Below are 72,089 nucleotides of genomic sequence, written 5' to 3'. Positions count from 1 at the left end.
AAAACCTCTTGAGAGAGTACAGCAACATTTGGGTGGGGTCTGAGTTGGTAAACCAACCATGGTTCATGAGAATACTTTACTTAGTGCCAAATGTGGTCAAAATGGCATTGCTAAATTGCTTGAATATCACAATTTTGATTTATAACATTGAGTTGAACTCTGTAGTAATGTTTGTACACTATGCAGGAAAGGTCTACACCATATCCGAGGTAAGATGGATATATTATTACAGTATGTTTTTTGAATTACTGAAATGCACACTGGATATGAATATACGGCACTGGAACTCCACATTGAATATTAACCATTATTATGTTTTGATGAGTCCAAGTGTGTGAAAATATTGGATCCAAAACATAATAATGATAAAATTGGATGCTTTACTCACAATATTTATTGATCTCGCTATGAGTTAGTAAGTATTGGACTCAACTTCGTTTCATCCAATATTTTAAAACTCATAGCTCGACCAATACATATGGGCTCAATTGATCAAATTTTATGTCAATAAAACATTCAAGTTTCTGCAACTTGAAATACCGTACTGTAAAAGTGGTGTTTTTTTGTGCATATAATTTTCCGCGCTTTGCCAATTTTGAACTACTTGCGATTTTGAAGTTTTCTACATAGACCTATCCATAAAATAAACATATTTTGCGCATTTTTATTTTCACGGTAGCTGTGTTGAGCGTGAAAATTAATGTTCCGCCAAAAATTCCACTTTTACAGTATACTGGAAAGGTTCTTTGTCCAATCTGTCTTTCTTCACTCTGATATAATACATCTCTCAATCTAGACACAACTGCCTATTCAAATATAATATACACACTTGGTTTTGTGTTCATTTTGCAGTCCACAATATAGTTTTGTGAGAATTCAATGATCTCTGCCAATAAAAAGTTTTTTTCTCATATAGTCTGTTCTTTGGTGTTTCATCATAACGCATTTGAATCCCATGTTTTGTCTTTGTTGTTATATAAGCACCACAATGTAGAAACTGCTAGTCCTACAGCACCACCCGCTGCCATAGGTTTGATGCCTTCTGCAAATCAAACAGATACAAGAACAAATCCACTTTTAAATAATTTGCCTTTATAAAGGTTACCTTATCAAGAATATTTATACAATTTTAAACTTAGAAATGGGAAATAAATTAATGTTAGTTCAATATCAAAATGTTCTTTATTGTCAAAGAACATTTTAAGATTAATGTTATGCAGCATGTCAAAAGGGGAGACTTTGCGGCAAAGTGTTTTTTAAGATATAGATTAAAATAGACAGAAAATAATACAGAAAACAACAAGAATTTGGGAAGCTTTTTCACTTATAAAATATGAATGCCTTGATCAATTTTAGCAAATGAGGTGTCATTTTAAGGGGGCGGATAACAACGTTACACAGTATTTTTGTGGGACATGAGAGCACATCATGCATTCTGAATACAAGGAGCAGGCCTTGAAATAAGGGGCGCAAAAGAGCAAATTTGCGCCTGGTGATTGGCAAAATGCTCCTGCTTCTGTTGGAAAATTACACACAAAGACATAGACCAGGAGCAATTTATTGTTAAATTATAGTACAATTGCTCCTGGTTCCGAAATCCTTATTTCAAGGCTTGACAAGGAGATGTCCTTCTGATATCGAATCGAATTGGTTTGATCAGGTCTATTGTGGGAAGGAATTTTAGTAAAAACTGAATTCTGGTGGAGGAACCCGGATCCAAGTCTACTCATCCATTCATAGCATTTCGGGTGACATATCAACTTACTGGATGATTTATATAGAATTCCTGTGATAGTAGCTGCTCCTATTGTGTTCATTTCATCATCCTCTCCTCGTATTTTTGACAGTGTAAAACCGAATACATTGTACATTAATACTGTAAAAAAAAAAAAAAAGAAAAACAATCATAACAAAATGGGCAACTTGGATTTGATTTCAATACATGAACAATGGAAAAAAGACACACAATCAAACAGAATGTGTCATATCACTCATCTTTCACTAAAATTTACTTTTTTAAGCAGTGTCGGCGGAATACCATACCAATACTGGAAGTTTTGCGGAGGGGCGCAGGCTTTAAACTGGTGGATCGCATACATAACACACCTGCGGCATATCATTTTTGAGGTATAAGCAAAACGTCAAATTAGGGGAGGGGTGGTTAGTTAATTTGGTCACTCAGTGGTCAGAAACTTAAAGCGCTCCGATTTTAACGAAAATGCTCTCAAATTGTTTGTGAAATTGTATATAAAATAAAGTCATGAATAAGGAATAATTTGTACTGTCTATAATGCTTTGTTACTCCCAATATTTGACAATAATGGTCAACCCCCAGCTTTTCTAGACTGGGGGAGGGGCACAAAATTGGAAATGTACCGACAGCCCAGAGATTTTAACACTTTCTGCTGGCCAACCCTAGAATTACGGTACTTACTGAAAATTTGCTATTGTAATGCTAAAGTGAGCCACATTGAAGTAAATTTGACTATACATGTAGATCAGAGAATTTTACTGTCTTGTTGAGACGGTACTGACGGATTGTGACGGATTGGGGGCACCACTCCTCTAGACCACGTCAGTGCCACAGGCTCTAGTGACCATGATCTAGTTTGCGATGTTTCCTAGGTAATGAAACATAGATGGTGAGAACTATTCTTTATTTGACTTGTTATTCCATAATTGGAGCACTTTTAGTTTCTAACCCTTGTGTGGTCAAAATAACTGACCAACTCTTTGACCTTCTTGCTTGTAACTCAAGAACAGGGCAATTTAGAATATTTGAGATGGTATGACTAACTGTAATCCATGTTATTTAACTGCTGAAAGCGAAGGCATTCTCAAAGCTTCAAACTCAAACCTCACTTTTTAACCTCAACCACCATAAAGGCATGTAGAATGCATGCAAAATTCCGATGCAAAATAGTCCATTTTCCTACACACAACCAATTTGTTGAGGATATTGGCTATTTCTTTTGAAATCCATAGACCCCCTATGGAAGACATGAAGACATCTCCCCCACAGGGAGTGTGAATTTCAAATGGAGCCACCCATTCAGTGTCGTCTGCTCCAAAATGAGCTATTCCTTTTGAAATCCATACACCCCCTATGGAAGACTTGAAGACATCTCCCCCACAGGGGTTGTAGATCTTAAATGGAGTCACCCATTCAGATAATCTCATGTGAAATTCACACTCCCTGTGTGGGAGATTAAGGTCATGTCTTCCATAGGTGGTGTATGGCTTTCAATTGGAATAGCACATTCTTTTTGCTTACCTACAACTCCTACTGCATTTGCTGATGTTGCTCCTTGTTTAGTGACTTGTGTAAGTGCTCTGCAAAGTACAAAGATTGAAATTATTTTGATTACATAACAGTACAATGCACAATTGACACTATTACTGAAGGATGGTTCAATTTTACAAGACGCTTGCTACTCCTGCCTCGGACAGCCGAATACCGTATTTAGTCAAATAGTCGCCGCCTCAAATAAACTCCCCACCACTTTTTTCAACCAAGATCTTTCAAAAATGCCGATATTTCCATGCTATCTTGTGTAGTAAGCTTACCAAGTTGCGCACATGGTCCATACATGTAATAGCATCAATAATTGGCGAAAATCTGGATCAGAAACCCGGAAGTGAGCCAGAAGTCAGTGTTTCTAGTTCGTAATTTTAGAGTGTGTTTTAGTTTACCTAATGATTTTAACGGGAATTATCGTTCTAAAATTGACCTTGAATAAACGCCCCCCCCCCTGGGAAAATGTAACGCCCCCCGGGGGCGTTTATTTGACGAAATACGGTATGCATTCAGCTGTCTGCCAAATTCATAACGATAATTATTAAGAATGACAAAGGACATGAATTTGCTTATTTCAACAAAACTTACTGTGAAAATTTCACTTTGCCAGCTAGATGTTTACTTTCTACTTGTAGGTTTTCTCTGACAGATACTCTTGCTCCATTTAATGCGCCATATACTGCACCTGTAAATACAACATCAATTGTGTGTGCATTAAGGCGATTTAATACCCTGATTTTCATCAGTACCCATCTTCTTTTTTTTGTTGCAAATTTATAAAGTATATAAATATGTTCATCATCTCATGTCCTGAACTTATAAAATATCTCTACATACAAAGTGGTTTTAAACCATTTAAAAAAATCATTTTAGCCCTATATGTTTTTTTGTTTACTGTATCCTGGTAACTGAGATGTGTGTTTCATAACAAACCATAATTTATTCTATTGAACATGTCCAAGTAGAATACATGAATAGAATACATTAAATCCTTTGTTATACTATCTATAGAAATATACTCACTGATTATAACACTGAATAAATTAAATAGGCCTAAATAATCTCTTCCACATAGACAATTTAATACTACACCATGTATGTATCTTCTATAATATGTTGTTAGGAAAAGAGCTTAAAAAAGGCTATAAGGTCATCAAAGGTCAGGTTATAGGTCAATTGGTTCAGGTCAAATTCAGGCATCAATTTTGAATACATGTGATAGTCTGTGATATCATACATGTCATAATGAGGCATCAATTTTGATATTTTGTCTGTTACTGGATATATAATGGAAATGTGTGAGGTGGATATACTAAAATACCTTGGGATGTAAATGGTGAGTACAATTTAGATTGCCTAGTTGAGTTGGATTGGGCAAATAAATATAAAATAGTTACCAAAATCACAAAAATGAAGCTTACGGAAAACTACCTAATATGGTGGTATAGGTGACAAAAATACAATCTTTTTCAACATTGCTGTAGTGTGGTTGTGGTAACCTGTTACCTATGGCTTAATTAAGTTTCAGTGACATAGTGTTGCAAGTTCAAAATACAAAATATAGCTCGACATTGAAAATAGAAGCATTTTAACCGGTTCGTTTTTTGATAGTTGTGGAGCACCAAGTTCATGAAGTCATAAAAGAAATCAGGGACAACTTATTCCCATTTTACATATCAACATTATTTCCCTAATGTGTTAGCAACACATATCCAAAATTTTAACGAAATCCGTTGATAGTAAGCTTTCCAAAATGAAGTGAATTTAAATCATCAGTGATGTACCTCCTTTGGCTTCTATTTTCAAAAGCATGTAAGCCACATTGACACCGATACCACCAATAAAACGAAAAAATTTACCCCTTCATTTTGCATACCACTTTGTCCAATTTTTTTTTTGTAATTTCTTCACAAAATGCAAAAAAATGCAAAAAAAATCAATGGGTGTAGTACCCCCTTAACCCCATGAGAACTACTCCCCATTTCAGAAAAATACAGCACTAATTTTTTGGGATTAAACAAATACAAGGTGTCCCATAAAAAGGTTACATGTAGAAAATGAACCGCATTTTGTGATGGTACAACAAAACAATGTCATTTTTTCAGATATTATTTATTGATCCTTCTTGTAACTATTAGCTAAGTTTCAATTCCGTATCTTAAAAGTAAATTAACTTATGCGCGCAAGATGACAGGGGTGTCAAGAGTGGCTAACCATCAAAATATCGCACAGCGAAAGTTGAACACACGCACACCTTTGTTTTCAGAGTTTTTTTCTGTATTACCATTTATGTTTCTCTAATTTTTAATTGTTGAACTTATTGAACAAAAGAAACATATCGAAAAATAAAATATTGTACACTGAAAATAAATCAGTTTTAGAGCTTCTTGAATCTTGATGGTAACAAATAAAGGAAGGGGGTCACTAGAGAAGAACACGTTTTTCAATTATTTTTGGTGAAAGCAGTTCTGCACGCTGTATCTCTCTTCATCAACATAGTGAAATGAATAACAATCTTTTGCATTTAGGCTTTGTTTTGATTTGATTGACTTGAAATGTTGTTTGTTTTTACATTTCTGACCGAACTCTTAAAATAAAACTGAACAAGTTTTATTCTTTATTTATCAAAATAAAATACTGCATCTGCCATGCTACGGCTTGGCCTACTCAAGTGCCCCGCCATGCACGGTGGTTGTGACGGTGGTATAATGAACCTCGTGTTGCATTATATCACGTAAAGAGCTTGCTCAGGAATGCGTGGAATGCGGATTAAGTACGTATGTTGTGAACTTGACATTCACATGGGTACTAGTAGACGGTACATAGATTATGTCATGAAAAGGATATTTATATTTGTTAACATTAACTTAGATTATTTTCAAAAATCTACATGTAACCTTATTTTGGGACACCCGGTATTATTGAAACAAAGCTCAATCCTAATCATTCATTTAGTCCTAACTGGAGATAAAAGAAAAAGTTCACTATTTTACAAATTTCTCGAAAAAAGAGCCAAAAACAGGCATTTTCGGCATGTTTTCTGACAATCAAGTCACAAAATTCAAAGACTTGGAACAAGTCTAAGCATTCAAAATCTTGAATATATGCCAACATTTTGCTCTAATTTTCACTTTTTTGTGTCACTTCAATTAAATGGTTGGTTATAAGAATGAAACATGTCTTTTCCAAAAATTAGAATGCATTAAACTAAAATTAGTCTTGGTACAAGTCTTTGGGCTTGATTGTCACAGCATACCAAAAACACATGTTTTTGGTCCTTAATCCCAAAAATTGGCCAAATATTAAAATGTAACTTTTATTGCCAGTTAGGACTAACTAAAGGATTAGGATTTAGCTATGTTTCATTTGGCAAAACAGGATAATATTTTTTAATCCCAAAAATTAGTTCTGTATTTTTCTGGAATAGGGAGTACCTGCCGATTGGCCAAAATGAATATTGTGTCCAATTTTGAACCAAACAAGGAGGGTATTCATAAGATCATCTGCAAATGCAAGTTTGACCATAAATAGTTTAAAGCCTAGTCATAATTGGCAATTGAAAAGAGCATTTCAAGTTATCAACCAATCAGAAATGCTGTTAGATGACCAGTAGTGTCCAGGGGGTTAATGCTCTGCTCCTGTCCAAGTATAACATACATTTTTAGGTGGGCCATTGCCTCAACAATGCACCAAGGTTCTATGGTTATGATGTTACATATTTTTGGGGAGTTGCTACTTTTTAAAGGTAGGTGGTCAGATTTTTTGTATTATGTTTTGTACCTCACATTGAGGCATGTACAAAAATAATCAAATTCCATATAGTTTTGAGGTCAATTGCACTAAACGTTTTGGATTTAGAACTAAAAACATGTTTCACAACAGCCCATAGAACGGCATGTGTGGTATACCACAATTTGGGATGAGGTTATCACTTTTTTGTTCATAACATCCAACGGAATATATTCTAGGCCGGGATTATGAGAAAAATATGAGCTTTCTTCCGATGCCAAAATCTCCATTTTGATAGGAAAAAGTGGGAGGATGAGACTGTCAATCTGGTCACCCATCTTTACCAACTTTTTCATGTATTATTTGGATTTGCAGGAAAACCTCTGATGCATCATTGGCCCCAGAATATGTTTATAGCAAAACCTCTCATGTAACCTGTTGGCAGTTTTGTTTTAAACATGTTCAGGGGCCACAATCACATAGGAGGTTTTTCCTGCCCAACGACGCTTTAAAGACTTGCCCCCACAGAAATTAAGTCACCATCTGTAGAAAGATTGACCATTTTTCATTTTAGAAAATGTTTACTTTAAATATATAAGGTCTAAATTTTGTAAATGTAAAATGATGAGCAAGCCTCGAAATTTACTTACAAAAGAAAAGGAACCCCACTTCATGACATATGGCCATGTACGATACCGGTAACTTAAAATGTTGTCAATAGACAACAGGGTCTTAGGCAGGATTTGAAGGTTTGGGTGTGTAAATTCAAAAACCTGGGTGTGTAAATTTAAGATTTGTGTACAAAGTATACGCCATGTGGGCAAAAACTGGGTGTGTATTTACAAACTTGGGTGTGTAAAACACTCCCTACACTGCTGGCTGCCTAAGCCCTTGATAGACAACCTTCTTACCTGCCATGACTGAGCCTCCAATCTGTGAAAAAGCCAATTCAAACCTTCCTCTTGTCCTGGCCTGTCCAGTGGGGACAATGAACTGAGGACCACCCTATCAATATCAAACAAAAGACACAAGTTTATGCATGTATGTTGTTTATTGTGAAATGAATGTATGTTGTTAAAGAGAAAGAAATTGTTCCATATACTGGGGGAGGGGGGGGGGAGCGAGGTCTGCATGCATGTTACCAAAAACTCTCTACTGCTTGATAGTTCACAGTACATTCCCTACGACCTAACTTGTAGCATCACTGCAAGTTGTCAATATTCACAAGACCATAAAGTTTAGGGCATAATTTGTAAACGTTATAACGCTATTTTGTTTGTTGCTTATTTCTTACACTACAAGTACATGTAATTGCACATATATTTTATGGCAAAATACACCTACATCAGGGGTGGAATTTCGTAAAGTGCCACAGGAGTCCAAGTGGATTCTCGCAAGAGAGTTTTGCGAGAGTCCATGGATTCCCGTAAATGGATTCTCGTTGTACAATCTTGCGGGAGTCCAAAAGGTATTATATGTAGGCCTACGTATAATGCATTCAAACTAACAAATAAACTAACAAAGTTAAGTTTTTAATATATGTGTCATCGTACTTTCACTTCCATATATGTCATTGCATCTTTGGCGACTTTTCCTTTATATTTTGCAGGCTTTGAGTTTTAAGGCGTGTTGAACTTAAACGTAAGTTCGCTGAGCCGATCATTTCCAGCGCGAGTCCACATGGACTCTCGCAATAGGACTTTACGGGAGTCTCTGCGCGAGTCGACTCTCGGACTCCTGCCGAAATTCCACCCCTGCTACATGAAAGCATATAGTAATTAATGAAGGCATGATTTTAATAGCGGGTATTGTGAGTAGCACAAAATCACATTACCAGCCCAAGTCACAATACAATACGAGTTGCATGTTGGACAATGGCAGCCATCTGGGCTATGTGGGTTACGGGAAAACATACTACAATTACATTTCAAATGAATAATTCCTCATGAGCAGTTTGCAATTCACTTCCTTGCCCTTCCAAGATGGCTGCCATTGGCTTGTGTAGTTGTGCCGTGTTGCATTATTGCGCTATGCGCACAGAGTGAAATACTTACAAGATTCAAATAATTGGGATCCACATTTAGAAATGGCGAAATGGAACCACCACCTCCTTTTGTAACTGAAAATAAAGCAAGAGTACATACAGTGTTAATGTCAAATCTTGATGAAATCAGTTTAAGTGTGACACCATTTGTGACTATTTTTGCATTTTTCTCAAAAAATAACAAGAGCACCAAGGGTGCTGTAGCTCAATTGTTATTTGAAATTTGACATTCTCATATAATGTTCAGATATGTATAACCGTTGAATATCAAATTGGGTTTTTTTTAATACACCAGTATTTAATTGTGTTTATAACATTTATTTATTTATTTATTTATTTATGTCAAGAATATTGCTAGTTGGTTTAATAAAAACGAGTTAACTCTCAACATTAACAATAAAACTAAATAATATAGTATTTGGTGCATCTCACATTCTTACCAAGTTCAACAATATGACATGCTTGATCATACAAATGAATTCAAGTATCTTGGTGTTACATTAGATCCACTTCTCATGGTGGGACAAAATTTTAACTTTACGTGGCATAATGTACATGTATATAAAGGTAATTTATGTGCAACAGGGCCCTCCACCTTTGTTCCATAACCATTAAGGGGGTACTACACCCCTGCCCAATTTTGTTCCTATTTTTGCATTTTCTCAAAAATTATAGAGCATTGGTGACAAGTAAGATATATGTATATTATAGGGGCAAGGACTACAACTACTGTACTGGAAATTTTATTTCAGCACAGACAACAGTTGTGGAGTTACAGTCAAAAATGAGGGAAAACCAATATTTGATCAATAAATCAGTAACTACCTGCCTTGATTTGCTGAATTTTCAGTGCATTAGATGTAGTCCTTGCCCCTATAATATACATATCTTACTTGTCCCCAATGCGGTATAATTTTTGAGAAAAATGCAAAAATAGGCACAAAATTGGGCAGGGGTGTAGTACCCCCTTAATGACACTTTACTCCAATCCCCATCCCCATTTTCATCACTGAAAATTTCTGTGTTGGGGATGCAACTTTCCCCCTAGCTCCCAATGCCCCTGCTCAGGAGGGAGGCAAGGTGCTGAGGTTATTCTGCATATAAATTGTTAATGAATAATGAATAAATGAATGGGCACCAAATATCTTCAGGTATAGGCCTAAACTGACAGGAATATTAGCAGTAATAAATACTTGTCAAGGCATGTCCACACAGAGGAATTTTTGCTTGAGCAAAGCGGTTCTCTGACAAAACCTTTGGTGGAAATCTACCATGTGAACGCTCAAGGATTCCAATTACTAAGTTTACCCCAAATTTATCTGTGTCTGTTAATTAGTTAAATAAATGTAGGCCTTCAAGACATCCAAATTGCACCTGCATTGCTGAAAAGCCACCCAATTTTTTTCTTAACCATCTGTTTCTGTTGGAAAGGAAATTGTTGAAAGTCTCAGGGAAAATCTTTAAAAGTTACCCATTTGGGCTACCAAACCATGAGTATGGCAACCCTGATTACTTTGTCCTTGTCAAGCACTTAAACTAATTCAATAAGCAAACACTCCACTGTTGACAGTAGGTTTTAGTGGTTTATGCATATTTAGAGCTTTAGAATTTTACAATCTCACATAGAAAATAACTACTATGTAAAACTATCCTCACAAATATCTGAGGTCTCTGCAAAAGTACACATGCTCCAAATCTAAACCTCCATAAAACACAGTAACATCATTGGCAAAGCTAAAATGTAAACATGTAACAAATGACTTATAGTTATATTGCTTAAAACACCTAGGTTAAACCTGGTGTAGCATGTAAGAAATCTAGGAATGAGATTATTCTTGTGAAACTGCACAATTTTTCGTGACAAATTGCTTGAAAAAGCACACTTCCTATCCATTTTTTCCCAGCAAAATAAGTAACTTTCATGAACAAACTTGCAAAGATCGCCACCACAAATTACCAGCTCCATTACTCAAACGATGTAGCAAGAGAAAGAAAAAAACATATAGAGAAATTCGGATCATGCCTATAGTCTCAATTTGCTTTGCAAATTGAGCTAATAACACACTGGTAACAATAATGTAAGTTATGTAGTAGGCCCAATTATAGGGGGAAGGAATCCAGTTACTACATTGGAATTTCAGTGACTCAAGACAAGCGGTACGTTATTTACGATAAGAAAAGAGGTACAGCTAGAATGTACCTCATTTCTATAATGAACCAAGTCTGGTCTTGAATCACTGAAATTCCAGTGAAGTAATTTTTTAAGATTCCTTGCCCTTATACATAACTTTTGTTACCAGTAGGCCTACATTGAGTACAATGCATGTTGTAGTTATTTTTTGAGAAAAATGCAAAATTAGTCACAAAATTTGAATTTTGAAAAGCAAGCCTTGAAAAAGAGGGTACGGTATGCAAACTTTGCCCGAATGCCCGTAAATTTAATGTTCAGTTATTTTTCGTCGAAATTCTTCAACACACAGAACTGCTGACAAAACATGCACCAAATTTCCCTGATGTCGACATCAATTTGGACATCGACTGAAGTTGTACTGTGGGAATATATTAAGAGCTTGCTGCTGTTTAGTATATTTTAATGAGTACAAAATGAAATTTAGGCCAATTAAAATAAATAACAAAATGGTATGTATCGCCATCAACGATTTGATTTTTACTGATTTTCAAATATTTTTGTTATTTTTATTTGTTTCCTTACTTTGTTTTTTAATATGTTGTGATGAAAAGACAATGTTAATTGTAGTCAATTCATTGCAAACACCTTCTTCAAGCTACAAAGTAGGCCTGTTATCGACACACGATTTCTAATTCAACACTTCGTCGGGGGAAAAAATACAACAATCGACACATGTCGAAACTCGTAATGAGATTTAAAATGCTGAAAAAAGTTGATAGATAAGCTTAAAATCATGCCGACATGAGCTACGATTGCCGACTTCCAGTGTAAACATACTTCCTGGTTCGTTCTACTTCCGGGTTCGGGTCAACTTCAGGAGGTAATTTTAGACAAGATGAAAACATGATCATACGGTAGGCTTATTCAGACAAAATAGCATGGAAATTTCGTTTTTTTCTCATTTTGATATGTGTCGTAAAGTGTTGAAAAAGGACAATTTATTTTTACGTCGGATTTAGGGTCATATCGAGTCTTGACGATAATACGACACATACGACAGTCGATATTAACAGGCCTTCACTTCTGTACAAGTCTGTCAACAAGTTAGTTGCCATAAACACCAGTCATTACCAATCCAAAGTTCAAGGGGTCACCACAAGAAAACAAGCTTCCACTGCATTTGTCAATATACCTGCGCAAGTTAAAGACTGTTACAAATATTCGCTATTCCCATTTGCTGAATGGAATAGATTATCTCCCGATGTTCGGGAGGCACCACCATCTTTAGGAACTTTCAAGACAAAACTTCAGGCTGTAAATATTGGGGACGTCATCAAGGCCGGGGCATATTTCAAAAACTAATCGTCGTCTGCTCAGTCGCGCCTGCATTATACATTCCACGATTGAGGAGATTATGCAGTAACCACCAGAAGCAGAAGAAGGCCTACTACAATTTACAAAGTACTTTATAGCCTTTAACTTTTTTATTAAAGTTTTAGGATTGTCCTGGATAACAATTTTTTTTATAGATTTAGGCCTAGGGGCCTCCTCATTTTTATGTGTTGACAAAGGTCAGTCAAAGTATTTGCAACTGCAATTTTACACAGAAATTAATAGTAAATTTAACAAATCTATATTAAAGCATGATAAGGGCATCCCTCTCCCCAAATTTTGTAAGCTTACTTACTCATGTACAGAGTACGGTCATGACGGTATACCCTTAATATTTTTAGTAGTCGTATCGGCATACTTACCGGGTATGTTTAAACTCGGATCACTGCCCCCATACGAACCAAATAACCCTGAAGCCCCATAATTTTGTTGATCCATCATATCTGCTTGATTGTTGTTCTTAAATTGTGCTTGTTAAGCCACTGTTTTGACTACAAATGTGTACTAAACAATCTCACGTAATGCATGAACTGCAGCAATTTCTTCGCACATTGCGTAAAGAGGTCAAATAGTGGATTTCGAGGTCAAAACTTCGCCTCCCTCTGTAAAACTACTTTTATTGAAAATTAAAAATATTATATTTATTTAGATTTTGACATTTAGACTATAAAAAAAATATATCAAATTAGACAAGATTATTTTTGATTCTTCAAAATGTATTTTGATAAATAAAACACAATTAATAGTAAAATCTAATAAAATATTAGCTACAAATTTAGCCTCATCCTAGCTCAAAGGTTCGTTTAAGTATCGAAGTTTATGCGTCTTGATGTTGACTTATGCCGCAAGGTGAGGCAACATTAAAAACCTACGAAAACACATGGGCAAAACACATGTTGACTCGACTGGTGTTTTCATCTCATGTTTTGTTGTTCAGCGTTCTTCATCATTGCGTAAAATTGGTAACTACATGTACGTGGCGAATTTAGTGTTGGTCTAAACTAGTGAGTGACTACTGGTGTCAAATATCTATGTCATATTTTATACATAATTATGATCATGATGATCAAAGTTTTCATGTTTTTTTTTTCATTTGTCATGTTTGTTTACCATTATTTATGTTTACACTTTACAGTAAAGTAATATTCAGATTTCCTTTTACAAATTAAGCGTACTGCTAGCCGTCCAGCTCGTATTATTTTGCACAATGACCCATGCACACGCTTGACGTCGCGCACATATACGCGATGGTTAAGCTGTCGAAGGAACCTTGTCCTTGGAGTTGGACATGTTGGAAAAGATTTATATCAGTCCAGTTGTTTAAAAAAAAAGGTTGTTCAGCTTAGGCGGAAAAAATAAGACTCGTATTCGTAACACGTACTATGTATTGGTATAGAATGACGTGCACGCTGTTGGGCGCAATGCCTAGGCTAGGTGTGCATTGCATAATGTAGGTATCCCAGGCAAACCTTCGTTAACACATTTGCTAGTCAGCGAAATTCACCGTGACCGGGGCCCAAACACAATGCATATTTACATAGAAATTAGAATTTTTTTCGAGAACAGGACGGTGAAGGAAACCTACATAAATATGTTTTCTATACTTCACTTGACCCAAATATATGATTTTTTATGGTGATAATCAAGTCGCACATGGAATTTTAGAGGAAAAAAGCTGCTATCGCCATGAGACTAAGATCTAGAAACACCCTAAATGCCGCTTTTGGGGAATTTTCCAATTTTGCTAGCAGAATCTTTTTTGATGAAAGTTAATCTTTGACAAGATGTAACTTTGTTACGGAAAAAATGACAAAATGTTTTCAGTTTTGGCTTTCTTTACTCAAGGGCTTTAATTTGATATGTAAAATGATGCAGTTTGATGGCAAATTTGAATTCACCTAGCATACCTACATAATGTATGACTAGCGCGCAAATACGGGAGCGTGAATTGGGACTTTTATTGACGGCATGGCCGTGGCGCGCACAGCAAGCTAAGGAGAGCTTTTTATCACTCTCCTACATATTTGGTGTAATAATAATTCAAATTACAAATGTGATTAACTCGCCTACAGCTCACCTTGCCCATTCCAGAGATATGGGCATTATGGCCTTTCAAGTGTCACAGTCATGTTAAAAAATTAAAGTCCAAAAAGGAATAATAAATAACAGAAAGTGCAACTTTTTCTAAAAGTATTTTACCGTAACTAGAGTTATCTGGAACATTATATTTGCTTATAGGCCTACAACATGAAATAAAATCATCCTGAAAATTCAAGTGATTTTGTTAACATTATACAACAAAAAAATATAAGACCTCAAAACACATGGTTTGTTTGGTGGAACCTTAAGCATGATCCTAGATGGAAATTATCTCCACAGAGGAGTAAAATTTCAGCACAAAAACATTTGAAAAAAGTTCACAACAGACATGTTTCATTTGACTTAAAATGCTTAAAAACACATAAAAATCAACATCTGTCAGACACTTTTTCCACCAGACACTTGAGAGATTCGGCAGCCTTAAGGGGGTACTACACCCCTGTGGTAAATTTGCGATTATTGTTACATTTTTCTCAAAAAATAATAACACACTGGTAACAAAAATTATGCATATTGTTGGGGCAAGGAATCCAATGGTACTACACTGAAATTTCAGTGACTCAAGACAAGTGGTTTAGTATATATGATAGGATATGAGGTACATCCTAGTGGTACCTTATTTCTGATCATAAATAACGAACCGCTTGTCTTGGGTTGAGAAATTCCAGTGTAGTAATTGGATTCTTTGCCCCTATAATTTTCATAAATTTTGTTACCAGTGTGTTATTAGTTTTTGAGAAAAATTCAAAAATAGACACAAATTTATCGAGGGGTGTAGTACCCCCCTTAACATACACATTTTGTACAATGTCATTTGGAAAAAAGTTCACAACAGACATGTCTCATTTCATTTTATTAATGCTTCAAAACACATAAAAGTCGACATATGTCATGTCAGACACTTTTTTTCCACCAGACACTTAGTCATATTTTGAGAATGGATTGATCAATTACTGGTACAGGTAGCCATCACAGCTGAAAAATGATGGCGTGCATTGCTACAAAATGGAAGCCATGATGTGTAGCATCTGAAATGGTGGTCAGAAGTGCATAATTTGTTATGGGTTTTTTGGTAGGCTTAAACATTCAATTTCTTAACATCTGCACATATGTGCCCATCCACCACAAACTGGTCGTAAAGTCGGCATTTTCCATTTTGAGATACAATCAAAAACAGTATATGGATTTCTATGTCAAATATATATGGAATTTGACCTTTGATGAACCATAACTTCACTTCCAGATGTCGGATGAAGCTGGTTGAGGTGTCATCTTAAAGCTGAAAGTGCAATCTTTTAAATTCTGCAATAAACAGAAAATGATCTAGGGCCGACTTTACTACCATTTCGTGGTGGATGGTCACATATATATATTGTCTTCAAAAAAGTTAAATTGTACAAATTTGCTTTCCTGAATCAATCCTAATTCGGAGATAATTGCGTTTCAACACCTGATGCACAGAATACTGTCACTTCAACCTGTTGTAGTTCTCGTCTAATTGATTTTTTCTTAAAGAAAAGTTGATCTCTTGATAAAGGAAAGTCTTCTCTATTAACTGACCAATCAGGAAAGAGTTTGGTTAATGTTTTCTGGTGGAATACGGCATTTCTTGAAACACCCTGTTTTAGGCCTAAATTGGACCAAACATGTAACTGTGCCCCATTTATCAGCTACAATGTACATGTATGGAACTTAGTGCATGGAGCTGTATTTGCATAGGGTCATGTGTCATATGGTGGGGCACATTTGCGTTACAAGCACTGATTTTGATAATTTGTCCTCCTTTTCACTAAAATTGTTACATGTTTAAAACTATACATCTCACACCAACAAAACTATACATTTTTGGAAAGCTTATGTTCCAAGGAATCCAACTATGCAAAAATGAAGTTGGTATACAGGGTGCGTAAGAAAATATATAGGGTGATATCATGAAAAAAAAATTATTTTACTAGTAAATTCATAATTTATTGCATTTACTACTGATATGGAATACATCAAATGTTATCTAATTTTGTGGCAGGCAACACTATGAGCTTGAATAAAATGTATACTTTTGCTATGTTATGAATGACCAAAAGTGGTGATACAGGGTGTGAAAATATACGTAACTTCACGCACAAAATGTTGATTACATTTTTTAAATATTTTCTTTAGAGTGTATTCTACATTTATTTGAACTGCATATTTGGATTCCTGGGGTAAGAAGCTTTCCAAAAATGTATACATTTCCTATCCTAGGGTGTATAATTCTCAAGATACAACAATTGAAAGCCAAAACGCATGTTGTGACTGAAAATCTTGACATTTGTGTGTAAGTGAATAGGAAAAATTGAGGTTCTTGTGACTTGCGGCTCTCAGTAAATACTTGTAAACACAATTAGATCAAATTAATAGCTGAATAAGAATAATGAATGATCAAGCTTTCATTTGAGGTATGATTTGCAAGTATAGCACACTATTTGGCAATGATATAATTCAAAATTAAAAAAGATGCCATGTCTCCCATAGAGAATGCACATACTCCTCCACCGCTTATCCTCCACCGCTTATCCACCAGGTTTATCTTCGTTAACATTTTGGTATTTTTCACTAATTAAACAAATTGGTATTCCAAATTGAGAAACATATTTGAAAATTAGAATAATCAGGCTGTATAATGAGCCCAAACTTGATGCAATTGGACCAAGAATAGCCCTGTGACAACAAGTTAAATCAGAAAGAGGAGAGAAAAATGTAACGTCACCAGGTATTTTGGGGTCCCACCATAAGACACCCGACCACAGACAATACATGGGTGAGTGCACACACACAGTGAGAGGGAAACTGTTGTAGCAGCAAATGTGTTGACAGTGGACATCCCTAATTGTAATTTGAAGGGGTCCGATCACAGAATAAGGGGTCATGGACCCCTGGCCCCCTTAAAAATGTCAACCCTGTGCATCATACTCTCTTACCAAAATTGGTTTAGTTCCACTAAACACAAGTTGATGACATTGAAGCATCGTGACATTCTGTTACTATCGAGGTGTTACTGTTTGGGGATTAATTAAGTTTAATTAATTATTTATTATTCTTAATCATCTTGTTAAATTTGTTAACTCATCTTGTTAAAATTTGTATTTCTTTATTGGCTTTATTTACAGAGTATAAGAAACGAAAATCAGTAAACGCTATCACTATGAGTTCCTCGGACACAGTGAAACCAGAAGCGACAATAAACGGCCCTGCAAATCAATTTATCACAGATTCAATTTGTAATGATGCTGAATCTCTGGTAGTGAAGAAAGAACTGTTTTTGAATTACACATTGGATGGAAATCTTGACGAGCTAAATAAGTCAAATAAATCATCCAGTGAAGGAACAGAAACCCCAATAATAATAGATTCATCAGGGACAGATGATGTGGACAATAGGGTAAGCATTATTGAATCAAATCCGAATGGATCAGCAACTTTGGCGATTAACACCAAACAAACTGTTAGTAGTGAACATGCGACTTGTACTGCAACTGTAATAAAAACAGAACCAATAGATCAGGATGGATCAAATAGTAAAGACTGCTTACATGTAAGGGCAGGTAATACGCCCTCGGTCAAACTCGTAGCCGAGTACCAATCGCAGGATGATACAAATGAGGATGAATCAATGGACACTGACTCGAAAACTGAAAAGAAAAAGGATGTGGAGTTCATAAAAGAAGTGAAGAAAGAGGCATCCCAAGTTATAGACGTGAAGAGCACTAGTGAAACGTCCGACTCCAGCAGCGATTCCTCAGACTCGGAGAGCTCATCGAGTGACAGTTCAAGTTTGTCTTCATCAAGTGGAGAGGAGTCTGAAGCTGAAGAGCAAACTCAGCAAAGGTAAAATTTAAAGAAAATAATAAAAATTAAACATGTAATTTATCAAAATTTACATTTTATTAGTTTTCAGCCATTTTATGCAATTCAGTGAACCCTGACAAAGCTTGACAACAGTCGGTACATATACATGTATGAGACTGCTCTGTAGTCCTCTTGCCCATTTTACAATCTGTGCATACTCCACGGTGTGTAAAAATCGGCCAAAAAAAGCATCTAGTCCATCGGACAAGCTGCTCCTAAAAGTAACCTGTCCTGCAGGAAAGTAATCTGTCCAAGTGTCCATATATTTTATGTCTAACTTTTAGTGAACATTGATGTACTGGTGCTTGGGCACTGTTTTAGTGTCTTTTACATGTACCGTATAGGTAGTTATAAGCGGTGTACCATACAAAGTTGCAAAACGTTCCAGCTGACGCACTACCAAAATGACTTAACCCGACATATGCGAGCGAAAATGGTTAAATTTTAATGCTGTAATGAGCCAAAATAATGATTGTGGCTTAAAAAAAGGCCAAATGAAAGATAAATATATCACTGTACTCAATCACAAATTATATTGTCAATGGTGAATGATGGTCCTGTGAGGCTGGAATTCACCAACTACAGTGTATACAACATGTATTTGTGGTACATTAGTGGAAAAAAAAATACATATTTGATATGATACAATGTTTGAATTTCATTTCTTACAGGGGCAAATCAGATGGGAAGAAAGGGCCACAGAAGGACAGAAAAGAGGCTACAGCTATGCCAGAGCAGGTAGGGTCAAAGGAATTTTACAAATAATTTTGGATTTTGTATCTTAAAATAAATGGATCGCACCTGATTCGCTACATTCGCTTCAACTTCATATTTTGCAAGTATGGTGGACATTATGTTGGGCTGTTAATAGTTTTATGTGTTTAAAAACAGAAAGTTGTCAGTTCGCTCAGTCTACTAGGGCAGTTGCACAGAATTTCATTAGTTCAAATCATCCTCCAGAAGACTAGCCCGACACATCATGGCCCTACGTTGTTCCTTCATCACAGTAAGGCGACATGGAGAAGGCCAGTGGAATTCATAGCGACGGAGGTGTGAGTACCTCGGGCTACCAGAAGACATGCAAATCCATGGAGTACAATACCAATCACCTGTGAAAGGTGGTATTGATTCTTCTGTACTCCATGCATTTGCATATCTTTTGGAGGACGATTTGAACTAATGACCTTTTGTGCAATCGCCCTATACGGCAACTTCCCCGACTTGGGACAGGCAGTGGTGAACCCTCCCTTTCCAGCTGCAGATACTGTCATGATATCAAAAAGATTTTCTGCTTCTCAAAAAAATTTATTCAAATACATCTACAATGTAGGTTGAAATGTATTAGGCACAGCCCAACCAGTAAGAGAGTGAGTTCTGTTTGGAACCAGCCTGGGCAAATTGAAAGATACTGGTGCTTTCAGGCTTCAAATGGGATATGAACATATAGTAGTTTCTAAATTGGGTATCCGCATGTCCATATTAGACTCCGGAAGAGGAAGTGATGGGCAGTCCGTATGGCTAATTGGAAAGAAAGATCTACATAATTTGATTAATTCACTTGCTTTTGTCACTCTTTGGAGAAAGTTCATGAAAAGAGAACTCCCTCTGGACCCCCCACTGATGCTACCCCTGGACCCCACCAGGGGAAGGTGTGTCCTTGACCACTTAACCCTAACTGAACCAGGTCTCACTAAATCTCACTATTAAAACCACTGCTCGTGCATGCATCCCACGTGACTTGATGATGCAATCAGCCTAAGTCATAAATACCCAGGGAATCGCTGCCTGGGGCAGCATAACCTCCGTGGCTACAGGTCGGTGATCTTCTGCGTGGCATGCGAGGGATCCATGGTTCGAATCCCCGGGGTACCAACTGACTTCTTTCTTCATCTTCTCTCCTTTTTCGTTTCTTCTTTCGCTTCCAATAGAAAAAACCTTGTGTTCAGTTAGAGTTATTCCCCACAAATTAAGATGATGTGCTTAAATAGAAATGTATTTTGGTTCACAAAACATTAACATGGTCATGATTGTTGGTTCACAATATCTAATTATTGATAATGTCTGGCCTACTATTGACTATTTCCAGCTGCCTACTGTAGTGTATCGTGAGCTGATTCTCCCTGAAGATGTCGTACTGACTGAATTGGGTTACGTCAACAGCATCATTGGACAACTTGGTAAGTGTCATTGGTTTAAAAATATAATAATCATATGAAGAATGATGTCAAGAACCTCAAATACAATATTTTGTTTTAGAACGGAAAAGAATTTTCCACAAATATATTTTTTTTTCTACCTACTGACTCTTTTTTTCCCAGCATGTTACAGAAAACAAAACATTATTTTTGTTAGGCCTCATAACGATTCAGAAAAAGAATGGTTTGACTTACCTGAGATGAGATGTACATGTATGGTTCTCGAGTTGTGAGCAAAAAGGTCAGCGGTCACATTGTGGCCTCTACAGGGGTAAAAACCAAAAGAACACTTGTGATTTTCATAAACATTATCTCCAATTGTCCAATTTTTGATACCAATTCAAATAAAGAATAGTTTGCACCATGTTTTCACCTGGTTCTAAGCCTTAATCACAAAAATTGTACAATATAGGAAAACTGTACACTTTGCAACTGGACAAGTTCCAAATGCAGATATAAAAAGCAAAGGATTGATTATCCTACATCCTGTGTGTGTTATGCTACTTTGACTGATTAAATGTAGTTATCCCATGGTGTTCCCCAGGCTCATTATGGGTCAACACAGCCCTGGTGGTTATTATCAGTGGCATAGCTTCGGTCATCATATTGGGGGGGTGGCAGCAACCAACCATGATTGGGGGCACCGGGTCTGATTGTGGGTGGGGGCACAAGCCGTTTTTCGGCAATTTTCCTATGGGATTTTCTAAAATTTCAGATCGATTGGGGGGGGGGGGGAGACTACGCCATTGGTTATTATTCATGTTGTATGGTGCGCAGGCTGAAGGTTTCATGAGGTCGTCATAACATTACATTACGTTATTTTATGTGTTTATATTTTTGTGAACAGTTGTGATTCAGTCACATCAAAAGATACCAGCTCTGAACATGGACAGTGTTCTTTTCAAAGGAAATAGAGAAGCCATAGGAGCGGTAAGTATTGCAAACCTGACATAGACTGCTGTGAAGGTGGAAATTTTTGTGGAGCTGTAATTTTTGTGCTTTTCGCGCTCAACACAGCTATCATGAAAATAAAAACGTGCGAATATGTTTATTTTATGGATAGGTCTACATGTATGTACAAAATCTCAAAATTGCAAATTGAAAAAAAGCAAAATAGTTCGTAAAAAGTGCCTGGTATCCAGGTCTTGAAATAACAGCATGTGGATTGTGGACCAGGAGACTTAAATTATTTTAAATGTCGTCTGGTCCCTTAATTTGCTGCTGAACCAGGAGACGCTTTTGAATGACCAGAAGACCCCCCCCCCCAAATAGTGCCAATTAAGTTACCTACCATGATTATAAAACATCAAAATATGAGACTCGCTCTCACATACATGTATATATTAAATATCAGATTACGTTGCACAAGTTCAGATTTGCTCATGTTTTAGACGTTTCATCTTCTGTTCAGAAGATTTCATCAGTAATCCAGCCTCTGCATCCACCACCTCTAGTCCTCCTACTCTCATCCCCAGTGTGTGCAGATGTTTGCAGTAGCTGATTGTACACATGATTCAAAGAATTTTTATGAATGTTTTTTGCACATACTAGGAAACATTAATGAAGCATCCATAATTTTTACCGACGCACACACCATACGCACATTCATATTGTTTTTGACATTTCTTAAATCTCTCTAATCCTTGCGTGTGTCGACTGCAGACGGCAAGTTTTAAAAAAATTCAAAAATTTCAGAATTGTAAATTTTCATGACCATATTTGGAATCAGGATGAAACATCCATAAAAATGAGTACAAACAAGCCTAGTATTGGTTCAGTGGTTCTTAAGTTAGCTCTTGATATTTTGAGAAAATATTTCAAAACTTTATGTTGACGCCTATGGCTAGCATGTAGAGTATTAACATTCTTGTAACTTGCTCATCTTCTCTCATAGGTGTACGATGTGTTTGGTCCTGTGGTGTCGCCTCTGTATTCCGTTGTCTTCAACAGTGCTGCAGACATCACAACACAAAACATTACCCTCAAGATGCCAGTATTCTTTGCCCCAAACATCAAGGACATCACAGCTTACGTATTCACAGAAAAACTTAGGCAGTAAGTTTGATATCTGTGTGTGCAGAATATCTTGTTTGTTTAAACTCAACAAATGGGAACGTCTACCCATTCCTGAATGTTACTACTACTTCTATAGACAATTCCTGTAATTGGTACTTTCCTGCCATTGGTGGGGTGAACATCTATATCACATCAATATCACATACTAAACACATCAAAAAAAGTAATTATCCCCCTTCATTATGAGACAAAAACTCAAAATCTATGCATTCAAGTTCAAAACTGAAATAGCAAAAAAAAAACCCATTTTATTTCTGCAAATGTTGACCTCATTTTTCTAGATAGCTTAAGGGGTACTACACCTGTGGTAAATTTGTGACTATTTTTGCATTTTTCTCAAAAATAATAACACACTGGTAACAAAAGTTATGTATATTATTGGGGCAAGGAATCCAATTACTACACTACTCCAGTGTAGTAATTGGATTCCTTGCCCCTATAATACACATAACTTTTGTTACCAGTGTGTTATTAGTTTTTGAGAAAAATGCAAAAATAGACACAAATTTATCGAGGTGTAGTACCCCTTAAAATATGTAGCTGACTCCTTGAATGAAAAAAGATGCAGAGTCAAAAGTTGCACTAAAAAGATACTCAATTCAGTGTATATTACATTCTCTATGTGACTGCTAAATTACCACATTTGCGCCAGTGCATAAATTATGATAAAAAGAGGGAGTTCAGAGAATGGAGTGACTTTGAAAAACAAATGTGATAATTCTGATTATTGTAATGGAATCTGCATTTAATGTTGGTTTAACAAAACAAAATAAAAGTTTTTGGGAGAAATGTAAAACTTATTACTGTTGATAAACTGTACATCCATTTTGTTTGTCTGAATCGATCATAAAAGGATCTTTGTATGACAAGATTTGCTGCCGAAGTGGGGGATCGTGTAACCATTTTAAGCTTACCGATTCACTCCCCATGTATACCAAACATCACTTTTGAGACAACTAGGTCACTCATTTCAAAATGCTCATATGTGACATGATCAAGGGGAATGAATATTGAGTCGCATGTTAGCAATTGTCAATCAGAAGTTTTTTACATCATTTTCTGGCAGTTTACGAATGCTACATTTTGATGCAAACCCCATCAAAGTTGGACATCTGGTTACCGAGTTATGAGCAATTTATCAATTTCTGAAAACAATATGAAACAAAAGAATTTAAACACTGTTTTTGCTAATATCTCAAAAACAATATTAGTGACATCCGACTCATTGCCCTTGATTATCATGTCACATATTTCTTTTTAAGAAGTTCAATGTCCTAACATCATTGCTTGTGTCTTTCTTGTCTTTATGTATCAGTGAAAGAGGTTCCGATGCATCGTGGAAAAATGATGAAGAACCGCCACCAGAATGTCTAGAATACAGCGATGATGAGCAAGAAAAAGAAGCTAAACATAAGAAACAGGAGGGTAAGGAGGGACGGAGACGGAAGAAACCACAAAGACGGTAAGCCATCATGGAAATAATTGAATGTTCTACAGTTATTGCCACAAGTAGCATGATAATTTTGTCAATGTTTTCAAAAGCCAAGAAGAACAGGATGCAATCAGGGCCGTGACACTCGTATTCAATCCCTGTACAAAAATTGAAGTCACTTGGCAGTTTGATTGACGGTTGCTAGGGAGTTTGGTACCATCGGAATGTTGATTGACAGTTTTGGGTAGTTTGGTACCCTAAATTTGTCCAAGATGGCGCCCATCGACTGCCAATTTTTCGGACCCCTTCCAGCAAAAATACAGCTTATTTAGCCAGTCTCGTCATAGGGTCCTTGAACAGAATATTTTCCTAGCATATTGAGCTAACTCCTCAGCTATTTGGTTTTTCACGATATGATAGTAATAGAAAGATTCGACCAAATGTTCGCCGTTTTTCGCCATTTAATTTTTTTGGAAACGATGACGTAAACATTGCATCATCTCTTCCACAGGTTATACACTCATACACATACAGGGGTACTATGCCATCACATGCATTATCGCGCATAGGCTGAATGACTGACTTCATTTGCGCAAACGAGTGGCTTATCCTATAGTATATTAGTACTCGAGAATCCTTGATGCAATGGGCTGGTGCAAGTGTTTCATTTAGTTTTTTTGTGATCAAGTTAATAACAAAACCAGTTGCCAGACAAAATTGCCAGTGCTGATTAAAACTTAAGCTTGTTAATAATATGGCTCTCCGGTAATTAAATGAAACTGAACAATATGAAATTATATTATTTGCATGGTTTGGGACATGTTGGTTGCTTGCACAGCAGTTGACAGATTTTGACTTGTATGTTAACCTAGCATGCCAATATAACTGGCACATTATTAAATCACGAGTCCTACAATTGATATTAGTTCAGAGAAATCCATTAAAGAAAAAAGGATTTATTATCTTTTTAAAAAAATTCAATATTTAACAAAAATAGTATCTTTTGGTCCACCTTATTCAGTACTTTCCTGATGTCCAAATTTTAAAACTTTGAACAATCAACGCAGATCACATAATTCTGTTATCCATAGTTATAAATCACTTTTCAAAGCAGCCTGTTCTTGATTCCAGCATGGTGGACACATTTTTGCTCTCTTGATTATTCTGTAGAAAGTTTATGTCGCTGTCTTTATTTTTTCCTGGGATTAATAAATGTATTTATTCTTTGCTTTTAAATGACAGAGGCAATCAAGAATCCAGAGGTGAAAGCGAAAGTGATAGGGGCCATCATCAACAAAGAGGTAAGTATTCTAGGGATAACTTTGGTCAGAGAATATACCTTGCCCTTCCCAGAATTCTTTGCAACATGATGCATCACCTCATTAGATCAAATGACACTCCTATTCGCCAGCGAAGTGGTTACATAACTCCCTAGTAACTGGATCACGCACCTTTTGGAATTGGGAGTACATGCCATAGACTTTGTGTTGCGAACATTTTGATCGTGGTGCAGAACTCAAAAGCGTGATCCAGTTGACATGGTGATAATCGGATTACACATAACACTTCGCTGGCGAATTACTTTGCACATGTTCCGTTTGTTTTCATGTTGAGATTAGATTGGCTGAACATGGCTCAATAGTCAAGAAATAAATCTACCGGTATTTTGCAAGATCTGGATGTGGTCTGTTCATTGATGTACTTTATGACACTATCGACCCATATTGCACTAGGTAGCAAATCAGTGCTGAAAAATGAAATGGAAGAAATGCATTGTGGGAAGTGTAAGATATCTCCTCTGAACTCTGGTGTGGGAGTGTAGATAGCATCAGATGATGCTACTGTAGAAAACATCGGGGCCTGGTTTGTGTGACTCGTACGACGGTCATATGTCATATGCATTTACGTATCATGTGATTAAAATGAGATTAATACTCTATTCATGTATGACATACGACTGTCGTAATTTTACCAGGCCAGGCCCAGGTGAATAGATTGGTGTTACCTATACTGTAGATAGAATCAGATGATGGCCTCAAATAATGCTGTCGATTGTGATAAGATTATTGGGTTAAGATGCATGCTATCTACCTTAGATAGCATTGGATTAAGGCATGTATGCTGTCTACTGCAGATAGCATCAGTTGAAGGCATTCATGCTGTCTACCATAGATGGAAAGTTTTTGCTTCATGTTCTGCTTCATTTATATCACAATATATTGGCCAGTGAAGAGCTATTATAGAAACATGTTATTTGCTATAATTCAAAGTTACAATGAATAAAAAGATAATAAATATGGTAATAAATACTTGATTTTTTTGTCTGTAGGTCATCGACGCCAATGGTCCAGGAATGGCCCACCACACAATGACATTCAAAGTCAAGGAAGACCACCATTTGATGGTAACAATGGACAATTTGGTGACAATGCATTTCACAACAACCAAGGACATCAACCTATGCCGCTGCCACCATTTGGTCAAATGGGCTATCAATTCCCACCAAGAACGCCACCACCAGGACACCAACATCCTCCTCCCCCTCCTCACCCACCCCCTCCACCACCCCAAGGACATATATTTCCACCCAGACCACCTGGATATATGGGAGACGGCCCACCATTAAGACCCTTTCCTAATTTAGGATTTGGAAACCAAGGCCCTCCACCAGCGAGTGGCAACCATGGACCGGCACAATGGAAGGAGGAACCACCTTTTGGTTCACCAGGCCACTTCAAGCAGGAACCAGCATTTGGACCACCTCCACACCCACAAGGTCCACCATTTTCAAATGGGGATTTCGGTCCAAGACCAATGAATCCGATGCAAGACTCATCAGGTGGTATGTTTGGAAACTGCGGTGGCATGTTTCGACCACCACCTCCTCCACCACCCCCACCACCAAATATGAACTTTGGACCCCCAGTGCCACAAGGACCTCCAGGTCAGAATATGCCTCCCCACATGAGAGGACCACCACCAGGGTTTCCTCCCTTTCCACCACCGCCTCCACCTCCATCTGAGGGGGATGTGAAGCCACCATTTGGTTGGTAAAATCAGAGCCACCATGACTGAACTGTCACAATAATGACAACAAATTAAGGTACTTACTGCTGCATAATTTCGCCTGGCCTTGGTGCAAGGTTGAGGGCTAAAGTCACAGAAAAGTTTTATTTTTTTCTGTTTCAACGTAGGCCATCTTTATTCAATAGTTTGTCTCAAAGCTCTTCGGAAGTTGAAAATCGAAGGGGTTTTTTGTACTTTAATTGTTTTATCAAACTTTGACAAACTTTTTGACAGGAATATGTCGAGAATATGCATATAGATTCACTGTGTTCAAGATGAAGAATTTCACTGAGATTTACGACTATACGCTATTTTTTACGTCTGAAGATTTTTGTATGGTGAATTTTGGGAAAATCCAATAGGAACAACACGCAAAATGCGGACGATTTTACTAATGCGCACGGGGGCTTTGAGACAAACTATTAAATTAAGATGGCCTTATATTTTTGTTAAGTCATTTTAAAACAGAAAAGACTCTACTACTTCTATAAATTAACCACATGATATAGGCATATATATAGATAGCTTACCATTGCTTATGTCTCACAGCCTCTCATTATTCAATGGTCAAATTACATTATGTGCTTACAATTTATGGCATCTTGGATGTTTTTCACTGTGTATAAATGGCTAGTCTATAATGGATCCCATATTGTACCTATAGCACCACTTTTCTAGGTGACAAAAATCAAGTAAAATCAGCTATTTTGGGGGCTGAAATTTAATGATTTTGACTGAAAATTTCTGGAAAAAAAATTCACATTTTCAAAATATTGTCAGATTTTTCAAGCTTCCAGTCATTCCGTGATATTTTAGGGTCATTATAGCTTCCAGAAAAAAAGACAGACCGATTGTGCTTGAAAAGTCCATCCACCCGTAAAACCTGTTGGTGTTTTTTTTCCCAGTCACCTTAGCTGCAACCGATCAAACTCAAATATGCTACAGAATTACTGATCATGGAGGTAGGGTCTATGCTGTTATGGTTAATATGATATGGTCAACAACTGTCATAAATGCAATGCAGCCATTGATGATCCATGGAGTTGCATGCTTTCATGTATGATCAGATTAAGACCAAGTATATAGTACCCTCACAAGTTACTATAATTTGGTTCACCTCAATGTCGGTAGTGACGTCAATGCTTTTTTCGCGGTTGCACTGCAAGCGTGCTAACAAACCGCCCCCGTACGCGTGTGTGTATACTCATGTTTAACAAGTGTGATTTGATACTGCGGCGAGTGAAAGGGAGTAGTGTGACACACTGGTTAAGGTCTTTGCCTTTGGTGCTAGAGGTCCCAGGTTCAATTCCCCGCAGGACCAAAAAAATCTTATCCGCTCTCCCGTGGCTCATCTGGTAAAGGCGGGGTAGATGACCCATGATAAAAGACCTCATTAGTCGGTTCCGATTAGGGTAATAAGCCTGATTGTTGGCTACACTTGACTGTCCTGTAAAACTTGCCCCGACCAGCTATCTATGGCGACCCCCTTCGTTCACCAGGACACTTGTGCCTGGCTGAAGTTTTGTCAGCGTTATCTCCTACATTTCAGCTGTTAATGCCTAGATATTCTCGACTTAAAAAAAAATTAATGTACGTCACTCACTACTGAACTTGAGGTGAACCAAATTATATAGTCTGTATGCCTTCCTTAAAGCCTTAATGTACGATTTCCGTCAAATTTTTATTTTGTTATTCTTTATTCAAAATGTTGAAATAATATTAGTAATAATTACTGGGAAGGGTTGCTGTCCATTTTAAGTTGAAATAACATGGTACAGTGAAAGAAACCCCATTGGTTATTTTGGCCATTTAACATGCAGTTCTATGGGAGGACATATCATAATTTTTAAATTATAATAATATGTCGAACTTTACTCTGTTGACCTACAAGGACAACAAATTTGGCCGATTCCATTTAGGTGCAAGTTGGGACATGTGTAAACATTACAAATATGCAAAAAAATCAGGTTTGAAAAAATTAACCAATTTCATATTATAAGATCGTACATTATGGCTTTAAGGCAGTAAATTGAAATCAAATTTTGTGATTTTCTCAAAAACTGCTTATCTTTACATGAATCTGTTATGCTAGTTGATTACTTTCATCATTTCCTTTTTGAAAATGTATATTTATATCTTCATTATTACATTTTTTTATAATAATAAACAATATTTAACCTTGATCTTGTTTGTAAGACTTTTTTTCTCTCAATATAGGGTCCACAACTTCCCCCCTAAATACTTTTTAATGTAAATCGAAAAATATTTGGTGAAATGCAAACATTTGGTGAAATGCAAACATTTAAAAATATATGGGTAGCCTTATTTGTTGTACACATATGAACCAAATTATAGCGTCACACGTCATTGCGTTCAGTCACAATGGTTCATTAAGTAAAAAAAAGAGACCATTTTAAACAGTGTTAAAAGTTACATCTGAGTCCATAGGAGTCGACTCTCAAACAATACAGTCGGCCTGGGGTCTATTCATATGTTTGTTAAAGAAAACCTGACTGCTATGGACTCAGGTGCAACTTTTAATACGGCCTCTTTTCTTACATAATTATCCATAGTCGGGACTGAATGCAATGATGTGCTATACATACAAATGTACCTTTTTACATTTTTACATTTCATAAAATATTTTTGGACTTTTTTTATTTACAAAGTACTATATTAACTTAACCCTAACCCAACTAGGACTCACTAAAGCTCACTATTAAAACCACTCTGCGTGCATGGATTCCACGGGACTTGATGACGCAATCAGACCAAGTCATATATACCCAGGGAATCGTTGGCCAGGCCAACGTCACCTGTGTAGCTACATGCTGGGGATCTTCTGCGTGGCATGCGAGGGATCCGAGGTTCGAATCCCAGGGGTGCCAAGTGACTTTCTTCTTCATCTTCTCTCCTTTTTCGTTCCTTCTTTCCCTTCCGAAAAAACAAAAACCACGGGTAGGGTTAGGGTTAATCCTATAAAGAATGTTAAAAAGACTTGATCAAGTCTAAATTTCAACACTGACTTTCAGGGTCACTAGATTGTGGCTTGAATCCATACACCCCTTATGGAAGACCTGACCTTAATCTCCCATACAGGGAATGTCAATTTGAAATAGGTTTACCTGAATGTGTGACTATTTGAAATCTATACTCCCTGTGTGGGAGGTAAGGTCGTGTCTTCAGTTCCATAGAAGGTGTGAGGATTTCAGCTGGAATAGCCTATTCTATGCCTTGATGCCAGTAGCTTATTTCTGTCAAGAAATTTATTGACCTTAAAGCCATATTATAACATTTCTGTAAAAATAGATTAGTATTTATTTTCCATAAAATGTTAGCTTTCACTGTCAGATATGTCCCCTTTTAATTTTGAGCCGAACAAGTGAGGTAAAGCATAGAAAATAGGAATTTACTACTAGCGCCCATGCATGTTACTCCCGTGGTTGTAATACGGTAGGATCCTCTGTGTGTGTATGTGTATCCCGCACACCGTGTACGTACTGTGCATACGTGTTCGACCAACATTTCCATCGTAATAATAAAACGCCGGTTCCATCGTTTTATTCAAAATCTCGGATTTTGACAAAACTACAGCACCTAAAGTCTTGATTTTTGCAGAGTATCTTTATTGACTAAAATACATTACAATCGTGTAAAAAAACAGAATTTAAAAATATTTTGAGGGCGTTCTCCTCAGCAAATGTTATAATATGGCTTTAATAGAGTTCTGACTCCTGACAGTGTTTAGTCATGCATTTTTATGACTGCTGCCTTGTAAGCTGGAGACCGCTTAAATTGAGTGGCCAATCTTAATAGCCACCACCAAAGTCAATGGGGATTTATGCAGTGCTACCCAGTGGCGTAGCCAGCACTAGGGGGGGGCTGGCAAGACAAGTTTAAAAAGGCCTAAAAATCTTAAAAATCAGGTGGCCAGCATCCCAGAGGGGGGGCAAGACTTCTGACAGAGGGGCAGTGGGCAGCTGCCCCCCTTGCCCCCAGCTAGGCCACTGGTGCTAATTTACACATCGTTATGAATTTGGCAGACAGCTGAATCTGTATTTATAGCTTTGCATTCAGCCTGTTGACTATTTTGACTGAGCGCGCCCAGCTAGAACGTGTGTTAGGCAATGTTTTTTTTCTGTTGCTATCTCCTTAATGTAGCATTTAAGGTATACTATGAAAATGATTAATACCTTCAGCAGAAGCTGTTAAGAAACTCTTTTTGAATATTTTTTTCTTCTGAAGATAGTAATTATGGTGGGTTTTTATGATACAAAAGATAATTCATACATTTAGCATTTGATCGGCCAATTAGTATAGCCCGAAGCGTACTGAATCATCATCTCTTTTTAATATATCAGTCACGTTTTGCACTTTTGTTTGTTTATTTTTGGCCCCCACATATATGTGGGGCTTATGTTATCATCCAAATGGTTGCCTGCCTGGTTGTTTGTTTCTTTGTTTGACTGTCCGGGCGGAAGCAAATTAATTAATCCACTCTGTAGCTCAACCACATCAAGATCAAGAAGATCAAGCTCCAACGCAGTGTCCGATCAACTTCAAACTTGGTACGGGGATAGGGTATGGCAGCATATGTGCTGTATAGTTTTGTGTCACATTATTTGCATATTTATGAATATTAATGAGCTCATTTGCATATTTTGCCTTCATTTCCATTAATCCACTCTCCATCTTAAACACAATCACCGATCAACTTCAAACATGATATGATATGACATGATATCTTGGAAGACAACACGAGAGAGGAAGTACTAATCGGAATTAAAGCTGGCTGGAGCTGCTTTGGCAGATATAAAGACATTCTGTGTGATAGAAAACAATCAATGATATTAAGGAAGAGGGTCTTCGATCAGTGTGTGCTGCCAACAATGACATACGGTTACGAAATGTGGACAACAACTAAATACCTAGAACAAAAACTGATAACAGCACAGCATGCAACGGAAAGAAGAATGTTGAATATCACAATACGGGACAAAATTAGGAACTCGCATATAAGAAATAAAACCAAAGTCAAGGACATTCTGGAGAAAATAAAAGAGGCAAAATGGAGATGGGCAGGACATCTAGCAAGATCAAATGACATTGGCACTTGTGATGTGTCATCCCTGTATACTAATATCCCATTCAGTGAAGGAATTGCAGCTACCTGTGAAGCGCTGTCTAGAAGTGACCACACCAGTCCCCCCATTGATGATCTGAAGACTCTCATGAATCATGTACTAACTAAGAACAATTTCCCCTTCATGGGAGAACACTATTTACAGGTATTTGGGACATCGATGGGGACCCGCATGGCACCGTCGTTCGCCTGCCTCTTCATGTCTAGGCTTGAAGAGCAGATGTTGATGCTGCCCTTGTCGTCCATGGATTTGGTGGAGGTACATTGACGATGTGTTTTTCATCTGGACCAGAGAAGAAGACAGCCTTCACACTTTCCTTGACCATGTCAATTCCTTCCACAGAACTATTAAATTCACATCTGAACTTTCTCATCACCAGGTCAACTTCTTGGATGTCACCATCAGAAAGGAAAATGACTCCCTTGTCACAGATCTCTACACCAAGCCCACAGACAGTCACCAGTATCTACACTCTTCCAGTTGCCATCCCCAACATTGTAAAAGTGGTATAGCATACAGCCAAGCTCTCCGCCTCCGCCACATTTGTACTAATGATTCTGACTTTTCACAGCATGCTAGGGACCTCAAGAGGAACCTTACAACTAGGGGACACAGCGCACACAAAGTGCAGCAGGCCATCAACAAGGTCAAATCTCTTCCCAGGTCAGATGTACTGAAGCAGAAGCCCAGAAGCCAAGACACCAATACCAGAGTCCCTCTTAAAGTGGTCACTTTTCATCCTAACCTCCCTCCTCTCCGCAGCATCACTAATGACAATCACCATATACTTCAAACCTCAGATCGGCTACAACGAGCGGTTCCCGATAACCCCATCCTGGCCTACAGACGTCCCCGCAATCTTAGAGATCGTCTTGTGAGAGCTGAAGTCCCCCCTCTTTCTGATACTATTCCTTCCACACAACAGGGTACTGTCACATGTGATTCCAGGTGTGTTGTTTGCAAGGACCATATCCAAGAAGGGATTCTGTCACCAGTAATTCCAACAATTCCTCCCACAGGATCAGGGGCAACATCACCTGCACCACATCTAATGTAGTGTATCTCATTTCTTGCAGAGTTTGTGGTATGCAGTATGTGGGAGAAACCAAGAATGCACTTAAGAAGCGGTTTTATGGACACCGGTCCACAGTCAACACCAAGAAGCTTGACACCCCTGTTGGTGATCACTTTAACCTCCCCAACCACTCTATCTCCGACATGATCCTTCAGGGATTGAGTCTTTAGGTAACCGTCCTGACACCGTCCGTGCCAGCAGGGAGAAATTCTGGATGAAGCGCCACGCACCATCCAGCCACATGGTCTCAACATCCAAGAGGGAAACGATTAACTTGGTTTTCATTATCATAATATTCCAACCACCCCCCCCCCCCCATTTTTTTTCTTCCTATTTTGTTATTTATATTTCCCATCCTCGTTATTATTTTAGTTTTTATTAGCTCAATTTGCAAGGCAAATTGACCTATTGTCATCGTACAGATTTGCAATGGTTTTTTACTTTCTCTTGCTACATCGTTTGAGTAATGGAGCTGGTAATTTGAGGTGGCGATCTTTGTAAGTTAGTTCATGAAAGTTACTTATTTTGCTGGGGAAAAATGGACAGGAAGTATGCTTTTTCGAGCAATTTGTCACAAAATATTGTGCAGTTTCACAAGAATAATCTCATTCCTAGATTACTTACATGCTAAACCAGGTTTAACCTTGGTGTTTTAAGCAATATAAGTCATCTGTTACATGTTTACATTTTAGCTTTGCCAATGATGTTACTGTGTTTTATGGAGGTTTAGATTTGGAGCATGTGTATTTTTGCAGAGACCTCTCAGATATTTGTGAGGATAGTTTTACCATGGTTTTACATAGTAATTATTTTTTATGTGAGATTGTAAAATTCTAAAGCTCTTAAATATTAGACTTGTTTCAAGTTCTTTGGCGTCCATAGTTAGTGAATGTATAATTCATGGAAGCTTTGCCACATCTTCCAAAAATTTCTATTACTTTCCAAAGTTTTGAAGTTATCTATTCTTTCAAGATATTTATTTACCATCATAACTTTGTGAAAATCTATTTGACATTTGAATTACTAGATTGTGGATTTTCTTATCATACTTTACCCCAGGCATACTGTGCACTACAGGGGTAGTGTTTGAGCAAAATACACACCATGCCCAGGTATACTTCCTCATAAGAGCATGAACAGAGAAAAAGTAAGGAGAAAGACTTGATCAAGGCTATTAAATATGCATAAACCACTAAAACCTAATGTCAACAGTAGAGTGTTTGTTCAAGTGCTTGACAAAGACAAAGTAATCAGGGTTGCCAAGCTCATGGTTTGGTAGCCTATGATTGGGTAACTTTTGAAGATTTTCCCTGAGACTAACAACAATTTCCTGTCCCACAGAAACAGAAGGTTAAGAAAAAAATGGGTGGCTTTTCAGCAATGCAGGTGCAATTTGGATGTCTTGAAGCCTACATTTATCTTACTATAATTCACCAGAATCTTACTATAATTCACCAGAATCTGTTTGTTTGTGTGTTTGTGTATCTGTTTGTCTGTCCGCCTCTTTTCTCGGAGACTGGGGGTCACACGTTCCTCAAACTTGGTGGGTGGGTGCAGCTTGGTATGAGGAAGAACGAGTTTGTATTGGTTAGTGGGTCAAGGTCACCCAAGGTCATACAGGGGTCAAATTAGTAAAAACTGTTTTTCTCGGAGACTGGGGGTCGCACGTTCCTCAAACTTGACGGGTGGGTGCGTCTTGACCCAGGACAGAACAAGTTTGTATTGGTTAGTGGGTCAAGGTCACCAGAGGTCATCTAGGGGTCAAATTAGTAAGGTCATACAGGGGTCAAATTAGTAAAAACTGTTTTTCTCGGAGACTGGGGGTCGACGTTCCTCAAACTTGATTTGGTGGGTGCGTCTTGACCCAGGACAGAACAAGTTTGTATTGGTTAGTGGGTCAAGGTCACCAGAGGTCATCTAGGGGTCAAATTAGTAAAAACTGTCATATGGGCATGAAACTTGGTGGGTAGGTGCATCTTGACCTAAGACAGAACACGTTTGTATTGATTAGTGGGTCAAGGTCACCCAGGGGTCATCTGAGGTCAAATTGGTAAAAACTGTTTTCCGCCTATTTTCTCGGAGACTAGGGGTTGCACGTTCTCAAACTTGGTGGGTGGGTGCATCTGGACCTCAGACAGAACAGATCACCTGAGGTCATCCAGGGGTCATCTGAGGTCAAATTAGTAAAAACTATTGTATGAGCATGAAACTTGGTGGGTACAGTCAACTTTTATAGTCAAATTTTTGGAAGGTCATTTTGGGGTCATCCGGGGTCACCCAGGGGTCATCTGAGGTCAAATTAGTAAAAAATGTCGTATGCGCATGAAACTTGGTGGGTACAGTCACCTTTTAGAGTCAAATTTTTGGAAGGTCATTTTGGGGTCATCGAAGGTCAAATTACTATAAACTGTCATATGGGCATGAAACGTGCTGGGTACAGTCAACATTTAGAGCCAAATTTTGGATGGTCATTTCGAGGTCACAAGGGGTCATCTGGGGTCAAATTAGTAAAAACTGTCTTATGGGCATAAAACTTGGTGAGTACAGTCACCATCAGCCAGGTAATCGCGACAGCCGAGAACCACCAAATACGTTTTATTGTTAAAGGACCTATAATTATGTCATTGCACAAGAAATACAATTAGCCCCTGAATTAAAAGTATTTAATTATTTTTGTAATCACTCAAAAGCATTTTGTGAGAATTTTACAATTGAACTAAGTGCTATTCAATTTTTATGGGCATTTTTATTTTACATGTAAAGTCTATGGGGGTGATGATTAGAAATGGACAGCAATATTGAAAAACCCTCATTTTGGGCCATTTTAGTCACTAAAATGACCATAAAAAAGAATAGCACTTAGTTAGGCTGTAAAATTCACACACAATGCTACCTTAGTGAGTACAAACATAATTAAATACATTTCATTCGGGGGAAAAAAAAAAAAAAAAAATTCCTATACCTTAAAGCCTTAATATACGATCTTTTAATATGAAATTGGTTAATTTTTTTCAAACCTGTTTTTTTTTGGCATATTTGTAATGTTTACACATGTCCCAACTTGCACCTAAATGGAATCGGCCAAATTTGTTGTCTTTGTAGGTCAACAGAGCAAAGTTTGACATATTATCATAATTTTAAAAATTATGATAATATGTCCTCCCATAGAATTGCATGTTAAATGGTCAAAATAACTAGTGGGGTTTCTTTCACTTTACCTCGTTATATCAACTTAAAACGGACAGCAACCCTCCCCGCAGTTATTACTAATATTATTTCAACATTTTGAATAAAGAATAACAAAATTAAAATTTGACGGAAATCGTACATTAAGCCTTTAATGGTTATGGAACAAAGGTGGAGGGCCCTGTTGCACATAAATGACCTTTATATACATGTACATTGTGCCACGTAAAATTAAAATTTTGTTTCACATCCCCACCATGAGAAGTGGATCTAATGTAACACCAAGATACTTGAATTCATTTGTATGATCAAGCATGTCATATTGTTGAACTTGGTAAGAATGTGAGATGCACCAAATACTATATTATTTAGTTTTATTGTTAATGTTGAGAGTTAACTCGTTTTTATAAAACCATCTAGCAATATTCTTGACATAAATAAATAAAGAAATGTTATAAACACAATTAAATACCAGTATATTAAAAAAACCCAATTTGATATATTCAACGGTTATACATATATCTGAACATTATATTTACGTCAAATTTCAAATAACAATTGAGCTACAGCACCCTTGGTGCTCTTGTTTCCCTTTTACTTCCATCATCATGTATTATGTTTTTGTAGTCTTTATTTTTACCACACATTTTCATTTTTCTATTCAGCCCATTGTCTTCATTCATTTCCTTATCCCTCTCATCTCCATTCATGACATTCCACTTCCTGCCCCAATTGATAGTTCCCAGGAACCACTTATGTCTTCTATTGTCTTGCTTATTTCCTTTTCCTTTATGTCCATGTCGCTATATATATGCATGGAAGAAAGAGATGAGAAGGAACCACAACGACTTCGATCGACCAAGTTTTAATCCGCTTATCTATTGACGCATGAAAAGAAAAGCTACCAATGGTACTTACTTTCAGAGTGTCAACCAAGAACAGGCAGAAGGAGGAGGGGAAGACAAAAACGCAGATGGCGGGACGACATCACATCTTACATTGGCACAACCTGGGCTAGGATAGTTCATGAGGAGGGCTGCCGACATGGGCTGACGTAGCCAGCAAGGCAAGGCAAAAACTCGAAAATCAAGAATGTCATGGGAATATTATGAAATTACTGAAAGTGAATTGTATCATATAAAACGATGAAGATCAAGGATGTACGGTTGAGATTATCATATAACTCGAAGATCAAGGATGTGATGGGAATATTATGAAATTATTGAAAGTGAATTGTATCATATAAAAAGATGAAGATTAAGGTGGTGATGGATGAGATTATCATTTGTTAATCATTGATGTTCTGATGTTTAAAAAATTCGAAGATTAAGGATGTGATTGAAATATGAAAAGATGAACATCGAGGATATGGCAGATGAGAATATCATTTATTTATCATTGATGTTCAATAAAAACTCGAAGATCAAGGATGTGATGGGAATATTATGAAATTACTGAAAGTGAATCGTATCATATAAAACGATGAAGATCAAGGATGTACGGTTGAGATTATCATTTATCATTGGTGTTCAATAAAAACTCGAAGATCAAGGATGTGATGGGAATATTATGAAATTGTTTAAGGTTAAATGCAATTGATTTTCAAGGCTTGATTCCAGAGGGGCGGAAGTTAATAATGGAAACAGCCATGCAGAAAAGAATGAACTCACGCGTACAATAGTGTATCAATCTGAACTAGAACACGGACAAACCGCGGCTCGTGAGTCATCCTATATGTTGCAGGGATAGGGAAGGGGCGACCATGATAGGACCATATGGGTTGATATGGGGGGGGGGGGGTGATTGTGGGCAGCCGTTTTCGGCAATTTTCCTTTGGATTTTCTAAATTTTCAATTATGATGATATCTGTCGTGAAATAAATCAATGCTTCTATAGGCTATAATAGCCCTAGTATGCCTATTTATACCCTGATTATGCAATATATAGGCCTACAACAATAACTACAACAATAACTACAACAACAGTAACAAAACCAACAACCAATATTTTGTTAATCTAATTTGTAAAAATATATTCATAGGCAGCGCCTAGACTAGTATAGTGTAAAAGGAACGGGGGGTGGGGCTGGCTGACCCTATTTATTGAATGGCCGAGCGGATTTGCCACAATTTTTGAGCAGCGCCACCCCTCCTTTTAGGGAAAATATAAAGTAGCGAAGACTGGTTTCTAAAAACGCAGGTTTATGCGAACAGAAATACTGCCACCATCAGGGTAAGTTGGTGTGGCAGAACACACCGAGGTATCCGTCAAAGGAATCCTGGTCAGGCTTATAAAGACAATAAACAATGAATATTATTATTTGTTAACAAGTTTTATTAAATGTTCTTACTCTACAAAATGCATCTTAATCTACTACATGAATAACAGTTTATGTCACAAATGGCTTACCATACCTGGCTGAAAGGAATGATTTGATTTTCAAATGCACAGCTGTTTAATTGAACAATTAGCAACAGTGTGTTTTTATCTGCTGTTATGACGCAAATGGCCTACCATACTTTAGTTTATGACGCAAATGGCCTGCCATACTTTATTTTATGACACATTACATCATTTTACATAAAGTTCCACAATTTACATTACAAAGAATACTTTTTTTATGGTTCATCAAAGCATCCTACACAATGACAAGTAATACATGGTACCTTTTTTTAGCATTCATCAAGCACCTGACACATGTAAATACATAAACAAAGGTCACTGCACTATTAACTTCATGCACAAACTATTTAAAATGCCAAACCTCACACAATTGACTTTTACCTTACTCCTGAACCTTAATGTCTCTACTACAACTGTACACTATTTCTTTCTACTGGTATCACCTGAGCACCTTTTTACCATGAACTCGCCAATTCTCCAACTATTTTAATCTCACACAATCCTGAACCATACACGACTCTAACATTGTACACACATGTTAACTCGCAATTTAAGCGCCTCAAACCTTCGCGTCTCTAAACTCTCACTAAAGCTCTCTCACAACTCGCCTAATCTGCAACTCCTAATTGCATAAACCACAAAAGTGCAATTGCCAACATTAATATTACATTTACAATTATTTCACAAAAATGACATTATGAATGCACACTGCAAGCATTATCTTTGAAACCATATTACGCCTACACACTGAACACACATTTAAATACGAATGTCCTCATGGAAATCTATGTTGGGAGCCACATCAACACATTCTGCACCACTGCGCAGATTTCCACTTGAAAGACAATCTTTTTATACAAAAACAAGCTTTTTATACAATGACACATTAATGGCCACCACAGACTTCAAAGTGCACGAGGAGTCTGCATGGGCTTAAATAGAAGCCAGTGAAACTTCCGGTATAGCAGTAATACGCCGTAGCCACCCGTCAGTGTTACTAGTATCTCTACTTCGGGTTTCTTCTGCCCTCTGCGTGTCTTTAATGAAATACAACCTGTTTACTCATCAACACACATTTTTGAGTTGGTACACAAATCCCGTGTAATTTTATCCAATGCTCAACTTGACAGTCTACAATACAAGCACAAGGTTTCAACAATGGCTGCATCATTTATCACATAATGTAAAATGATCTATTTTTGTCACACAATAATCATCATTTCAATGCTAATTTTGTCAACAATGGCTTGCCATACTTTGTTTAGAAATACACATCTTGATAAAAACAGCTTACTATACATTTCACAAATTGAGCATTTTACCTAAACCAAGGACTTTCATTCACAAAATGCACACAGAAATACAATTGGATATTAAGGGGTGCTTTACTGGGCTTAAAGGTAGCTCTTGGCCAGAGCCCTCGGTGTACCCTTTAAGAAGATCCAGTGATCCACGAGTAAAATAAGCAAGTGAAGAAAATGTATAGTAAAACATGATATCACTACCAGTACTAAGCATGCTAAGGCAAAACTACATTTAGTCACCAACACATCTGTGCTCAGAAGTACAGACCACTGCACTATCCCTTGCCGAAGGCAAGGCACGCGAGCGAAGCGAGCCAGTGGCTCACCAACATCACAACAGGGCCACACTGCAGGAAAGACCACTGATGACCCCACCCCACTAACCGCGAAAGTCCACTAACCGACGCGCCAGCTTTACTAGTGTGTGGTCAGAGGGGATATGGCATGGTTTTTCAGTTTTTCTTCTATTGGGTGGAAAATAGGTCGGCTTTGGAGCAAAGCTACATCACATATCCAATATATACTGAACACTGATAGATTATGCAAATCTTGAATCACTGAATGGTGCACTACATACTTTAATATACACAGAGCATTTAGCCTAAATCAAAATATGATTACGCAATCAGCATGCACAAATCTGGTAAATTATGCAACTACATGTTATTTAAAGTCACACATTATTTTACCCTGGCCTATTTAACGCAAAGTGCACAATATCTGAACCATGCTCACAATCACAATTATGACGCTTTTGGCGCACCATACTTTTAGTACAAAATGTCAATCAACATGATAAAATAGCTTCAAATATTTATTTACACAAAGTTTGACTTTCTGTACACAAAATGTCATGACAATTTCCAATCATCTGTGCTGCTTGTTTTACAAAACATAATATTTTAACCCAATTTAATTTCCACAAGGTTTTGTCCCAATCCCTGTCAAACAATGACCTGAACTTGAACTCTGACCCAATTTCAGATATTTTTGACTCATCAAAACAATGTCCAAAAGAAATACAAACCAAAACATTGCTCAAAACACATCCCAATTTGGCAAACATTTATTTTACTCATCCCCCCACAAGAAGCACAAATTGTTTGTTTACATTTAGATATGCATATCAAAATCATGAAATCACAAACTCACATTTTAAATATATACACTCAATGTCCCATGTCGTCGCCTGTCGATCATGCTTGTCTGCCGTTGTCGCGGAGTGCACTTTCGAAGAAATTAATAAATCCGACATTTTGCTGGCCAGCTTTTTAATTGCAAAATGTCCATTGCAGAAATACATGCGATGGAAGAAAACGGCGTCTTCGCTAAATCACTTGAAAATATCATGTCCATTGCGTGCGTCATGAGCTGCCAAAACTCCATTGAAGATATAACTCCAATCCAGGCGATAATATCCACTCAAATATAAAGGGAAAATGTGAATCTTTCCCATTTCTCAGCATACTGCGAAGTAAAATGCCGTCACAATTTATAACTCGTCAACTGGGTAAATTTGTATCGTCCATTCGCTGCTGTCAATTTACTTGGTCTTTTCCAATTCCACACGAAAATATTGCCAGTAATTTCCATCTCTTCTAAACTCTCGTCTTTCTTTCAGAAAAGTACACAAAGGTAACTGTCCACCCGTCGAAATTGTCTTCATCTTGGTCGTTCTCCACTCCCCTGTCCATCACGTCACACGGTCTGCACTCAGTCGGTCGGTCTCTCGGTCTAGTCTGACAAGTTTCTCAAATCGCGCACCTCCAGACCCACGCCAAAATCCTGATCAGATGAACTTTAACCAATCAGCGCGCTCGATTGCTGAATCCTCACAAAGGCGATGCCGCTTCCTGTACAACAGCTTACAATGTTACCAGTACGCGCTGAATACAATGGAAAACTTCTAAATACAGAATAAATATAACTGAAGTGTGGTACAAAAAATACCTTGATGTAGCCGCAAAACACGTGATTATTTGGCTTGCAAAATAATGGAAAAACAAGCTATTTATAGGGGGGAAATCCCGTTACAATAGCCTAAAATTCCTGAATTATATAATGAAAAAAAACGGTCAGGCAAAAACAATCAATCGCTGCAGTCAGAAAGAAAAGAAACGAACAAGAAAAAGAAAAAAAATTAGAAGAAAAAAAAATAAAATAAATTTATAGTTTTTATACGTTTCTTCGTGTAACCTTGAAGAAACGTATAAAAAAACGTATAAAAGACGTATAAAGTTGTTCTCTAAAACCGCGTTTTCTCAGCAATCAAATATCGCAGTGAGTCAAATGTTGGTGCATGGATGTATCTTAACATTATTTTTGTGTGTTTATACAAATTTTAGAATCCGTTTGAAAATCTCTTCGTTTAAATCATTTTACGCACCATGTTCACAACATCAAAAACACGTTCCATGCAGTTTTTTTCAAATATTCGCTCCGTATAAAACCACGCCGAGTGATTGTTTTCTCTTTTTTTGTATTGTACTACAAATCGACCAAAGAAATAATGTTGGCATGGGGAAGAACCAAATACAGTACCGATTAAATTTTATTAGACCGTTTTTGGGAACAATTTTCGAGAATCTTGTACCACAAAACACTGTTATGTTACATTATCCATATCTGGATTGTGGAACGTTAATTTTGATTTCTAACTGCCTACATTATTTCACAAAAGTATGTCGATTCCTTTACCATTTGAATTTCACTCCAACTTTAAGCTACTTTAGCAAAAAATCGAGGTTTTTCGCCATCGATACCTCCGACATTTACAGCGGTGATGAGATTGTTTATCATAAGAGCCTGGTATGCACTATTCCATAATAGTCAGTTCGAGATCAATCGATTTCACAGGTCACTCAGTAGCTCAATCGGTTAGCGCGCCGAATTTACGTTTAACTAATGCTATAGTTTTGAGCTGGAAAACTTTGATACGTGTTCGAGTCCCTATGTGGTCCATTCCATCTATTTTATTTTATTTTTTCTCACTTTTTTTCTTTTTCTTGTTCGTTTCTTTTCTTTCTGACTGCAGCGATTGATTGTTTTTGCCCGTTTTATCCATTATATACTCAGGAATTTTTAGGCTATACTAGTCTAATAGGCGCGGCCTATGAATATATTTTTACAAATTAGATTAACAAAATATCGGTTGTTGGTTTTGTTACTGTTGTTGTAGTTATTGTTATGTTGTAGACCTATATATTGCATAATCAGGGTATAAATAGTCATACTAGGCCTATTATAGCCTATAGAAGCATTGATTTATTTCACGACAGTTATCATCCAGGATAATTTTAAAAATTGAAAATTTAGAAAATCCAAAGGAAAATTGCCGAAAACCGCTGCCCACAATCACCCCCCCCCCCATCAGCCCATATGGTCCTATCATGGTCGCCCCTTCCCTATCCCTGCGACATGGATGACTCACGAGCCGCCGGTTTGTCCGTGGCCCTAGTTCAGATTGATACACTATTGTACGCGTGAGTTCATTCTTTTCTGCATGGCTGTTTCCATTATTAACTTACGCCCCTCTGGAATCAAGCCTTGAAAATCAATTGTATTTAACCTTAAGGGGTACTACACCCCTGTGGTAAATTTGTGACTATTTTTGCATTTTTCTCAAAAAATAATAACACACTGATAACAAAGGTTATGTATATTATTGGGGCAAGGAATCCGATTACTACACTGAAATTTCAGTGACTAAAGACAAGCGGTTCAGTTTATATGATAGAAAGTGAGGTACATTCTAGCGGTACCTCTTTTCTTATCATAAATAACAAACCACTTGTCTTGGGACACTGAAATTCCAATGTAGTAATTGGATTCCTGCCCCAATAATATACATAACTTTTGTTACCAGTGTGTTATTATTTTTGAGAAAATGCAAAAATAGACACAAATTTATCGAGGGGTGTAGTACCCCCTTAAAGTGAATTGTGTGTCATAAAAAGATGAAGATCAAGGATGTGTCGGATAAGATTACAATTTATTTTTCATTGATGTTCAATAAAAACTCGAAGATCAAGGATGTGATTGGAATATTATGAAATTGCTGAAAGTGAATCGTATCATAATAAAGAGATGAAGATCAAAGATGTAACGGTTGAGATTATCATTTATCATTGATGTTCAATAAGAACTCGAAGATCAAGGATATGATGGGAATATTATTAAATTGTTAAAAGTGACTTTTACCATATGAAAAGATCCAAGGATGTGACGCATGAGATTACCATTTATTTGTCATTGATATTCAATGAACACTCGAAGATCAAGGATGTGATAGGAATATTATGAAATTGCTGAAAGTGAATCGTATCATATAAAAAGATGTAGATCAAGGATATAACGGTTGAGATTATCATTTATCATCGATTTTCAATAAAAACTCGAAGATCAAGGATATGATGGGTGTATTATGAAATTGTTAAAAGTGAATTGTACCATTATGAAAAGATGAAGATCAAGGATGTGATGGATGATATTATCATGTATTGATCATTGATGTTCTGATGTTTAAAAAATGGAAGATTAAGGATGTGATTGAAATATGAAAAGATGAAGATCAAGGATATGGCGGATGAGAATATCAATTATTTATCATTGATGTTCAATAAAAACTCGAAGATCAAGGATGTGATGGGAATATTATGAAATTGCTGAAAGTGAATCGTATCATATAAAAAGATGAAGATCAAGGATGTAATGGTTGAGATTATCATTTATCATCAAACTCGTTTCTATGCTCACTCAACCGAAAGATCACGTAGTCTCTGAAGATGACATTGTGGTAAGGTGATGGCTCTCTCGAAACAAGAATTTTGGAAACTGTATCCGACCTCAGAAACTACCGCCAGGTACAAAATGTATAACGGTCTGCCCCAAATCCACAAAGCCACCATACCTCTCAGATGATCATCTCGAGTATTGGTTCCATCACATACGACACTGCCAATTTTTGTGCCAAGATCATTTCACCTCTCGTTGGGAATACTCCTTACCATATAAAGAACACATTGGATTTTGTCAACAAAATAGGGGCCCTCAAACTCAGCGATGATGAGGAATTGGTTTCGTATGATGTCACCGCACTTTTCACCAGTGTTCCGGTTGAGGAGGCTTTGGACATAATCCAACCCAGACTTGAGGGGGTGCACCGCTCAGTCCGACACGCCGCTAGTCCGACACGCCGCTAGTCCGACACGCCGCTAGTCCGACACGCCGCTAGTCCGAATCTGAAAAACACTTTTTAGTCCGACACTCCGCTAGTCCGAATTTAAAATACACTCTGCCAGTCCGACACGCCGCTAGTCCGAATGTGAAATGCAATGCGCTAGTCCGACACACCGCTAGTCCGAATATGAAAAACACTTTTTCAGTCCGACACTCCGCTAGTCCGAATATGAAAAGCACTGCGCTAGTCCGAATATGAAAAACACGGCGCTAGTCCGACACTGCGCTAGTCCGAATTTTAAAAGCATACCGCTAGTCCGAAACTGAAAACCATTGCGCTAGTCCGAATCTGAAAAGCACTGCGCTAGTCCGAATCTGAAAAGCACTGCGCTAGTCCGAATATGAAAAACACTGCGCTAGTCCGAAATTTCGGACTAGCGCAGTGTTTTTTAAATTCGGACTAGCGAAGTGCTTTTCAGATTCGGACTAGCGAAGTGCTTTTCAAATTCGACTAAGATTTTTTTTACTAGTCTCAAAACATATACAAATCACTGATTTACAGTACATTTTACTTGGAGAAAAATCAACAAACACATAGTATTTGTTTCAAACCAGATTTAAAGCAATAATAAGCATAAAGAATAGATTCCTATTTAAATTTTTGTTTTCACTGATTACATTATCCCCTTTTAATTTCAAGCCAAACAAATGAGGTTTACGAAGAAAATTGAGATATCATTCCAGCGCCTACATAATTTGCGTGTACTACATGTAATACTGCATGGAGCATCGCGCTCGACGTGTGTACATATAAGCTGACGTGACATCCACGGGACATGTTAGCAAGCACTCGATCGGTGAACTGTTAATCTAAAAAGTTAAATTTTATTGTTATTAAATCACTTCAGGCTATAGTCTTTTACGTGGTATTTTAGTACACCACTGGGCATTATAACTATGCAAAGAGTGGAATCCGAGTAAAATTGAGGGCGTCGCTGTCATACATTATGGCTTTAACAACAGACAATACGCATACAACAGGCCAGTACGCATGATTTATTTTTTTGGGGGGAGGGGGGCACAGCATCATCATGAGGTAAATAATTACATTTGTACAGACGAAATCACATGGAAATGTAAACGCACCATCAGCATGATCAGGCGCTGGATCAAAAATAAACTGAATTAATAAAATTCACCTCTAGAGATATCTTCCATTCCATTTAATGAAAAGAGTCATAATCCAGGATAATTGAAGCTTGTACTCTCTCATTGTATCTATAGAAGTGATTGAGCCACACACCACAGAGTTAAATTCATACAATACATACAAGAGCAGATTTCTGATTTTTTGAGCTAATAAAAGTTCCGATTTTGATACAAGTTTGAAACCTTTGATATGAATAAAGAAGAGTTTCAAAATATTGAAAACATTGTTTATCGGTGTTTAAATTACAAAGGGGTTTTTCAATTTCATTGTTCTTTTTAACTAATTTTTTGTCATTTAAACTCAAGTTTGGACCTTCAATTTTTATAAAATTGCATAAAAATAATTAGATTTAAGTTATTTAAGTTTCTATTTTGCTTTATTTATTTATACCACTGTTCAGTATTGTAAATTAACTGAAAAGTTAAACATTAATTGTAAATTTGCTTTTTGAACAAAACGGCATGGAACATAACTGAACGGTAATTGACATTTCTCGTATTTTTAAAAATATTCTGCGCGTACTGAGAATGTTTGAATTTTGAAGTTATGCACTTGTAAAAGATGTTCAAAAAACGTTTACTCTTATAATGATAGACAAAGATAAAAAGACTAGTTTGCGTCTGACGTCATCTGTCAATCAAACTCCGAGCACGGTTTGTTTACAAGTGTCGTGATGATATGAGTTGCTGAACACGGCGGTAAAACCGGGCGCCTTATTGTTAATTTTGCACCTTTTAACATACAAACCATCTCAAAAGTTAGGTCTTAATAGAAGTACACTTTTTTTGGTGAAGGCACCATGTCCACAATGCCTAGAAAAGTTGCTTTTTGCCTTGTAAGAGTACGTATTTTTCGCCATTCACTGCTATTCCTTTTCTCCGATCGGCACCAGCCAGATGAATCGACCTTCCTTATACGCGCTATTAGCCAATCAAGGATCGTAGAGAATTTGATTGACAGTGACGTCAGACGCAAACTAGTCTTCTTATCTTTGTCTTTCATTATAACATCAATTAATATCTTCATGAAAATGGCAAATCAGCAACCATTATGCGTCCATGTGCACCAAAATGACGAATGGCAATTGTCGGCTATCATGCTTGTGTTTGAAATCGACATCCTGTCTAAACATGGAAGTAAGTCTAAAGTATCATAATTCAGGGACATCCACTAGTCTCAACACCCAGTCGCAAACGATGTTAGTAATGTTGGTGACGTGACCGCCGCAGCGGACATAATTTTGCGAGAAGGCTTAAAAATTGTTATATGTCTCAAAGCCGCCGCGCGCGTTCATTTTTCTTAGCGCGTCCATGTCAGCTGAAACGGCAAATTATTTTTTTATTTCCTTTTTTTATATAGTTTTTTGACGTAAAATCATAAAATTCTGAGACAAATTTGGAAAAAAAAGTTACTTGGCTCGATACTCGCACTGTTAAAGGCCCATTCAGTGATTTGCTCATCCGGACGATCGTAAAAATCATTAAAATTCAGATTTTGGTATCTTTGTCATTGTCATAGATGTGTTAACATAGCCTGCGAGTGGTTCAGCCGAAAGCTGTGTATTTAACGAATCTGTAATTTAGATACTGACGGTATCTAAATTAGCTACATGTATTTGAATGGGGCTTCAACTTCGTCAGTACTGCTGTTTTCTTCGTTTTTTGCCAAATTTGTCATTTCAAAATACCAAATGACAATTTGAATGACTTATCCTTCACTTTTAAGCAATTTATAAACAATTTTTTTACACATGCGCTGGGATCATTGAATTGGTCTTTAGGTTTAACACAATTGATATTTGTATTGTGTAAATCAACCGCAATTTTATGCTGTGTACTTTTGAACACTCGAAAATGATATCTGAATTGAAAATTTAGTTTATATAAAAGTTCTTAGAAAATAAAATCTGAAAAAACACTTCATTTCGCATTCGTTTTTGAAACTGCCATGGACTTTGAGACATAACATCTGAATATGTTTTGTTGCTAGCCCAAGTCGTCAAAGAGAGAGAGAAGAGGGGGGGGCAAACCGACACCGCCTGGCTAATAATTATTTGGTGCAACAGGGACACTAAAATGAATACACGGGATCGATACACGTGAATTGCTATGCACGATTTTGATATCAGACGAAAATCTTCGGATACCGGGTTAGAAAATGATAAATATCTCCCGTAAATGAATTTTTCTCAAGAAACCAGATGTGGTCTCATACACTTGAAAATACGTGTTGAACAGATATGATGGTCGCTAGAATGCGCTTTGAAAATTGGCCGTGCGCTTTGAACTCAAATGTTCAAAAAACGTTTACTCTTATAATGATAGACAAAGATAAAAAGACTAGTTTGCGTCTGACGTCATCTGTCAATCAAACTCCGAGCACGGTTTGTTTACAAGTGTCGTGATGATATGAGTTGCTGAACACGGCGGTAAAACCGGGCGCCTTATTGTTAATTTTGCACCTTTTAACATACAAACCATCTCAAAAGTTAGGTCTTAATAGTAGTACACTTTTTTTGGTGAAGGCACCATGTCCACAATGCCTAGAAAAGTTGCTTTTTGCCTTGTAAGAGTACGTATTTTTCGCCATTCACTGCTATTCCTTTTCTCCGATCGGCACCAGCCAGATGAATCGACCTTCCTTATACGCGCTATTAGCCAATCAAGGATCGTAGAGAATTTGATTGACAGTGACGTCAGACGCAAACTAGTCTTCTTATCTTTGTCTTTCATTATAACATCAATTAATATCTTCATGAAAATGGCAAATCAGCAACCATTATGCGTCCATGTGCACCAAAATGACGAATGGCAATTGTCGGCTATCATGCTTGTGTTTGAAATCGACATCCTGTCTAAAGTATCATAATTCAGGGACATCCACTAGTCTCAACACCCAGTCGCAAACGATGTTAGTAATGTTGGTGACGTGACCGCCGCAGCGGACATAATTTTGCGAGAAGGCTTAAAATTGTTATATGTCTCAAAGCCGCCGCGCGCGTTCATTTTTCTTAGCGCGTCCATGTCAGCTGAAACGGCAAAATATTTTTTTATTTCCTTTTTTTTATATAGTTTTTTGACGTAAAATCATAAAATTCTGAGACAAATTTGGAAAAAAAAGTTACTTGGCTCGATACTCGCACTGTTAAAGGCCCATTCAGTGATTTGCTCATCCGGACGATCGTAAAAATCATTAAAATTCAGATTTTGGTATCTTTGTCATTGTCATAGATGTGTTAACATAGCCTGCGAGTGGTTCAGCCGAAAGCTGTGTATTTAACGAATCTGTAATTTAGATACTGACGGTATCTAAATTAGCTACATGTATTTGAATGGGGCTTCAACTTCGTCAGTACTGCTGTTTTCTTCGTTTTTGCCAAATTTGTCATTTCAAAAATACCAAATGACAATTTGAATGACTTATCCTTCACTTTTAAGCAATTTATAAACAATTTTTTTTACACATGCGCTGGGATCATTGAATTGGTCTTTAGGTTTAACACAATTGATATTTGTATTGTGTAAATCAACCGCAATAATAATAATAATAATAATACTTTATTTTTATAAAGCGCATTTACATCAAACAAGATCACAAAGCGCTGAACAATATTAAAACAAAATATAATAGTACAGATAAAATATAAACATCAATAAAAAGTACAGATAACATTATCATAAAAACAAAATAATATGAAAAACAAGATAATCACGAGATAATATAAGATAAAAGAAAAATACAATAACACCAAGATGGGTAATGCAATGAAGGAATGATTAATGAGCAGCAGATGCAGAAACACATTGCACTAACCAACTGGCTAACAGCAAAAAGCAAATGATGTAGGCCCGCCACAACAAATTCACGAGAGTAAAAAACAATCAAAACTGAGCGGGCGTACACCAAGAGCAACAAACAATATGAATGAATAAAAATATATAACTGCGCAAAAAGAAACATAAACTAACACCTAAAATGCAATCTGCACACGAAACAGAAACACGAGAACAAAGGCCACAAAAATTAACTGTGCAGAAAGCAAAAAGAAAAAAAAATTGAAGCAAAATTTACCAACAAAATATATACTATTAGACAAAAACCGTGATGAGAATTGCAAAGGAAGAGGTGAACGAGCAAGAGCAAAACAATAACAACAATGCAATTACCATCGGTCTAATATAATAATAAGCAAATACCACCGGTCTAACATAATAATAAGCAAATACCATCGGTCAAACAGAAAAGCAAAAAACTAAAACAGCTAATAATGTAGGCCCACTACAAAACAATCACGTGAGCAAAACAAAAGAAACAAGTGGGCATACATCAAAAGCAACACAGCAATTATGGGGAAATGATGTAATGCAAAGCAAAAAGAAAATGATACTAATTAACACCGAAAAATGCAGTGTGCACAGGAAATGGAAAACACGAGCGCGAAGACCAAGTAACGAACTGTGCAAAATGCAAAAAACAATGATATACTTTGCTAGGATGCACAACAGCAAGATTCACGAGAGCAAAAATCAAACAAAATGAAAAGTATTATGCATCAAAGCAATAATAGGCCTGTAAAATTACAAAAATCAAATAACATTGTAAAAATTACAAATCAAACAAGCAGGAGAATATAATTATAATACAAAATGATTAGAGTAAAAACGCCAAAAATCAAATATATACACTGAGTAAAAAATATAATTGTCAGAGTCAATTTCAGATGATGTTCGAAAAATGCGTGTGAAGACAATGATGATGACCATAATGCACGGAGTATGTGATGAAGAGTTGTAAAATGTAATGAGATGATAACAATCTTGCACGGAAAATAATTCGCGGAAAAGCAATCCAACAAAATAATATAATATACCAGAGGAGAGGTTACTAGCACATCACCCTGGCATTTGCAGAAAATAACAAAACATTAAATAACACAATGGCGGAAAGGATGGGGTTTCTAGCGTGATTTGAACATTGGTAGAGTTGTTGCAATGCAATGCGAATATCAAATGAGATGTATCTTGGCGAATATCATTGAGATGACGAAAAATAAGGATCACTAGAGGAGAGGTTACAAGCACTTCACTCTAGTGATTATTGCACAGAAAACACATAATATTGGAATGCAGAAACAATATCTCTCGATGACAAAAACGTAGAAATGCAAATATAACGCCATTACGTTGCAAAAATATGATGAACAATGCACGGAAATTAAATCGCGGAAAATATGATATAGGGGAGAGGTTACTAGCACATCACCCTGGAAATTGAAATATATTATAAAACACTAATTAAAACATTGGCGGAACAGATGAGTTTTCAGGCGTGATTTGAACATCGGCACAGTTGTTGCTTGGCGAATATCAGTTGGTAAGCGATTCCAAAGAGATGGTGCGGCATAGGCAAACGCTCTTTCTCCGTAGAACTTCGTGCTCGGACGGCTGGTTTTCAGTAGATTATCACGCGAAGATCTTAATCGTCTTGAAGGAACATAAAGTTGTATGAGATCACAAATGAAGCCAGGTGCCATGGCATTCATAGCCTTGAAGGTGAGCAGAAGGATTTTAAACATAGCTCTATATTCCACAGGAAGCCAATGCAATTGGCGTAGTAAAGGTGTGATATGCTCACGGCGAGATTTGCATAAAACTAAACAGGCTGCGGTGTTTTGCACGCGTTGGATTTTTGCGACTTCGGTATGCGTTAAACCGTACAACAAAGAATTTGCAGAGTCAAGCCTAGATGTTACAAAGGCGTGGACGAGTCTAGCGGCAGTGTTTTCATCCAAATATTGGCGGATCTGGCCGATCTTCCGGATAGCAAACATCGCCGACTTGCAGATATTATTTACGTGGTCACTCATGCACAAAGACGCGTCCATGATGGCACCGAGGTTACGCGCTCTTGGCGATGACAACACTTCAACCTCACCAATGGATAGCTTCGCTTGAACAGGAGATGTGGATGAACTGTTGAAGCGGGAACAAAAATGAATAAGCTCAGTCTTGTCATCATTGAGGACTAGCTTATTAAATGCACACCATGTTTTGATATCAGCAAAACTTTTGGAGAGCTGAATCACGATCCTCAGGGTTGAAAACGAGGTATAACTGAGAGTCATCTGCGTAAAAAACACAGTTGATGCCATGCGACTCAATAACATCCTGGAGTGGCGCACTGTACAGGGTGAACAAAAGTGGCCCAGCTACCGACCCTTGCGGAACACCATAAGATAATGGAAGAGGATCAGATTGCACGTCGTCTATCAGAACCGATTGCGTACGATCAGCCATGTAAGACTCGATCCAGTTTAAAGCTGTACCTTTTATTCCATAGCGTGTACATAGACGGTCTAGCAACATACCATGGTCGATCGTGTCAAAAGCCGCCGAAAAATCTAAAAGGACTAGCATAGCCTCTTTCCGTCGATCAAGAGCAGATAATATATCATTCTGAACACGTAGGATGGCTGTTTCGGTGCTATGATGTTGCCTATATGCAGATTGCGAACGTGCTTGGAGGTTGTTTTCAGATAGATATGATTGCAGTTGTGATATGGCGACCCTCTCAATTACTTTGCCCAAGAAGGGGAGGTTGGAAATTGGACGGTAGTTAGCATATACGTTGTGGTCGAGTCCAGCCTTTTTCAGCAATGGTCGAATTACAGCATGTTTCAGGCTCGATGGAACTACGCCGGTCTTCAGCGACTCGTTCACAATGGTTGTAATTGTTGATAGCAATTCCGGCAGACAGGTTTTAAAAAGCACCACAGGGAGGGGGTCCAAGCTGCAAGATGTGGTGGAGGCAGACTTGATGATCTTGAAAACGTCACCCTCTGTTACTGAAGAAAACTCGGAGAATGAATGAATGCAATCCTTGACAACATTAGGTGTTGCAACGTTACTTGCAAGGGATCCACGGAGTCTTGTTACCTTATCCGCGAAGAAGTTGGCGAAGCTATCACCGAGCGACTTCGGGCAATCATGAGATGGCAGAGCTTGGTCAACTTTAGGATTTGAAAGCTTGTCAACCACACGAAACAGGTCCTTCGAATCTGTTTGACTAATCTGTGTACGATGGTAGTCAGTTTTTGCCTTATACAGGAGATCTTTGTAAAGATCACATTGGTCTTTGAAGTACTCTTTGTCTACAGAGAGTCTAGATTTAAGCCACTTTCGCTCCCGACGACGTTTCTCTTGCTTCGCTTCTCGAAGAGCATCTGAATACCACGGAGCATGTGGTCTAAGCATCACAGTTCGCTTGCGTAGGGGTGCGTGGGTATTTAACACACCAGTCAATGAAGATGAATACTCCTTGACGAGGCTTTCCAAATCAGGAGCCGGAGCAGAGAGCAAAGGTGAAGCACGAATGTCGTCAATAAATGCGTCAGTGTCCACACCTCGAAGTCTGCGAGATTCAACGTGTTTAACACTTAGTCCTGGGCGAGCTATATTGACAAAGCATCTGACGGCATGGTGATCTGATGGTAATCCACGATGGATCGATGGTGAGGAAACTAGATCTTCATCTTTTCTGGATATGATGAGATCTAATGTATGCCCCTTCTTATGAGTCGACCCGACGATATGTTGTTGCAAACCACATAGATCCAACATGTTTAGAAACGCCAACGCGTCACGATCATTGCAATCGTCGACATGGACATTGAAATCACCAGTGATCAGTAACCTGATAGGTGTCGCAATCACTGACTCCAGTAAGGAGGAAAACTCATCAAGAAACATGTTGAAAGTTTGCTTCTTGTTGGCATATCCAGGTCTGTAGATGATCAGGAGACGCACAGAATTTGATTTTGAAGAGACGGTAATAGCAATTTTATGCTGTGTACTTTTGAACACTCGAAAATGATATCTGAATTGAAAATTTAGTTTATATAAAAGTTCTTAGAAAATAAAAATCTGAAAAAACACTTCATTTCGCATTCGTTTTTGAAACTGCCATGGACTTTGAGACATAACATCTGAATATGTTTTGTTGCTAGCCCAAGTCGTCAAAGAGAGAGAGAAGAGGGGGGGGGGCAAACCGACACCGCCTGGCTAATAATTATTTGGTGCAACAGGGACACTAAAATGAATACACGGGATCGATACACGTGAATTGCTATGCACGATTTTGATATCAGACGAAAATCTTCGGATACCGGGTTAGAAAATGATAAATATCTCCCGTAAATGAATTTTTCTCAAGAAACCAGATGTGGTCTCATACACTTGAAAATACGTGTTGAACAGATATGATGGTCGCTAGAATGCGCTTTGAAAATTGGCCGTGCGCTTTGAACTCAGAATCGGACCAAAACTCTAATTTTATATTGCGTTGGTCCTGTATCATGTGTATGGACTACATCTTGTACAGCTGCACTCACTACTACTAGTATAAAAGTCGATGACCATTGACCTCAATGGGGTATACAAGCTTATTCACGCACAACCAAGATCAATTACCCGGCTATTGTGAGTAGCCTTAGTCATGTCCCTCGACTAATTATTCGTCTCAAAGAGCTTCAAAGGTCTGAACCAAATGGCCAATCGTGGCTGTGGATTCAACCTACCATGGCGATTTATGCCATGAAGATATAGGGTCGATGACACTGGGGGGGGTGTAGGGTATGGAGTTGAGAGGATTTTTAAAAGTGGGGACCCCAAAATGACCCCATTGTGTGGGTCAAAAGCACTAGTCCCCAGTTTTTGTGAGAGCATTTTCGTCTCTCAATTTTAAGGAAGCATATATGGGGTAAGAGTGGGGTATGCACAGAATTAATTCTGTGGGCGTTGTCAAATAGAAATAGGGGGCGCTCTATCGACTAGTGGCATGAACATATGCTAGGACGAATGGTTAGCGCGCTGGGACCCGAATTTTGGCCATGTCCCCACTCCTGCGGTTTGGCAAGGGAGAGTGAGAGAGAAAAAGACCTTTTAAAAGTGGGGACCTCAAAAATGACCTCATGAAGTAGTTCACATGTACTATACCAGTCCCCAATTTGTTTGAGAGTATTTTGGTTTCTCGACTTCTTAAGGACCAGGGGGAACTCCCAATTTGGAGGTGACGCGTATGTAGGGCTGTAACCCAAGGACCACATATTTTTATGAGCACATGCTCTGTCACTCAAAGACCCCATATATTTCCTTTCGATCTGTCACCCAAAGATTTCCATTTGAACATTAACAAGTCATCTATCACTGATTTTGTTACTTCTTTGGATATAACAAAGCCATTTAGAACTAGAAATTCAATTTTCGAGGCTTCATTTGGCTCTCACCCAAAGACTCCATTTTAAAAGAGGTCATAATTTATTCTCACCCAATGCCCCCCGAATTTAGATCCAAACGGTCCGTCTCTCACCTAATGACCCCATAATGGTGTACATTTTGCGCTCACCGAATGTCCCCAAGCGTAATGCAATATATTATTTGCCGGGATTATTTGCTTCAAATATTTGGGCAAAAAGTGATATTTTCTCTTTAAATCGCACGATTTTGTGGTAATAGAATAGAAATAAATGGTGCAGCATTATCCTTTACACGCAAATATTGTATCCTCGGCAGTAAAAACGTTTGAATAATGGGTTCGGCTGCGCCTCATCCATCAGGCGACGAAAACTACGGGAGGACGGACCTTTCAAGTTGGGTCGGTCGGGCTTTTTATTTTTATTTTTTTTTTAGAAATGACCCAAAAAATCACCATCATCTGTAAATAATTTGCAATTTGAGAAAATCAAATAAACAAAAATTGGTTCGGCATTCATTTTGTACAGGAAAAATGTATTTCCCAATTTGTTCAAAACCTGGGTCGGTCGGGCCCGTAGACAGTGACGCCGAGAGCCATTACAGGTCCGGGGCAATGTGAACGTACTTTGATCAGTGATGACGGTGCAGGACCATAAGTATGTGCGTGCGGGTGGGGGAGGGGGTAGGGGGAGCAGGGGTGTAAATTTCTTTGTGACATGGGGGCGGGAGGTTGGTGTAAAATCCTTGAACATATGTTGAAGCGGAGCGAAAGTAGCATGTTTAGCTGCCAATAATCAAATATGAACATTGAAGGAGACAAATGCGCGTTAAGCGCGCACAAACTTGCAATTTGAAAGTGGCATTTTGCTCCCTTAATAACTTCCATGCAAAGTGCCAAAATTTGCCAATTTGAAGCTAAAATGATCCAAGTATGAACCGTTGACCTGGTCAAATACGCGCGAAGCGCGCGAAAATGTGCAATTCAAATTAGCGACTTTTGCTCCCATATTGAACTTATTGAAACAAACTCCGTGCGGATGGCGGGAAAATTGCCAATTTTAAGGCAAATTGTCAAATAATAGGGCACAATGCACGCGAATCGCGCGAAAAGATGTACTTTGTGTTCCCACGATTAAGTTGCATTCCTCCGATTTCTCGAAGATTTCATTACTGTAAAAGTAGACATTTTCGCGAGGTTTTTATTTTCGCGAATTTCGCAAGTGGACATAAAATCGCGAAAATAAAAACTCGCCAAAAACAACCTTTTGCATTAGGTTTCTATTGTATCAATACCTAAATTTAATTCTCCCGCAATTGACAAAATCTTCAAAATCGCAAAAATATCTTCTCGCGAAAATATTGACTTTTACAGAGGATGATCATGTTGCCAAAAGCAAAGAGTAAATTCAAGTGAAACTTACTTATTAGATTGTGTACTTCAATGGCTATCTTGGTTTTTTTAATGCACGTCTCCTTTCTTTGTTTTTTACGGGCCCGCTACTTTTGTTTGGTTTTTTATGGGCCGTAAAAGAGCAAAGAAAACAGACCTTATAATAGACCCGTAAAGGCAAAGAAAATATAGACAGTATGGAAGTGGGCCCGTAAAGAGCAAAGAAAAGATACCATAGGCCCGTAAAGGAAATGAAAGAGACCTTAGTGAGTATGTAAACAAGCTTAATAAGCAAAGAAAAGATACCTTAATGGACCCATAAAAAGAAAAAAGAGACCTCGGAGAGCCCGTAAAAAGCAAAGAAGAGATACCTTAGGCCTAATGAACAAGAAAAGAGACCTTTATTGTGATCATTGTTGGTGAGCCTTCACAGTGCAGATTTGCTGATGAAATAATCAGCAAACTCTCAGTTTACTGGCAGAAAGTTCTCAAGTTCTCAAGGGTAGTAGGGACAGGTTCATTAAGTTATGCAATGATCATGCTAAAAAGTAAAGTTCAACAAACTTATTGACTGCCCCTCGATCATGCGCTTCAAAGCCCACTCGCAGCTCACAAACACAAGATAGATTTTCAAGAAGACGATTATTAGGGACGTGATTAGATTTTCACTTCTGTAGTTCACCTCTGGACAGATCCCCAAAGTGTGAAGATAGCAAAAATATATTCACCTTATCTCAAATGTGCTATTTGCAAATCAAAACTGACATAGATACAACAACAGAGGGCGCATTTAATATGTTACAACCCTGTGTTACCAGAGCGTTTACCAAGGTGGTTGAAAATTATTTAGCTTTCTGGGTTGTTAGGATGAGCAAATTTTATTCTTTAATCGGAGCAGCCAGCATATAGAAAAATTTTCGATTAATCTTGCTATCTCTTATTATGTAAAGAACAACAGGTGAAAAAAACCTACTAAAATCGAAGATATTCAACATGATTCCTTTATTTTTAATACAAATGGTATAGGTCTAACATAGCTCAACCCTGTTATAGGTCTACAAAGTTGCAAAATCGCGCCAGATTCCATACTTTTATTCTCGAAATATTTTGAATTATGTAACAATACCTCAATTTTGGCGTGAGATTTTCTTGACTACTTTTAACCATAAATCAGTCCATACGCCATTGTGTTTATGCTAATGTCATTACATAATCAAGTATTCAAAATCGCTAATGCATATTGTTTTGAAAGACAAAAGTAAAAACTTGTATTTATCGTAAGTAACAGTCATCAAAGTCATACATGAGCGATCTACACCATAGTTTTGGGAACCTATATTTAATCCAAGTACAGAATTAAAGAAGTTCCAATTTCCGAATTTATTCCACTTTTGTACCATACGTCACCAATTTAGTTTAGTTAGCGCGCATTTGTACCATAAATTGATTTTGTCATCATTATGTGCTTCACTATACTTTCCAACCCCAGTTCCCCAACGTTAACAAGAAATCTACGCCACTGACCATAGGGTAGGGTGGCAAGTCCCCTACCCTGCTCAATCGACAGAAATGTTGTGACAAAATTTACGATTTGCATCTTCCTTTTGGTCTATTTTAGACCCAAAATGCAGCCAATTTTGGAATATTTAGTATTAAAGTGCCAAATTGCCACGCGCATCGTGCACATTTATCTCGGCAAACCCATTCTGTGAGTATCTGCGAGACGCCCCGTTGAAAAAAAGGTCCTTCTTTTTTTCATCTCAAACTTGAACACGATCACGAATTTGAAAAATGAGAGTTATAATTCCATCCTTTCTATTATCTAAATCATAATATGAAGCCTGAAATAAGTATAAAACTCGTGAGCTGGATCAAAATACCGGGACTAAATTAACCAAAGGTAGTTGTAAAAGGCCTATGCATTTTCATCTGGCACGATTTGATTTTAGGACAATTGTCCTCAATTGTGTTCATTTAGGACAATTGTGTTCATTTTAGCATCGAAATTGCACTTGCGCATTTGTCCCAGTAATGTTCTTTTAGTAGCAGATGCCCACTGGTTCGGTGACTCCGGTACATCCCCCTTTAATTTTAGCACTGAAATAGCAAATTTTCGCACATTTGTATCAACATTCTGTGCGTTTTTCTGGTGAAGGAGTTCTGAGGACAGCTTTGATTACAGTGTGGGGGAGGGAAGTCTTCTATCCGAAGATGCATGCACGTATTTTGGGGGGGCTTTGGAAGAAGTGGCAGCGGAAGAAGAAGGGCGCCAAACGAAGGGGCGGTGGAAGAAGAAGGATCGGCAAAAAGAATTAGTAAAGAAAAAAGGTCGGAAAAAATTTGAAAAGTATCAAATATTTTGAAAAAGTGGTACTATACAACAAAATGTGTTGCTTTTAGGACGCTAGCGCTTATAATCCTTTTTTTTTTTGCTCTTCACTTTTTCAAACCACCGAAAAAAAAATTGGGTCAACCTTTTCGGGCTGTTGAGGAAGGGTGGCTAAATTGAATTTCCCTCAGCCCCCCGGGGTAGGAGCGGCCACGGTACGCCACTGAAGATGGGTGGCAATCATGTTGCGCAGGGGCCAGCAAAGGGTAAATCCGGCCATGATATACCAGCAAAATTTATTTCTCGACAACCACCTCCCCCCTTCCGAGAAAATCGTCTATAGCGACGGCCCTGATTGAGTGGCGTCTCCTCGGTCACACCCAGCACGGGTCATGTAGCGCTACAGACAAAACTTGAATAGTAGATACTCTTAAAATATTCAACTTTTACATACATTTTGGCAACATGTTCTCAACGGCACATAATAGTTGAATCATTTTCTTACGATCCGTGACCATTCATAGCATACCTTTGTTTCTCTGTGGATTTAACTAGATGGACATATTCTAAGAAAAAATAGCTCCTATGTCCCTCCCAAAAATGGCGGGAAAATCTATTTATAGCTCATTTTTCAAAATGGCCGCCGATGACATTTTGAAAAACATGAATATCTATATACCATGTTCTGGATAGGCTACAATGACAAATAATATGCCGTTTTCCACTATCTTTAGCATGCCCAACCTTTTAAGATAAAATTCAAAGTGTTGAGAGGTCATCTTGACCCCTAAATCTAAGATGGCCGCCAGTTCCATATTGAAAAACATGAAAATCGATATATCATGAAGTGGATAGGCTATAATAACAAACAATGTGTCGTTTTCAACTAAATTTGGCATGCAAACCCGTTTAAGATCATATTCAAAGAGTTTGGGGTCACATTGATCCCTAAATCCACAATATCCAACAGCGCCATATTGACAAAAACATGAAAATCTATATACCATGAAGTGGATAGGCTATACTGACAAACAATGTGTCGTTTTCAACTATTTTTGGCATGCCAACTCTTTTTTTGTCATATTCAAAGTGTTTGGGGGTCATCTTGAACCCTAAATCCAAGATGGCCGCCAGCGTTATATTGAAAAACATGAAAATCGATATATCATGAAGTGGATTGACTATAATAACCAACAATGTGTCGTTTTCAACTATTTTTGGCGTGCAAAACCATTTAAGATCATATTCAAAGCGTTTGGGGTCACCTTGACTCCTAAATCCAAGATGGCCGCCAGCACCATATTGACAAAAACATGAAGTGGATAGGCTATACTGACAAATATTCCACTATTTTTGGCATGCCAAAAATTGTCATGTCGTATTCAAAGTGTTTGGGGGCATCTTGACCCCTAAATCCAAGATGACTGTCTAAGCCATGTCGAAAAACATGAACATCGATATTTAAGATGTGACACACATGAGGCCAATGCTTATTTTTACTCAATTACTTACGTCGTATACTATAGATTTTGAAAGTGTTACCTTTGTTCTTTCAGGGAAGTTGCACGTTAAGAGCATGTGATGGAGAACAGAACAGACACTGAAGAGCTACAGAGCAACCAAGAGACTGATAAACTAGAATACATGCTGAAAGATCATTGCCCTGTAAAAGACAGTTTAGAAAAAGTAGAGAAATGGGAGAACATTAAGGACAAATTTTTACAATGGAAGGGCCTTGATAAATTTCAATATGTCAATACAACAGTGGAATGGGATAAAGGACCTAAGGGTTATCATATGCATGCTACTTGTTGTACCACAATGTCTAACACACACGCTCACTGCCAAGCCACAAAACGCAAGCACAAATCTCAATCAAGCCAAAAAAAAGGCTGGGATGTCCGGTCAGTAATCATCTTTCTCAGAACCTACTCCCAAGAAACTTCGTTCAAGTATAGGTTTTCTGCATGATTAGGCATTGTGCGTCCACAAAAGTCTGGTAACCGGGACAAAAACACTTTTGTTACTTTTGACACAAGATGCATGGAGAAGGTTCAGGGCACACACTATCTACATTGCAGATGAAGATACAAGAGAGCGGTTAGACACGTTTATAACGTCAATCCCAGAGAGGCAAACAGCCTTTGGCTTGGAAATCAGATACCACCGTCATTGCTGGCGTCAATATGTCAGCAATCAAGCGAGAGATAATCTCAGTGAAAATGCAGAGCATCTACAGCATGTTAACCTTCGGGAGGCTCAAGCTTTGTTCTTTCAACATATCGAACAAGTCATATTTAAAGATCGTGAAATACGCACCCTTGAAGGACTGCTCCAAGATTACATTCGCATTACTTCAAACTACGGGCACTTTTCCCAAGTAAGGTCCAGCTAGCTCAAGGAACTTCTGATCAAAGAATTTGGAAAAGTCATAGGATTTCACGAACGTATTCAGAAGAATGTTAGTGAGCTTGTGTATGATACAAGAGCTGCCGGTACATACAACGAGGCCGCGCTGTTATCACTAGGAGTAACGGATAACCAGTTGGTCAACAATGTCGCAACACGAGAACAGGTCATCAAAAGAACCACTATTCCTTGGCCCCGTACATACATGAGTTGGAGCAAGTTGAAAACTTTAGTGAGCTCCTACTAAAGCTCATTAACTGGTTGAAAAAACCTAACACAGGTTCAGCTGATGACAACCCAAAGGTCTGATCAATTTCGTCAATCTATCTTAGAGAGCAATCGTTATTTACGACAGGGGTTGGCATTTTGAAGGGGGACCCGATTTGTTTTATCTTGGGGGGGGGGGCGGTCGAAAATATTTGTGGAACCAGGAGGGGGATTGTTAAGTTTTAAATGGAGAAATTCGTGAAAACATGCCAAAGTGTATTTCAACATCTTTAAATATCGATATGTTGAACAAAGGCGGAATTTGAAAATTTGCTTTCCCCCTCGCGTCCACTCAAAATTGTCAGATTCCCCCTTTTAAACTTAACAATCACCCCTCCTGGTTCAACAAACAATTTTGCGTTTCCACCTCAAGATCAAATAAAGAATTCGGGTTCCACCTCTAAATGCCCATTCCCCTGTCGTAAATAACAATCTCTCCCTAAGATTGACGCAATTGATCGGACCTTTGGGTTGTCATCAGTTAGACCTGTGTTAGGTTTTTCAGCAACCAAGTAATGTTTAGTATGAGCTCACTCACATGTTTTCAGCAACTTTTGCATTGGACCTCACATCTTAAATATCCAGTTTTTCGACATGGCCAGTCATCTATGTATCGGAAGTCAGATGCATCCCCAAACACTTTGAATATACATGTTTTTCAGTTCCTTGAGGTAGCTGGATCCACTTCATGTTTTTGTCAAATGGTGCTGGCGGCTAATCTTGGATTTAGGGGGTCAAGGTGACCCCGATCTTTGAATATGATCCTAAATTGTTGTATGTCCAAAATAGTTGAAAAACGACACATGATCCTATCCATGTTTTTGAATATGATCTAAATGATTTAGGGTTCATGCCAAAGACTTTAATATGAATGTTATTTGGCGTCATCTAAAACCGATTTTCATTATATGCCTATCCAACATGGTAGATATGTTTATTTGTCATGTGGAAAACAATAGTTTGTCAGATTGCCACTGTCATGGTATCATGCAGGAAAGTTTTTGGGAGGAGGTCCTGAGAAAATATGGCGCTTGGCAGCCTTTTTTTTTTTTTGATTTCAGATTTGTGCTTTTTGTGGAGTGAGCGTGTGTGACCCCAAACTCTTTGAATATGATCTTAAACGGTTTGCATGCCAAATATATTGAAAAAACATTGTTTGTTATTATATCTCCCATCCACTTCACGATATGTCGATTTTCATGATTTTCAATATGCATACTAGCGGCCATCTTGGATTTAGGGTCAAGATGACCTCATCAATGCACTTAATGTGAAACTTATTTAAAAGGTAAAAGCATGCTCAAAAGATAATAGAAAAACATATTATTTGTCATTATCTATCCAGAACATGGTATATAGATTTTCATGTTTTTGGAAAAATGTCACCGGCGGCCATTTTGAAAAATTAGCTATAAATAGATTTTTCGCCATTTTTGGGAGGGACATAGGAGCTATTTTTTCTTAGAATATGTCCATCTAGTCAAATCCATAGAGAAACAAAGGTATGCTATGAATGGTCACGGATCGTAAGAAAATGATTCAACTAATAAACAAATTTTATTCTTGACCATGTTTACCCAGATCAACCAGCGGATAATAACTATTGCTACGAGCAGAGTACGAGCTAAAAATCACCAATGGTGTCCTAAAACAACAGAGCCTAATTAGATAAAGCCTAATTGATTAGATGATAAGATACTATCTTAAAGTATATATATTTTGATATACGTTAAAAGATTTGCCCTCATAGTTTTACATTTGCTTGCAAAAACATGGTAACTATATATATAAGTAATAAATACATTTAAAAATACAAATACCTACATTAAACTGAAGCTTAAAGACAGTTAATCATATATGCTTAAGTCTAAATAGCACTGCGCTAGTCCGAATCTGTAAACCACTGCGCTAGTCCGAAATTGTGAACCACTGCGCTAGTCCGAATCTGGGAAACACTGAGCTAGTCCGAATATTCGGACTACCGCAGTGTATCTCTGATTCGGACTAGCGCAGTGGTTTACAGATTAGGACTAGCGCAGTGGTTTTCAATTTCGGACTAGCGCATTGCTTTTCAGTTTAGGACTAGCGCTATGGTTTTCAGTTTCGGACTAGAGCCGTGTTTTTCAGATTCGGACTAGCGCAGTGTCGGACTGAAGGAGTATTTTCCAGATTCGGACTAGCGCAGTGTATTTCAGATTCGGACTAGCGGCGTGTCGGATTGAAAAGTGCTTTTCAGATTCGGACTAGCGGCGTGTTTTTAAAATTATATAACCACGCCGCTAGTCCGAATTTTTGTCGGACTAGCGGCGGTTTTCAAAATTAAATTTCGGACTAGCGGCGTGTCGGACTGTTGCAGTGGTTTTCATTTTCGGACTAGCGCATGCTTTTTTTCGGACTAGCGCAGTGCTTTTCATTTTCGGACTGACGCACCTCTAAGTATAGGGAATTTGTGTTGTCGGACTAGCGGCGTGTCGGACCAGCGGCGTGTCGGACTAGCGGCGTGTCGGACTAACGCCATGTACCCATACACATAATCATGCATAACTCGCAAACGCAAAATCGGAATCAACTGAAATTTTGGAAATAAGCTTTTTTCGTGGATATCTACTGAAAAATGTCATAAAAAGAGGATGCTAGGATCACGAAATCCTCCTTTAACAAGATTAATTAAAACGAAATATAAATTAAACCACCATTATAACTGGCTGTTTTGTGTAGTGGTGCCAATTTGTGCTTGGTTTTAACGAGTGTTGTCATTATAGTTTTTTAACTAAAGCCTAACATATAATTCCTGTTTCCTACATACCATTATTACGAGGGTCATTTCAACTAAATAGTATTTAATACGTCAGGTGGTATGCATTGCTGACGTATAACAGTATTTTTTGTTATTTGAGCAACAATCAACTCAAAAGCAGTACCGTTATGTAAATTCACACAATGGAACCAGGTTAATTCTTAAACAAGTTACTGCTTGTAGGTATAATAATCGGATGATGGGAAAGGTAAGTTTATGTTTATATGTTTGTAATTTTAGTGATATTTGTGGCCCTATCGTTTTTACTATTATCTTTACCGAATTACTACTTTTTTGCCTTTTCATTTTCAGATGCAAACATGTTTTAATTTCCAATTATTGAGTGAGTGAGAAATATCTAGACAGACAATTTACATGGTTTAGACGTAAAAGGTGGTACTACACCCATTGAAAAATTGTGTGACTAATTTTGCATTTTTTCAAAAAATAACTACACACTGACAACAAAAGTTATGTATATTATAGGGGCAAGGAATCCAATTACTTCACCGAAATGTCAGTGATTCAAGACAAGCGGTTCATTATAAATGTTAAGAAATGAGGTACATTCTAGCGGTACCTCTTTTCTTATCATATATCGTACCTCTTGTCTTGATTCACTGAAATTCCAGTGTAGTAACTGGAGTCCTTGGCCCTATAATATACATAACTTTTGTTACTAGTGTGTTATTATTTTTTGAGAAAAATGCAAAAATAGTCACAAATTTATCAAGGAATGTAGTACCACCTTAATTTGCAAATCACAATTATTAAGTGATCCCAGCGAAAGTGCAAAAACAAATTATTTATGAATTGCCTAAAAGTCATAAAAATTGTATTTTGTAAAAAAGGTATTTTGAAAAAAAAAATGGCAAAAAATGAGTAAAACAGCAGTATTGTCAAAGTTGAAGCCCCATTCAAATACATGTAGATGTAGCTAATTTATATACTGTCAGTATATAAATTACAGATTTTATGTAAATGCCTTATTTTGTCTTAAATACAAAGCTTTTGGCTGAACCACTAGCAGGCTATGTTAGCACATCTATGGCAATGACAAAGGTACCAAAATCTGAATTTTGAGTAGAAAAACTACCACGGTTTGCCATTGTTACTTCCAAGAATCATGAGTATCCTTTCGGCCACTATACAACACAAAGGACGCATCCAGTGGATTCGTTTGATGCAAATACAAATACCCAGTGTGTTCAAATTCTTGAGTACCATAGGCCTACCATAATAAGTACAAACATTCCCCACGTAAGACTTTATGTGACCGTTACCACGAACATAAGGTTAACGTCCATATGCATGGAAATCTTAGAATAATTTCACAAGACCCTCCCGATGAGCAACACATTAGAGAATGAATTTGGAGAAAACCTTCTGATAAATACAAACACTCGCTGAGCAGCAAGACCTTCCCTCTAAGCTTTTAATCCGATAAGCTGATTATCTATTTGTTTTCATGAATTGGAAGACATTCTTTGATGTATTACTGAGCTCAATCATCTGAAATTACTGGAGCGTGAGCCACCCAGGCTGGTGGCTCAGCATAGTATCATTAACAGAAGGTTTTCTCCAAATTCATTTCCTAATGAATGAAAATCACAGATTGTACTCTCACGGGATACTTTGTTTCACGGTCATACACCAATAAGCAATCACTACGGCTACAAAGAATCGGAATCCAATCATGCAGTATAAAAAGAACTCGAAGCAGCGATCTGTATACTTCCATTCTGGAATTTTTGTCTGACGCACAGTGTCATCGCCCCGATATCTTCATGGCAGAAATCGCCATGGTAGGTTGAATCCACCGCCACGCATGGCCATTTTGTTCCGACCTGTTTAATAGTCTTGAGACGCATAATGGGCCGAAGGACATCTGACTAAGGCTACTGACAATAGCCCGGTGACTGACCTCGCTAGTGTGTGAGTGACCATGGTACGCCATATGTCATCTGCTTTTAGACTACCTCCACGATTGGCCTATACACTGCGCTATATAGTCGGCACATATAAAATCAGAAATATTGTCAGTTTTTGAGTTCAAGACGCAAGCTTCTTTCTCACGACGCTAGCTAACGAATATCATATCTATTCAAAACATATATTCAAGTAGACGAAATCATTTACGGGAGATATTCATCATTTTCTACCCCGGTATCCAAAGATTTTCGTCTCATATCAAACTCGTACATAGCACATTCACGTGTATCGATCCCGGATATTGATTTTAGTATCTCTGATGCACCAAGTAATTATTAGCCAGGCGATGTCGGTGTGTGACGCTGATTGCGCCAACTTGAATGTTGAAGAGGACATAAAAATGTCTCTCTATTGTAAAATATTGTCAAGGTTGCAACTATTTTAAACTATTGCGATTTGTATCAGTCATATACGCATGAGGAGATTTTTGTTTCATTTGCATCAATTGTCACTGCACTACTTTAAGGTGGTACTACACCCCTTGATAAATTTGTGACTATTTTTGCATTTTTCTACAAAAAAGAATAATAACACACTGGTAACAAAAGTTATGTATATTATATAGGGGCAAGGAATCCAGTTACCACACTGGAATTTCAGTGACTCAAGACAAGCGGTACGTTATTAATGATAAGAAAAGAGGTACCGCTAGAATGTACCTCATTTCTTAACATATATAACGAACCACTCGTCTTGAATCACTGACATTTCAGTGAAGTAATTGGATTCGAACCAGCACATTCGAACTCACGATTTCATGTCCTTGAGTTGAACACCACATGTCTCAACATGACCATCAGACGTGGTGCCTAACATGTCTCTGATTTGCATATCTCGCAAGCTCATTATCGAAATCACCTGGAATTTTGGTAATAAACTGTTTGTGGATATCTACTCAAATATATCATAAGAATCACAAAATACTTTTTTAAATTAATTGTATTTACCCACAGATGAGATTATTCAAAATGACCATCAAATCAATGTTCTACTTCGTCTTGATAGCATCAGTAGCATTCACTGCTATTGGCTTATTACGAACACTAGTACCTTCGGATAATAATGTACCACGGATGGATATACTATCCGCTGGGAAATTGATTGGTGGGGTGAATAATTCACTGGTAGCCGGTGCACCTGTTCCCTTGCGTCGTCGAGATGAACAGCAGGTGGTCAGAGTGGCAGACTATTATTTGATTCAGGTAAGAAAGAATATTCTGGATTCGGTATGTAGATGATTCTTACATTCACATGCTGAACTTAAGCAACATGATATTGAAGTGAGTAGACTGGTACCGTTATACAGCTAAAGCAAGGGCAAAGTTTCGCAACTGTGTGTCGCGAGCACTTCTTCGCAATTTGACTGAAAAGAAACAAACAAAAGGTTGACATAAATAAAAGGATGACAGTGCTTCCTAGGAACTTCTGGTTTCGAGTAAAAATTTGCCCAGTGAGCAATAGTTTGGTCTGAGGTATCCGCGTGCGGGCGAAACTTTCCGATTCATACTATTGGAAGTAAAACTTGATACACATTGGGTTTATTCCGCACGAATCGCACAAACATTTGCAAGTTTACACTAGTTTATACCCAAATCAAGATGTTTACCGAATGAGTGCGTATTTTATTAAGAACAAGGAATATTTCTTGCTTCTTTGAGTTGTCAAGGGGGATGTCAGACACATACTGATTCAAATCGCGTGAAGAGCACTGTGGCGCCACTGTGGGATCCAGGGGCTTAAAGACCCTTGATGTGGGTAACATTTCGGACCCTGTGGTACAGGGCCCAAAATGTTAAAACAAAAGGCCATGGGGCCTATACTATTTGATATCTGGGCAGGTGCCCATGTACCCACGTAAAGATTAAATGTTGAGTGATATTAGTGGACCTCCTAATAGAGCCATGAAGCTGCTTTAGTTACTGAGAAACGGACGTCCCTTTATTTGACATGTGGGCCCTTGACCCTGGAAATCTGAGCTAAATTGGTAACAGTCACATCTAGGGTACCTTTGAGTGTACCAGTCCAAGTATGGATTGGATTCTGCGTAGTTATAGAGCTGCTAGCCGTCTTAAATGTGTATTATGTAATTCCCCTTACTTTAAACATTTGGGGCCATGTGGCCCATACCAGATGACCTACATGTATGGGCCTATTTATGAATGTATTGTTATCTAGGATTACAATTGTACCAACTTGGAGTCCTGATGCTTTTTGATTGACTGAGAAACAGTATTCTCCATTTAATTACATTTCGGCCCCTGGGGCCCCAGACCTTTGACCTCAAAATGTCCAAAATGCATATTTTCGGGGTATAGGGCCCGAACTTTTGTAGTCGTAGAGCTAGGGCTGTTATCATTCATACATATATTTATTGAGGAAGGAGGAGAAGGCTAAGCAACCCCACCTTTAAAGACATCTTTAACGTATCTGTAAGAAGTTACTATAGACCTTGTAGAAAAAACAAAACAGGGGGCCCGTAGGCCAAAATATCAAGAGGTGTCTTGTCAGCAACTGACCAGCTGACTTGCTAAAAGCTTAAATCCGCCACTGCTCTTCATATTTTGTTCTATTCAGGATAATGGTACTAAACATCAATTGAATGACACTAACAGACATTGTAGAAAGGGATATTTTCAACTCAATAATGATGGCGTTTGTCATCGTTGGCTAACCTGTAAGGATATTCAATACAACGTCACTCTAATTAAAATAATCGGTTCGGGAGCAATCAAAAAAGTAAGTAGAAGGTTTTCATATTTTTCTTCAGTTATTGAGAGAGACAAAGTAAAATTCGGATTTTCTTATTTATGTTCTTTACATTTGAACTATTATTGGCCTTTATTTCCAAATTAGGATTTACCAAATATTAATTTGACAATTTAATTGCCAGCTAGGTTTTTGGATAGAGAAACCATGTTTTGTTGTTGTTGTTGTTCTTCTTCTTTTTCTTCTTCTTGTTTTTTGTGATTGAGAAACCAAGTTTTCTCGAGCTCCCGAATGAATAGCCAGGTTTCTCGCCAAGATTCCACAATTCTCGATCAACGGATTTTTGATCGATAAACAATGAGTGAAACATGATCGATCTAGAATAGCGGTCGGTAATCCAAGATTGAGTCGATAATCCAAAATCCTGGACCGGGATTTTTCGACCAACAAACCAGGTTTCTCCGCTTTTGTTGACCGCGCATATAGCGGGTACGTATGCCGCGTTGGGAGACCACACGGGCATCCCGCTAATAGTGGATAATTTCACAAATTCACGTTAAAATTACTTTATTGGAGATCAAATCCCTTTTTTAATCAAACAGAAGACTATAAAACACGCATTCTACGAATTCTTTCCTTTAACAACACCCATACAGGTGTACCCATGTCATTGTTTTATTGAAAATAATATTCTTTATTTTGTGATCAGGTTTATCTTGCTAGATGGAAGGAATACCAAGTAAGCCTTGTGCGTTTGAATCGTCCGTCGTATAGACGACTCCTTATGGCTGAGGCAACACATATGCAACAGTTTCAACAAAGTCCTTTTGTGACTCAATTTCTTGGTTTTTGTCCATCAATTCCGGCCTTAGTCACGGAGTATCACAGATTTGGATCGTTAAAAAACATCAACAGAATCTTAAAGGAACAACATCAAGACAATGTGGCTACTAGATTCAGAATTTCTCTTGATTATGTTAAAATAATAAATTACCTTCATTTCAGTCCAACGGGTACTCATGTCATGTGCGATAGTGGTTTCTTAACTAAAACTCTCTCACAATTTTTGGTGACATCTGATCTTCATATTATTGTTAACGATCTAGATATGATTCCTGTGGTTGATTCGTCCAAGGGAATTAAAACAGATTGTAGCTCTTGGGGAATAGTCCGTGGGGAACGATTTGCTGCTCCCGAGCAATACAATAAACGTATACATGGTAGGCTTCACAGAGCACGGTTTGACGAGAAGACAGATATCTGGAAGATTCCAGTTGTAGTGGAGTACTTGATGGGAAAGGTGGCCAATGGAAGGCGTGTCATGTCCATGTTGGCCAGACTTCACTACAAGTGTCGTAGTAAAGATCCAAAACTCAGACCTACTGCAGCTGAAGTTTTAAAAGGATACTTAGATGTACAACAAAGATTGAAGGTTATTTTGACCAATAATTCATAAAACTCCAGGTTTTTGTGAAAAAACGGCGTTTTCAATCACAATGACCCTTTGCCACCAGAGTTTTGATCATTTTTTTTTATATCTGAGACGTAACTCTCGGTTTCAGTGTAAAACTCTCGGTTTTATAGGATATATGCAACATTTTCTGTACAAAATATTGCTTACCTAAAATTCAGTTGTTGCCTTGGACAAAACCCTATCACAAACTAGGAGGTTTCGTACAAAACCCAGGGTGTCATACAAAACACAAAACTCAGGGTTTCGTACCAAACCCAGGATTTCATACAAGACACACAACTCAGGGTTTCGTACCAAACCCAGGGTTTCATACAAGACACAAAACTCAGGGTTTCGTACCAAACCCAGAGTGTCATACAAGACACAAAACTCAGGGTTTCGTACCAAACCCAGGGTTTTATACAAGACACAAAACTCAGGGTTTCGTACTAAACCCATGGTTTCATACAAAACACAAAACTCAGGGTTTCGTACCAAACCCAGGGTTTCATACAAGACACAAAACTCGGGGTTTCGTACCAAACCCAGGATTTCATACAAAACACAAAACTCATGGTTTCGTACCAAACCCAGGGTTTCATACAAGACACAAAACTCATGGTTTCGTACCAAACCCAAGGTTTCAT

At 37.7% G+C, this 72,089-nt stretch overlaps 3 protein-coding genes across 3 annotated transcripts in view; 1 reads left to right on the top strand and 2 right to left on the bottom strand.

The window, feature by feature from the left end:
- Nucleotides 1–13,152, bottom strand: part of LOC140159136 (mitochondrial import inner membrane translocase subunit Tim23-like) — a 14,366-nt gene extending 1,214 nt beyond the window's left edge. Inside the window, exons 1-7 of the mRNA XM_072182492.1 lie at nt 12,957–13,152; nt 9,082–9,146; nt 7,939–8,032; nt 3,887–3,983; nt 3,275–3,333; nt 1,766–1,876; nt 1–1,042 (exon numbers count right to left, since the gene is read on the bottom strand). The exon at nt 1–1,042 is cut by the window's left edge and continues 1,214 nt beyond it. Of these exons, the coding sequence (XP_072038593.1) occupies nt 936–1,042; nt 1,766–1,876; nt 3,275–3,333; nt 3,887–3,983; nt 7,939–8,032; nt 9,082–9,146; nt 12,957–13,035 (612 nt within the window). The 5' untranslated portion in view covers nt 13,036–13,152 and the 3' untranslated portion in view covers nt 1–935. The remainder of the gene's footprint in view (nt 1,043–1,765; nt 1,877–3,274; nt 3,334–3,886; nt 3,984–7,938; nt 8,033–9,081; nt 9,147–12,956) is intronic.
- Nucleotides 13,153–13,477: 325 nt separating this feature from the next.
- LOC140159128 (uncharacterized) lies at nt 13,478–29,525 on the top strand. The gene is made up of 9 exons (XM_072182483.1): nt 13,478–13,598; nt 17,841–18,558; nt 19,251–19,317; nt 20,666–20,756; nt 21,622–21,704; nt 22,669–22,829; nt 24,166–24,312; nt 25,525–25,583; nt 26,612–29,525. The coding sequence occupies exons 2-9, from the start codon at nt 17,876–17,878 to the stop codon at nt 27,334–27,336; spliced, it is 2,016 nt and encodes a 671-aa protein (XP_072038584.1). The 5' UTR covers nt 13,478–13,598; nt 17,841–17,875; the 3' UTR covers nt 27,337–29,525.
- A 23,379-nt stretch (nt 29,526–52,904) lies between these two features.
- On the bottom strand, nt 52,905–54,596 carry LOC140159588 (uncharacterized). The gene has a single exon (XM_072183081.1). The coding sequence runs from the start codon at nt 54,594–54,596 to the stop codon at nt 52,905–52,907; it is 1,692 nt and encodes a 563-aa protein (XP_072039182.1).
- Between the last annotated feature and the right edge of the window lie 17,493 nt (nt 54,597–72,089).

This window comes from Amphiura filiformis, chromosome 8 (genome assembly GCF_039555335.1).
Source record: "Amphiura filiformis chromosome 8, Afil_fr2py, whole genome shotgun sequence".
NCBI lineage: Eukaryota > Metazoa > Echinodermata > Ophiuroidea > Amphilepidida > Amphiuridae > Amphiura > Amphiura filiformis.
Note: the sequence above shows the minus strand (reverse complement) of the source record. Positions and strands in the feature narration are given on the sequence as shown.

Bases quoted from the DNA above. Each gene is read 5' to 3' on its own strand.
- LOC140159128 (XM_072182483.1), top strand. From the start codon at position 17,876: ATGAGTTCCTCGGACACAGTGAAACCAGAAGCGACAATAAACGGCCCT. The intron at 20,757-21,621 runs GTAAGTGTCATT...TTTTGTGAACAG, and splicing joins CAGCATCATTGGACAACTTG to TTGTGATTCAGTCACATCAA. The intron at 21,705-22,668 runs GTAAGTATTGCA...CTTCTCTCATAG, and splicing joins ATAGAGAAGCCATAGGAGCG to GTGTACGATGTGTTTGGTCC.
- LOC140159588 (XM_072183081.1), bottom strand. From the start codon at position 54,596: ATGTTTCTTGATGAGTTTTCCTCCTTACTGGAGTCAGTGATTGCGACA.